The sequence below is a fragment of the Eulemur rufifrons genome, chromosome 30, assembly GCF_041146395.1.
Source record: "Eulemur rufifrons isolate Redbay chromosome 30, OSU_ERuf_1, whole genome shotgun sequence".
In the NCBI taxonomy this organism is placed as follows: domain Eukaryota; kingdom Metazoa; phylum Chordata; class Mammalia; order Primates; family Lemuridae; genus Eulemur; species Eulemur rufifrons.
The window spans coordinates 98,004,898-98,076,986 of NC_091012.1; the positions used below are offsets into that span (position 1 = coordinate 98,004,898).

At 38.4% G+C, this 72,089-nt stretch overlaps 1 protein-coding gene across 4 annotated transcripts; it reads right to left on the reverse strand.

The window, feature by feature from the left end:
- Window positions 1–21,587: 21,587 nt before the first annotated feature.
- On the reverse strand, window positions 21,588–58,816 carry RRAGB (Ras related GTP binding B). Of its 4 annotated transcripts, none has more exons than XM_069464555.1 (11): window positions 58,777–58,816; window positions 57,268–57,301; window positions 54,728–54,827; window positions 50,285–50,368; window positions 48,307–48,373; window positions 46,173–46,395; window positions 28,976–29,071; window positions 26,660–26,782; window positions 24,350–24,441; window positions 23,169–23,284; window positions 21,588–22,125 (listed from the first exon to the last, which is right to left on the reverse strand). In XM_069464555.1, the coding sequence occupies exons 2-11, from the start codon at window positions 57,277–57,279 to the stop codon at window positions 22,028–22,030; spliced, it is 1,011 nt and encodes a 336-aa protein (XP_069320656.1). In that variant the 5' UTR covers window positions 57,280–57,301; window positions 58,777–58,816; the 3' UTR covers window positions 21,588–22,027. The 4 variants fall into 4 exon arrangements, with proteins under 4 accessions (XP_069320656.1, XP_069320653.1, XP_069320657.1 ...); XM_069464552.1 differs by having other exon boundaries at window positions 58,147–58,816; XM_069464556.1 differs by lacking the exon at window positions 50,285–50,368.
- Window positions 58,817–72,089: the final 13,273 nt, after the last annotated feature.

Here is a 72,089-nt window from a genome sequence, read left to right on the forward strand (position 1 = left end):
TGTAGAAAGCAAATATTTTCTCCCATTCTGTAGATTGTCTACTCACTCTAATGATAGTTTTCTTGGCTGTGAAGAAGCATTAATTTGATTAGGTCACATTTGTTTATTTTTGTTGCTGCTGTGATTGCTTTTGGGGTCTTTTTCATGAATTCTTTACCTAGGCCAATGTCTAAAAGAGTCTTCCCAACATTTTCTTCCAGAATTCTTAGGTTTCACGCCTTAGGTTTAAGTCTGTTATCCATTGTGAGTTGATTTTTGTGAGAGGTGAGAGGTGAGAGGTAGGGATTCAGTTTCAATCTTCTGCATGTGGATATCCAGTTTTCCCAGCACCACTTATTGAATAGAGATTCTTTTCCCCAATGTATACTTTTGTCTGCTTTGTCAAAGATTAGATGACAACATGGGGATGGTTTTATATCTGGGATCTCTGTCCTATTCCAAAGGTCTATATCTCTGTTCTTGTGCCAGTACCATGCCGTTTTGGTTACTATAGCCTTGTGGTAAAGATTGAAGTCAGCAGACTGATGGCTCCCAAATTGTTCTTTTTCCTTAATTTCTTTGGCTATACAAGGTCTTCTCTAGTTCCAGACAAAGCGTAGAATTATTTTTTCTAAATCTGTAAAGAATGATGGTGGAATTTTGATAGGGATTGCATTAATTTTGTAGATCACTTTAGGTAGAATGGACATTTTGACAATATTGATTCTACCAATCCATGAGCATGGTAAGTATTTCCATCTGTGCACATCTTCTACAATTTCTTTTCTCAATGTATAGTAGTTCTCCTTATAAATATCTCTCACCTCCTTTGTTAGATATTCCTAAATATTTAATTTTCTTTTTTTTTTTTTTTTTGAGACAGAGTCTCACTCTGTTGCCCGGGCTAGAGTGAGTGCTGTGGCGTCAGTCTAGCTCACAGCAACCTCAAACTCCTGGGCTTAAGCGATCCTACTGCCTCAGCCTCCCGAGTAGCTGGGACTACAGGCATGTGCCACCATGCCCGGCTAATTTTTTGTATATATATATTTTAGTTGTCCATATAATTTCTTTCTATTTTTAGTAGAGACAGGGTCTCACTCTTGCTCAGGCTGGAATATTTAATTTTCTTTGATGCTATTGTGAAAGGTGTTGCATCTTTGATTTGATTTTCAGCTTGACTATTATTAGCATATATGAATACCACTGATTTGTGTGCATTAATTTTGTATCCTGAGACTTTACTGAATTTGTTTATCAATTCTAGGAGTCTCTTGATTGAATCCTTGGGATTTTCTAGATATAATAGCATATCATCAGCAAAGTGTGAGAGTTTGATCTTTTCTGCCCCCACTTGGACACCCTTAATTCCCTTCTCTTGTCTAATTGCTCTGGCAAGGACTTCCAGCACTATGTTGAATGGAAGTGGAGATAGTGGGCAACCTTGTCTGGATCCAGTTCGAAGCAGGAATGCTTTCAGTTTTTCCCCATTCAATATAATATTGGCTGTGGGTTTATCGTATATGGCCTTAATAATTTTAAGGAATGTACCATCTATGCCTATTTTGTTAAGGTTTTTCCCCATAAAAGTGTGGTGGATTTTGTCAAATGCTTTTTCTGCATCTATTGAGAGAATCATATGGTCTTTGTTCTTGCTTTTATTTATGAACACCAGTATTTTTAAAAAACAGTAAAAGGTTGGAGAGTGACAGGGCAGGGGGCAGGGGAGGGGCGCAGAATGGAGCATTTTTCATGGTCAGAAAAGATTTCTCTGGGAAGGTGACATTTAAGTAGAGACCTGAATAAATTGAAAGCACAAGGTATGTGCATATTTGCAAAGGAGTAATCCATGCAGAGAGAACATTCAGCACAAAGCCCTGATGCACAGCCAGTATGTTCAAAGAATAGCAAGGAGAACAGTGTGGATAGAATTCAGGAGGCATGGGGGAGAGTAGCAGGAGGCGAGATCAAAACAGGTCATGTCGGGCCTTTTAAGACTCATAAAGAATTTGGCATGTTCTAAACGTAGATGAGAAGCCATCTGAGATGAATTTTATTTGTTTTTTGTTGGCGGGTGTGTGTGTGTGTGTGTGTGTGTGTGTATATATGCATGTGTCTATGTTTTGCTTTTTTCTTTAATTTTTAAAACTTTTTTGGTATGGAAAGTTTCAAATATATACACAAAAGTAGAGAGAATAATATAATAAATTCCCTTGTGCTCATTACCATGTTTAATAATTATCAAGTGATAGTCTCTCTTATTTCATCTATACAATTACCTATACTCCCTACAGATCTCCAGATAATTTTAAAGCAAATTTCACACTTTCTATCCTTTCACCTATAAACATTTAAGTATTTGTGTCTGAAAGAAACAAACTGAGAGTTTGGGCAGGGTCACAGGGGTGGGGAACCTGTGGCCTTCAGGTCACATGTGGCTTTCTGGATCTTTGAGTGTAGCATTTTGACTGAATCCAAATTTTATAGAACAAATACTTTTATTAAAAAGGGGTGCAGTAAAGAAAGACAAAGCTTTTCTTGCCTCCTTTGGTGCTTAAAAAATAACAATCTTGAAAGAAGAAGGCCACAGGTTCCCTATCCCTGAATGAAGTTCAAATCTTGAGTGACATTGGGACCAGGATGGCCAACAGGGTGGCTACAGAACTGGGGTTCAGATATGAGGGTGGGGAGACTAGCCAGTAGCCAGGTTTGGTGGATACTGAATACAAATAGATACAGATTAGGGAAAGGAGCTATTGCCATCATGGCTATCACATCAGAGCCAGGTCTGCAAAAAGGGCCACAGACAGTCAGGGACGCCTCAGAGCTAAGCTCCCTCAGTACCACAAGGAATATCTCTGCTTGAGTGAAGCTTTAGGAAAGCAAGGCTATGGAGCTTTCTGGTGACCATACACAGGTTCAATGTGGCCATGGATTTGTAGAGACTCCAATGCCTTATGACATTTTGATAGTCCAGAGTTTCAGTTTCTTGGAAGTTAATTACACTATCTCCTCCTTAAAATCTTCCTGAGCCAGGTTTTCCAACTCCACCTCACCGTGTGTCTACTACTGAATGAACTTTTATCGTTGCTATTATTATTATCTACTGTGGTTGAGCAGCAAATATGTGCCAGGCATTGTTAGGAAGCTTTAAATATATCATCCCACATCATCTCATTCCTCATACAGTCTTGTAAAGATGATGTGGTATTGTTATCATTTTATTGGTGAGAAAATTATGACTAGGAGAGGTTAAGAGACATTCAAAATAATGTATCTAGAAAGTGTAAACCTGGTATGTCTGACTTTAATGTCAATTCTTTTACTTCTATACCAGGTTATCTTAGAGAAATTCACTATGTTTTTCATATTCAGACATCTAGGTAGCTCTTGGCAATCTGGGCCACCAAAAGTTGTATCCCACCTACTCCACTGGGTAGGTGGCAGAAGGAAGACCAGCTTTCTGCCTTTGGGAGTTTCAGACTCTTGTTCCTGAGAGTTCTGCCTAATAAAGCATGGCTGGAGTCAGAGAAAGTGTCTGGAGTCAAAAAGTATGAAGCATGCATAACCTTGGCCATCCTTTTCCTTACCAATCAGAGAACAGTCTCAGAGTAAAACAATGTTTCCTGCCTCAAATTATGTCACAAAGCATGAAATGCACTGATGTTATCTTCAAAGGCCCCCAGCTACAGAATGCCTTTGTCTTGCTCAAAATTTTGGGAAACACTAGCAATCTGGCTCAGAAAAACGTCAAGCTGTGGGCTTAGTCACTTTGACCTACTGGCTCCAAGTGATAATTTTTTAAAAATCTAGGTATACAGTAATCCAAAAGCTATTAATTACAGCTAGATTTATTCTCAACCTCAATTAATGCATCCAGCATTTCTTGCTCCCTCTCTAGCGTAGAGACCATCCAGAGCAGAAGCTTTTTCACTCATTTATCAACTATTCATTGAATGCTAGGACATGTCAGGCATTGTACTATGTTGTGGAGAGTCAGTCGGGAAAGAAAAATAGACACGTTTATGCCCTCAAGGAGTTTCCAGCTTAGTGGGAAAATCTTTTTCACAAGCAGACTTTTTGTCTTCCAAACTGCAAAGCCTAAAATAGATCTAAGCACACAGAACTGCTCAGTAAAGGCTTGTTGAACATATGAAAAGAAATTGGAAATAATACTGTGGAGCTGATTTAGCTTCAACCTAGTCTAGAGATGACGTGTCTGTCCAGTTCTATCCACCTTAATCTGAAGTTTCTGCACTATACAAGATGCAGGCATCTCTTTCTCTAAGATCCTTTCTGTTACTGCAGCAATACAGCAATAGAGGTTAGTGGGACACACTAAACTGCTTTGGACTCAAGTCTTGGCTCTGTCACTCACTAACCATGTGACTTGAGGGCAAGTAACCTTACCCCTTTGTGCTTCAGTTTTATTTATAATAGTACCTAATTAATGGCAAATTTGAGGTTTAAATGAGATAATATATATGAATGCTTAGAAGAGAACCTACTTTATGGTAAGCAATTAGTAAATGTTGGACATCCTAATTGTTGTTCTAGGCCTAGAATGAAGGAAGCTATCAAAAGTTAGTTGTTTCCAATTGAGCTACTCCAGAGAAATTCAGCTTCCTGTTTTTATTGGGTGAACATTTGGCTGCTTTCTCTTCTACACTGAGTTCAGCCTTTCCAGTCTCAAGAAGAATGTATATGTGGTACTGAAAATAGATTATATACCAGACAATCTTTCACTCAGAAGCTGCTTTCTGGTCAGACTTTCCGAGAAAATTCTTTTGGGATGAAACCAGCCCAAACAAGACATTTTTAAGTAGTTACGAAAAAAGCACTTCCCTGGATATTACTGCCATCTTATCTGTTTTCTTCCCTACATCATTATACTTCTTGAAGGAGGAGTTGTCACTTCTTTCCTTCATCACTGTCCACTAACTTCTCATGCCCAGTGGGTGTGGCTTTTGCCTCATCCACTCCAGTGCATCTTAATTGCCAAATTAAAAGTCAGAATTGCTAGTGTGCAAACTGAGACTATTCCTAGCCCTTATTTGACTCAATCTTTCTGCAACATATGAGTATGGTGACCATCTAATTTATTGTTTTTTTTTTTTGTTTTTTTTTTTTTTGAGACAGAGTCTCACTCTGTTGCCCAGGCTAGAGTGAGTGCCGTGGCGTCAGCCTAGCTCACAGTAACCTCAAACTCCTGAGCTCAAGCGATCCTCCTGTCTCAGCCTCCTGAGTAGCTGGGACTACAGGCATGCGCCACCATGCCCGGCTAATTTTTTCTATATATATTTTTAGCTGTCCATATAATTTCTTTCTATTTTTAGTAGAGATGGGGTCTCGCTCTTGCTCGGGCTGGTCTCGAACTCCTGAGCTCAAACGATCCGCCCACCTCGGCCTCCCAGAGTGCTAGGATTACAGGCGTGAGCCACCGCGCCCGGCCCATCTAATTTATTGTTGAACATCTTTCCTCCCTTGAGAAAAGAGAAAAGAGGAATAACATTTAACACTTAGCATTGCTGAGAGCTTTATACTTATTATTTCATTTAACTCTTACAACACCCCTTTAAGGTATTAACCCTGTATTATAAATAATGATACAGACTCTGAGAAGTTAGAGTTAGAACTAACTTGCCTAAGGGTACATAGCTGTAAGTGACCACATCCAGAGAAGAAATGTTATGTAATAGAAGGAGCCAAGATTGAGTCAGACAGACTTCAAATTCTGGCTCTACCATAACTAGCTTTGTGACCCAAGAAAGTCACTAGAATTCTATGTGCTCCAATTCCTTACTTGTAAAATTGGGAGAAAAATAGCATCTATTTTAGAGGAGTTATGAAGTTTACATGAGACAATAATGCCTATGAAAGTACATTGTAAACAGTCAGGCACCTGGGAACCCAGACTGTTTCTTAGGTAACCAGCTCTTTGCTGCCATCACCTGACAAATATAGTGGTTGTAAGGAACAGTGAGTAATTTGAATAAGCAGATTTTCTTAAAAAAATAAAATTATCATAAACTCCCTGCTTGAAGAGCTACCAAATTCAAGGATCTCATCTAGCACTCAATTCAATGTAATGTATTTTATATACCAAAGATATTCCACTAAATTGAAGTGGGTAGTGAAGGCTATAATCCCAAATAATTCAGACAGTGGACGACTGTGGAGAGTTCCCAAATAATTCAAATGGTGGACAATTGTAGAGAGTTTTAGAGCAGAGCTGAGACTTTGTGAGGGCTATGCTCTCAGAAAATTAAATTTATCCAGCCATGTGGAAAGATGGCAGACTACAAGCAGACTACGCACACTGCTCTCAAGGAGAGGATCAAAAGTTGCAGGCAAATGTCTACCTACAGATGGCTCTTCTTGTAAAGAACATTGTAAAACCCTGGAGAAGCAATGGGGGACATTCAGAGTGAAGGAAATGGTGACAAGGAGATTCATTCAGCAAGATCGAAGGGATCTGTGGTGAGGCATACACATGTGGGGAAGGTCAGGAGGATAGAGTACCGGAGCTCCATGCTCACTCCGCAGGCTCTGTGGCCCAAGTCTTGAGGGGACTTACTCCACCACCGCAGACCACTGGACTGATCAGGGAGCTGCTTAGAGTCTTGAACAGACAATGCATGAGAGAGCAGGTACAGGATTGGGTGGCTGATGATCCCAGGTTTCTGCAGCTGACACCATCCTGAGCTCTCAAGTGCATGGTGCCAGGTCTGCCCAGGACTCAACTGTGCAGCAGCAGCAGCCTTCACATCACCCCTGCTGGGCTGGGGCCAGAGCAGGCAGAGTAGACGCTCTCTCATGCCATGCCCTGTGACTGGGAGCTGAGTGCCCCTCCCCCACCAAGTGCAGGATCTGAGCAAAGAAGGTGTCTCAGGCACCACAGGCACCGACTGGAAAGCCTTGGGCAACTGCCACAGTGGGACTTAGGCAGTGGGGTGTGGGGGGAGAACCACAGTCATCTGGTGGCCCCAGCCTGACTCCATGATCCCTGGACCACTGGAACTGACCTCCATGTGTGCGGCTTGGCATCTGCAGTCCCTGTGCTGCCAGAACAGCCCCCTGCCCAAGTGGCTCTGCCTCTGCAGTCCTTAGGTCTGGCTCTGAGGCTCTAGCTGTGCTGGCGACCAAGGCTCTGCCCCTGTGGCCCCTGAGCTGCTGCTGGGACTGCAACACCAGCCATAAGATTCTAGCATTGTGCCTGAACACCAAGAACTCACCCCAAGTCTTGATCACTGCAGCTGGGTCTGCAGAATAGCCCCAAGGTCCAAGACTCCACTGGAGAACCATCAGCTTTGACCTGCCATTAACACCTGGACCTGGTTTGAGCAAACACCAATAGCCCAGACACCCATGACTGCTGCCTAGATAGCCTCACACAGATGCCATCGTCACCACTGTGGGGAGACACTAGGCAGAGCAACCCCCCACAGTACCAGCCTCCATGGAGAAGGTCTCACACAGCCCCCAACTTGAATTTCCAACAACAATCTGGGGAACACTCCACCACCCTGCACAAAGATCATCCAGCACCAGCTTGAACTGTAACAATCACAGGGAAAGGGGACAAAACAGAGCAGCTGCACAATAAGCTCTCAGTGCGCCTGCCCCTCCCCTGCCAGGTCAACATTCCAGAGTAGGACACAAAAGCAACATCTAGGGACATCGCCTTCTTCCCACTAAACAGGAGATTTCCCAGCCAAGGAGAATAGGTAGGTGCCCTGCAAACCTATTAGCCCTAAGCTGAAAGAAGAAGATTCAGATGAGAAGAAACCACCAAAATAACCCTGGTGACACAAAAGAACCAAACAGTTTGATGCTGCCAAGGGATCCCAATGGAGCTACAGTAGGGGACTTCAAACAAAAAGAAATTGTTGAAATGATAGAAATGAAATTCAGAATATTGATGGCAAATAATACGAATGGAATTGAAGAGAAAGTGAAAACCAACAAATAGAAACTGTTGAGGGTTAGGGTCGAGACATGAGAACCCCAGGAGTGGGACAGGACTTTGCCAAAGAGCAACCTGTGGACATGTCAGTTCACCGAGCAAAAGCTGTTTGACCTTGAGGGGGACATTCCACCAATCAGGGATGTCTGCAAATGGACCCCGCCATATAATCTGAAGGCGGAGAGGATGATCAAAGGATGTCAGCCCGGAAAATAAGAGCAGTTTGCTATTCTAAGCCTGAGGCAATGCTCCTATCTCTCTCCTGAGTTCATGTTTCAGTAAATGAGGAACTAAAATAGAAAGAAGTACGTGGTCTCTTTTGTTCCCATTTAGGTTATACGCTTCACTGCTAACCCACAAGGTTTTCATGTGAAATCACTATAATCCATAACATGAAAAAAGAGAATAAAAATGGGTGCTAGACTTCAGTCAGTACCACCTGGCTCATGGGAATGCTGGTGGTCCCCTGACCTCCCTGCACCCTTTCACCTTACTTTTTGTGTCCCTATCTTTGTCTCTCCCATCTCTTACAATGAACACTGCCCAGGGACCTGGTTATATGGGGGCGTCACGAACCCCCAATAAAAAACCAAAAGTATTTCAGTAAATCAAGGAAAAAGGCCTAGACAACATAAGAAAGGATATAATAGAACTTAAAGAAATGAAAGAGTTATTTAGGAAATTTCAAAACATAGCAGAAAGCTTCAACAACAGAATAAACCAAGCAGAAGAAAGAATCTCAGAATCTGAAGACAGGTAGGACTTTTAGAGGAGGGGCAAGATGGCGGATGAGAAAAATCACCAGCCAGAGTGTCTCTGCAATAAAGACACATTTAAGAAGAAAGTGAAAAAAAATTAACAGGCAATCAAACATGCCACGGAAGAAGTTGCAGAGGAGAACTGGAAGGAGAAAGGCCCCTGAAAGGCTTGAATACCAGCGACAAGGGTACATGGAGCAGTTAAATTTCCCCTTCCTTGCATCTCGGACTGCTGGTGGCCTCCTGAGTGGTGGGAGAGATCTGCCAACATCAGTCCAGAAACGGCTGCTACCAGTGAGAGGTGAACCTCTTGCAGAAAGGGCACCAGGCTCCCAGCTCCCTCGGGGCACCTCCTGGACCACACACCTGAGCTGATCGGCAGGCGCCATATTGCTTCATTCTCCCCTTCCCCTTCCCTATCCATGGCTGCCAAGAGAGACAATTTAGCCATCACCAAGAGACAACTGCAAGGAATGGGACCTTTCCTTTTGGGGCCCTACAGCAGATTGAGGGGTACTCAAACTGTGAGCTCCCTACCCACCAGCCCTCCCAGGTGCCACTTCCTGGGACTCCAGGAGAGCAGGGCAAATCCCAAGGTGGAGAGACATCAATTCAGCTTGGGCACCCCGTAGGTTAATTGAGACCAGCACTCCTCTCCCTAGCAAGGTCAAAGATTGATATCCAGGGCCCAGGAGACAGGCCTGCAGACCAGATCCTATGCACTAAGGTCATGATCACATTGCCCTGGGGCACAGAAGGGATATTTGTTAATGAGCCTACTGAGGTGTGTGTGCCCTCAGGGGCAGATCAGCATGCTTGAGGGGCAACTCTCCTCCCATGGAAGGGTGTGCACTCAGCCCAGGCAGCAATCCTGGGCAGGGAACCTCAAGGATGGCTTGAGGTCCTGCCTGCTAGAACAGGCCCGAGAGAAACTGGGGATTAAGGGAAGGTGGAAAGGAGTGAGGCCTGCTCCAGGCTGCAGGTCTCAGACAACCCCACCTCCACAAGCAGACATTTTGGCTGACTGGAGCCATTTCAGCCCCTCCCTGGCAGCTTTTCCCAGAAGCAGAGAACAGAACTTGGACCCCTGCTAACAGCATTTGTGGAGCTTGAGGGCAGGCTCACCCAAGCCAGCTCTGCCCAGACTCACTGCCCATCCTGCCCTCACTGAGGTGGAGAATAAGGACACACCTGGAAGTCTCAGGGTCCAACCACCACCTGAGGCACTAGCGTTCCTCTCCAAAGGAACAAGAGCTGGTTACAGGACCCCAAAACAAAACTGCAGCCTGCCCCTCTGAGCAGACGCCACCTACGGACAGGACAGTCATTCTGCACACCATTTTACTGCATGTACTGACTCATCATAAAGGGTGTGGGTGAATCTCACACACAAACGCCACTACAGGCTCAGAGACTAAACAGGGCATGTCATTATCCAAACAAAAATCTAAATGTAAGAAGCAACAGCTGACCCAGATGGAAAGGAATCAGCGAAAGAACTCTGGAAGTCTGAAGAATCTCAATGGATAGCACACCCCCAAAGGAGAACACTACCTCTCTAGCAATGGACAGCAACCAAATTAAGAACAATAAATTGACAGAGAAGAAATTTGAACATCTATTGTAAGAAAACTCAATAATATGCAAGAAAAATGGATAACCAACACAAACAACCCACAAAAATAATCCAGGACTTGGAAGAAAAATTCACTAAAGAAATTGAAATATTAACGAAAAATCAAACCTAACTGCTGGAAATGAAGAATTTATTTAAGGAATTACAAAACACAGTGGAAAGCCTCAAGAACAGGGTAGATCAAACAGAAGAAAGAATCTCAGGGATTAAAAATAACACCTTTCAATTAAATAAGTCAGTTATAGAGATAGAGCAGAGAAATAAGAGAAAAGAGCAAAGCCTACAAGAAACGTGGGATGATGTGAAGAAGTCTGAAGTGAGAATCATGGGCATCGCTGAGGCTGAAGAAGAAAACACACAATGGTTGGAGAAGCTATTTGAGGATATAATAGAGGAAAATTTCCCAGACCTTGCTAAAAATCTAAATATCCAGGTACAAGAAGCTCATAGGACCCCTGGGAGATTCATCACAAACAGGAAGACACCACGACACACAGTCATCAGACTGACCAAAATAACCACCAAAGAGGCCCTCCTATGAGCTGAAAGGTGAAAGAAGCAGGTAACCTACGAAGAAAAACCCATCTGAATAACATCAGACTTCTCAACTGAGACCTTACAAGCAAGAAGAGACTGGGGCTCCATTCTCACTATTCTCATACAGAATAATGCCCAGCCTAGAATCTTGTACCCTGCAAAACTAAGTTTGTATACGAAGAAGAAATAAAGACCTTCTTAGACAAGCAAAGACTGAGGGAATTCATCAAGACAAGACCTGCCCTCCAGGAAGTATTCAAAATAGTGTTACACATGGATCAGCACAATAAACAGTCACCAATGTAAAATCACCCAAAAGCTAAAGGTCAAAGGCTAGATATCACAATGGCTCAATAGAGAAAACAAAGCAACACAGTTCAACTCAACAGCATGAACAGAAATCTTCCCCACTTTTCAATTCTCTCAATAAATGTGAATGGCTTGAACTGCCCACTAAAAAGACATAGGCTGGCCAAATGGATAAATATACACAAGCCAGGTATGTGCTGTCTTCAGGAAACACATCTAACCCACAAGATGCAATCAGACTCAAGGTGAGGGGATAGAAAACAATATTTCAACAAAACATAATTCAAAAGAAAACTCGTGTGGTGGTTCTGATTTCAGATAACTTAGTATTCAAATCAACAAAAGCAATGAAAGACAAAGATGTTCACTATATAATGGTGAAGGATATAGTTCAACAAAAAAGCATAACAATTCTAAATATTTATGCACCTAACTCAGGTGCACCCAGATTCATAAAGCAAACCCTACTTAATATAAACAAAATGATAAACAGCAACACCACAATAGCCGGAGATTTCCACACCCCTCTAAAAGAACAGGACAGATCCTGCAAACAAAAAATTAACAAAGAAACAGTGCACTTAAACAGAACTCTAGAACAAAATGGGCCTGACTAACATTTACAGGACATTCTACCCAAAACCCACTGAATATATGTTTTTCTCATCAGCTCATGGGGCATTCTCTAAGATTGACCATATCCTAGGCCACAAAGCATGTCTCAAAAAATTTAAAAAAATAGAAATTATACCATGCATTTTCTCAGACCACAGTGGAATAAAATTAGAAATCAACTCCAACAGAAACTCTCATGTCTACACAAAGTCATGGAAACTAAACAACCTTCTGCTGAACGATTATTTCATTAATGAGGAAATAAAGATGGAAATCAAAAGATTCTTTAAACTAAATGATAAAGGAGACACAAGGTATGAAAATATGTGGGACACAGCTAAAGCAGTCCTGGCAGGAAAATTTATATCCATAAATGCCTACATCCAAAAGATAGAAAGATCACAAATCAACAATCTAATGAATCATCACAAAGAACTGAACAAGAGTGAGCAAACTGACCCCAAACCCAGCAGAAAAAAATAAATAACAAACATCAGAGCAGAGCTAAATGAAATTGATAATAAAAAAACTTATACAGAAAACTAATAAAACAAAAAGTTGTTTCTTTGGAAAATTAAAAAAATTCATACACATCTGGGTAGATTAACAAGAAGCAGAAAAGAAAGAACTCAAATAAGCTCCTTCAGGAATGAAGAAGGAGAAATTACAACTGCTGCCACAGAAATACAAAATATCATTTATGAACACTATAAAAACTTCTATGCACAGAAACTGGAAAATGGGGAGGAAATGGACAAATTTTTAGAAACACACAGCCTCCCTAGGCTCAACCAGAAAGAAACAGAATTCTAGAACAGACCGATATCAAGAACTGAAATTGAAACAGCAATAAAAAACCTTCCCAAAAAGAAAAGTTCTGGATCAGACAGGTTCACACCTGAATTTTACCAGGCCTACAAAGAAAAACTGGTGCCTATCCTGCAAAAGTTATTCCACAACATCAAGAAGGAAGGAATCCTCCCCAACACATTTTATGAAGCCAACATCACCCTGATAGCAAAACCAGGGAAGGACACAACACAAAAGAAAACTACAGACCAATATCCCTTATGAATACAGATGCAAAATTTTTCAACAAAATCCTAGCAACTGAATTCAGTTGCTTATCAAAAATATAATCCATCACGACCAGTTGGGCTTCATCGCAGGGATTCAGGGATGTTTCATCATATGCAAATCTATAAGTGTAATTCACCACATAAATAGAAGCAAAAACAAAGACCATATGATCCTCTCAATGGACTCAGAAAAAGCATTTGACAAAATTCAACACCCTTTTTGATAAGAACACTTAACAAAATAGGCATAGAAGGGACTTACCTAAAAATAATACAAGCCATATATGACAAACCCACAGCCAACATCATATTGAGTGGGGAAAAATTGAAAGCATTCCCACTTAGAACTGGAACCAGACAAGGTTGCCCTTTATCACTGCTTCTATTCAACATAGTGCTAGAAGTCCTAGCCAGAGAAATTAGACAAGAGAAGGAAATCAAGTGCATCAAAATGGGGGCAGAAAACGTCAAACTATCAATCCTGGTTGACGACGTGATCTTACATCTAAAAAACCCCCAAAGATTCTGCCATTAGACTACTGGAATTCGTAAAGATATTCAGCAAAGTCTCAGGTTACAAAATCAATGTACAAAAATCAGTAGCATTCCTATATGCCAACAACAGTCAAACTGACAATCAAATCAAAGACTCAATATCCTTCACAATAGCAAAAAAGAAAATAAAATAGGAATATATTTAACTATGAAGAAAAAGACCTCTACAAGGAGAACTACGAAACACTGAGGAAGGAAACAGCAGAGGAAGTAAATAGGTGAAAAAACATACCAAGCTCATGGGTCAGCAGAATCAACATTGTTAAAATGTCTATACTACCCAAAGTGATCTACAGATTCAATACAATCCCTATTAAAATACCAACATCATTTTTCACAAATATAGAAAAAATAATTCTATGCTTCGTATGGAACCAGAGAAGACCCCATATAACAAAAGCAATCTTAAGCAAAAAAAAAAAAAAAAAAAAAAAAAAGTGGGAGGCATCAGTTTACTAGACTTAAAGCTATACTGCAAGCCTATAATAACTAAAACAGCATGGTACTGGCACAAGAACAGAGACATACACCAATGGAACAGAACTGAGAACCCAGATATAAAACCATCCTCATATAGCCATCTAATCTTTGAAAAAGCACACAAAAACATACACTGGGGAAAAGAATCCCTATTCAATCAATGGTGCTGGGAAAATTGGAGAGCCACATATAGAAGACAGAAACTAATCTGCACCTTTCACTTCTCACAAAAATCAACTCACGGTGGATAACAGACTTAAACCTAAGGCGTGAAAATATAAGAATTCTAGAAGAAAATGTTGGAAAAACTCTTCTAGACATTGGCCCAGGCAAAGAATTTATGAAGAAGACCCCAAAGGCAATCACAGCAACAACAAAAATAAATAAATGGGACCTGATCAAATTAAAAATGTTCCACACAGCCCAGGAAACAATCACGAGAGCAAACAGCAACCTAAAGAATCAGAGAAAATATTCACATGCTACACATCCAATAAAGGGCTGATGACTAGAATCTATATAGAACTCAGGAAAATCAGCAAGAAAAAAATCAAACAACCCTATCAAAAAGTGGGCAAAGGACATGAACAGAAACTTTTCAGAAGAAGATAGAATAATGGCTAACAAACATATGACAAAATTCGCAACATCTCTAATCATCAGGGAAATGCAAATCAAAACCACAATGAGATATCACTTATCACCAGTGAGAATGGCCTTTATCAAAACATCCCAAAACAATAAATGTTGGCATGGTTCCAGAGAGATAGGAACACTCATACACTGTTGGTGGGACTGCAAACTAGTGCAACCTCTGTGGAAAGCAATATGGAGATACCTCAAAGAGATACAAGTAGACCTACCATTTGACCCAGCAATCCCATTACTGGGCATCTACCCAAAGGAACAAAAGACAGTCTATAAAAAAGACATCTGCACTAGAATGTTTATAGCAGCACAATTCGCAATTGCAAAGATGTGGAAACAACCCAAGTGCACATCAATACATGAGTGGATTAATAAAATGCGGTATATGTATACCATGGAGTACTATTCAGCTACAAGAAACAATGGTGATCTAGCACCTCTTGTATTATCCTGGATAGAGCTGGAACCCATTCTACTAAGTGAAGTATCCCAAGAATGGAAAAACAAGCACTATATATATTCACCATCATATTGGTATTAACTGATCAACACTTAAGTGCATATATAGTAATAACATTCCTTGGGTGTCGGGCAGATGGGAGGGGGGAGGAGAGTATGGGTTCATACACACATAATGGGTGTGGTGCGCACCATCTGGCTATGGACTTGCTTGAAGCTCTGACTTGGGTGGGGAAGGGCAATATACATAACCTAAACATTTGTACCCATGTAATATGCTGAAATAAAAAAAAACTTTTTAAAAAAGCCAAATCTATTCAATTATAATACGGATGGCAAAGAAACTAGTGAAATATATGGCCCTTTGTGCCCCAAAATATACCTTTGCTTTTTAATAAAACTGTAAGTAATTTCACATAAAATAAACATAATGATTTTGCCATTTTTTAAAATAATTCTTATCTTTTGATCTTTTTCAGAGTATACATGTAGGTGTAATCAGTATGTTTCACCTCTTGATGAGAAACCCTAAAAATCTAAGATTTGGTAATTGATCATTTTGCTCAGGTACAAATTTGAATTATACAAGAGCAAGTCACCCTCCCTTGTTTAATAAAAATAGTACCCTTCTTCCTTTTTTTTCTATGCTCATTGTTTTATAGGCAGCAGTCTTATCAAATGAGAGAAATTTTTTTTTTGTGGAAAATGGTTATCAACTAAACTTAATTAAATTCAAAAGGAATTAACTTGTGTTGGAAGACTAAGCATAGGAAATATGTGACTCAATAGAAATGATTTCAGAAAAAGGCAGGCACTTAAATAAACATTATCATTTTTACAAACTTAGGATTTTTAAGATCTCTGAAGACACCCCTCGTAAATGCCAAGAGTCAGCCATGTATATCCCCATTTATCAACTCAATCCACAGACATAAGTAGCAGCTCATCGCAAAATCTATTTTCCTACTCAATCCATTCTTCGCTAGTGACAAAACATTATTTTATTTGTGGAGGCAGTGTACCTAACTAAAAGATGACATTTCTCAATTTCCCTTGCAGCTAGATATCACCATGTGACTAGATTCCAGCCAACGAGATATTAATGGGAGTACTGCGTGTAGTTTTTAGGAAGTCTCCTAAAACATTCTGCTGCTTGAAATGTGGATGTGATGGCTGGAGTTTAAATAGCCATCTTGGACCATGAGGTGACATTTTAAAAATAACAAAGCAATAAGATAGAAGGATCCTGAGTCTCTGGTTACTACAGAGCCAAGTCTTAGAGGGTCTACCTCTAAATTTCTTTTATGTGAGGAAAAAAAAAGTTTTGTTTAAGTTATTCCTATATGGGATTTTTCTGTTATCTGCAGCCAAATGTAATCCTAGTCAATATGATACTCAAGTTGCTGTATCAGATATACATCTTTAATCAACTGTTAGGTATTTGAAAAATATTCCTACTGTTTGCTATTATTTGTAGTGCAGCTTTCATCTTTAAAAAAATTATCCCTAACCCCCCAAACAAACTTTGAGTGTTTTCTTACTATATCTTGATAAAAAAGGAATCATTACCATATCAAAGTGTAGAAAAAAATTTGTAACATTACTTTTGCCAGATCACTTGTCAGAAATAACCATTTTGGGGGCTTTCATCAATATGCAAGTATACAACAGCCTTGTCTCTTTTTGTTTGTAGTTTGAAAGGGGCATATTGGTACCTTAAAATATATTTTTGAAGGTTAGATAGCCAATGCATTTTTTTCTACATAAAGATATACTTTGTGTACTGCCTCATGCATTCTCTCCCACTAGAGAGGAAGCTCCCTCATGAGGCAGAGCCAAACCTAACGCATCTTTGATTTCCTTAGTATATTAGTTATTTATTGCTGTGTAACAAATTACACTAAAACTTAATGGCTTGTTCTCTGAGTGAGGAAGATGAAAAAAAAAAACCTTACTGGCTTAAAACAATAAGCATTTATCATGTCACAGTTTCTACAGGTCAAGAAACTAGGCGAGTCTTAGCTGAGTGTCTTTGCCTAAATGTCTCAAGGTCTCTTACAAGCTGGTGATCAAGGTGTTAGCTAGGGCTGTGGTCTCAACTGAAGGTTATACTGAGGAAGGATCTGCCTCAAAGCTCATTCATGTGGTTGTTGCAAGGATTCAACAACCTTACAAGCTATTGGACTGGGTGTCTCAGTTTCTTGCTGGTTGTTGCCAGAGGACATGCTTAGTTCCTCAGTTCTTCACAGTAAACATGCAATAAAGGGCAAGTAAGACAGAAACCAGAGCCTTTTTGTAACCTAATCTCAGGTGTGACATCCCACTATTTTTGCTAAATTTCATTTGCTAGAAGAGAGTCACTAGATCCAGTCTACACTTAAGGGGAAGGGATTACAAAAATGCACGGTGGCTGCCAATCACAACTATTGAGGGGCCTGGAGTAAACACTTGTTGAATTTGTAAACAACCAAGTGAAATTTGGATATCAAACTTAGACAACTATTTAGATTCTTTGTCTACTCTGTTACTTGGTTGTGTTATACATTATTTGTCCTTTTGGTGTTTTTTTCCATGTAGCTTAAATTTATTTTATATATTCAAATAATCACCCTGTCACAAAAATTTCAAGCTGAAACTTTTCCTTGATGATCATATGGAATACTTTCAATGTGTGGTTTGCCAAGACTCTATTTAGAATAGCTGATGTTCGTAAGTTATGATCAGCCTGAAATTCTCATTTGTGGTATAGTTCTTTTTGGGTTTGGGGATTAAGATCTTATTTGTCTCATCAAGCTGGATGGCATACCAACCTTTTCTACATTTTGATATAGTATAATATAGGATTAACTTTCCTTGAAACAGTTGGAAAAAATTCATCAGGGTCTATTTGTAATATAGAGAGATGTGGAATTCCTTAGTAACATTTTCCTACAGTCTTCCTTTCTTAATGATTTATTCCTATTCTCAAGCTGCACTGTCTGATATGGCTATATTCATTTAAATTTAATTAAAATTAAAAAAATTTATGCTTAATTTCACTGGTCACATTTCAATTGTTCAACAGCCACATTGGCTACCATATTGAACAGCACAGATATAGAGCATTTCTATTCTCACAGAAAGTTCTATTGGGCATTTCTGTCTTACAACAAGTTTGTGTAGCAGGTATAAGTAAGGTTAGTTTGGAATCAGAAGAACTGGATTTGAGTCTCAGTAACACTCTTCCCTAATTTTGTGACTTATGATAATTCTCAATTTCTTTGGTCCTCACTTGCCTTATCCATAAAAACTGTGCTACTACTTCCCTATCCATTTCACAAGATTGTTGGGAAGAACAAAAAAGACAACATATTAGAAATTAATTTGAAAACTATAAAATACTCTACATTTACAAGATAGAGTTCTAAGTTTGGAGGGATTTTTTATTATAGTACAAATTAGTCGCTTCATACAAAATGGGGATAATAACAATACCCACTTACATATGTAAGAATGTTTAGATCCTGTGCCTGGCACATATTGACAAATCAGTATACATTAGCTGCTACTATTGCTGTAGGCATTCGGCCAATCAATATTAAGGACATGTACAAGGCTGAAAGTCTAAGGAGTTATCCAATTCAACCTCTCATATTTTCAGAGAAATGAGAATACAGTCATGTGTCACTTATGTGGAGATATGTGCTGAGAAATGCATCGTTTTAGGCAATTCCATGTGTGAACATTATGGCATACTTAGACAAACCTAGAAGGTATAACCTACTACACACGTAGGCTATATGATATAGTTTATTGCTCCTAGGTTATTAACCTGTACACCATGTCACTGTATTGAATACAGGAGGTGATTGTAACACAGTAAGTATTTGTGTATCTAACCATAGAAAAGGTAATGTGTCGGCCGGGCGCGGTGGCTCACGCCTGTAATCCTAGCACTCTGGGAGGCCGAGGCGGGTGGATTGCTCAAGGTCAGGAGTTCGATACCAGCCTGAGCGAGACCCCGTCTCTACTAAAAATAGAAAGACATTATATGGACAACTAAAAATCTATATAGAAAAAAATTAGCCGGGCATGGTGGCGCATGCCTGTAGTCCCAGCTACTCAGGAGGCTGAGGCAGTAGGATCGCTTAAGCCGAGGAGTCTGAGGTTGCTGTGAGCTAAGCTGACGCCACGGCACTCACTCTAGCCTGGGCAACAAAGTGAGACTCTGTCTCAACAAAAAAAAAAAAAAAAAGAAAAGGTAATGTGTCACACTACAACATTACAATGCCTATGATGCACTAGGAGATAGGAATTTTTCAGCTACATTATGATTTTATGGGACCACTGTCATATACATGGTCTGTTGTTGACCAAAACATCGTTATGGAGTGTATGACTGTATATCTTCCTAGCTTACCATGTGCAAAATCCCTAACTCTTGTTTTCTTCCTCAAGCCAGGTTCTCCCTCAGCATTTTCAGTCTCAGCCACTTCCAGCAACCCAGTTGTTCAAGCCAAAAACCTTGATGTTATCTCATTCCTCTTTCTCTTATATGCTTCATTAAGAAATCTTGTTGGCTCTACCTTAGAAACTTAACCAAAATCCTCCTACTTCTCATCACTTCCACTGCTACCATTCTGACCAAGCCACCATCATATTTCACTTATTACTATAATAGCCTCTTCACTCTTTTACTATCACTTTCCCCCTTCACTGTTTTAATTTTCTTCATAGCACTTATCTCTCCTAATATAGTATGTTTACTTAATTGGTTATTGTCTGTCTCCCCTTACTAGAATATAAGCTACATGACCACAAGGGCTTTGTTTTGTTCACTCCTGTATCCTGGGCTCCAAAAACAGTGTCTGAAACATACTAGGTACTGAAAAAAAATATCTTTTGACTAAATTAATGAGGTCAGAAATTTCATTAGTGAGGACTACAGGAGGACCCTGACAACTTTCCTGTTTTATAAGGAAGAGTAAGGAATTTGAGTGGGAAGTCATAAACTGGCCTATGCAAAGAATTGCTATGGGAGACCTAAAAATATTATACACATTCTCCCTCCTCTTTTGAAATGGCCCCAGAGAAGTAGAGTCTGTAACTGCTCACAGTAGTTGAATTCAGGGGCAAAATCCCTAAATGTTTTAAAAAAAACTGCTTAAGTTTCACCTAAATCCTTCAAGCTGGAGGGGTTTTTTGCCTAATAATGATACATGCCAAATCATGACTCATACTGGTCACATAATAGCCTCCTGTTCACTTGCTTTTTTCATTTTCCTAGATGCTAATAGGATAAAGAATCTGGAACATCTACTTAAAACTCCTCTCCTGCAGAAATTCCCCTGCTCATTTTACCAATTTTATGTTGATAAGATTAGTCCTGAAATTCTTTAAAGAGTTGAGATTCTTAGTCTACGTGATGTAGGCTATCCAAAAAAACATGTTCTTTGCTGCTCAGTGAAAATTCTACTTATCCCTCAACTGGGGATAATAAACTAAGATGGGAAAAGGTGGGAGACTGTGGTATGGAGTAAGTTTCTTTTTTTCTTTCTTTCTTTTTTTTTTCTTTTTTTTTTAGACAGAGTCTTGCTCTGTTGTCCGGGCTAGAGTGCCGTGGCATCAGCCCAGCTCACTCACAGCAACCTCAAATTCCTGGGCTCAAGCTAATCCTTCTGCCTCAGCCTCCCAAGCAGCTGGGACTACAGGTAGGCGCCACCATGCCTGGCTAATTTTTTTTCTCTCTATATATATTTTTATCTGTCCAGATAATTTCTTTCTATTTTTTAGTAGAGACAGGGTCTTGCTCTTGCTCAGGCTGGTCTCCAACTCCTGACCTTGAGCAATCCTTCCGCCTCAGCCACCGCGCCCGGCCTGGAATAAGTTTCTTTATGACATGGAGATAGGAAAAATGAGATGAGTTTACTGTGCTGTAGATTCCCTAAATGTTTTTATGTTCTGTTATCCCGTGAATGGAAACTGAAAAGGTTAGGGCTTTGAGTAATTCTACTTAGTGCTGTCAAACTCCATTTCTCACAGTTCACAATGTTTTATATTTTCTTGGGAGATAAAGTTTAATACAATTTTCAGCTTGAAAAAGATTTTAATACTGCTTGACTACAATAATGAAGGTACGTCTCATTAGGTGTTATGGAATATATAAATTTAACCACTTCCAGAACTCAGTCCTATCTATTTTTTCTCCACTTTTTATTCATCCCTTTTCCAGCTGTATACTGAAATAGACTTTCAATATACCTCAGGCCTGGATTATGACCAGGGCTTCCCCAACTGCCATCAGTCAGTCCATACGGTCGACGCTAATTTTCTCTCAAAACTGCTTTCATATAATTCCCCTGCTCAAAAGCCTACAATGCTTTCCTATTTCTTATCACATTTAGACATCATATATATAAATTCTTCTGCCTAGCTTTTAGCTATAATATGGCTCCATCCTTCCCATCCAAGTTTATTTTGTACTCTTTCCCAACCAACAGGTCCCCTTTACCTAGGATAACTGAAGAATTCCTTTGCCCTTTCTGAGGGAAAAGTTGAAGAAACAAGGAAAAGAAAAAGAGGCACTGAAATCCCTAACATCAAAAGTTTATTTACAATTGAAGTTAAGGAATATTTTTAATGCATGCTGAGAAAACAGTAATACTCCAAACTTACAGGTTACTTACTATCTGATAAGGAATACAAGACGATGCTGAGAAAGGTTTTGGCATACACAACTATTGGAACCAGGTCACCAGAACACTTAAACATTATTAGAATCTTGTTATCAGAACACTTACATGTCACCTACTTTTATGTTACAACAATTTCATGAACAATTCATCTTCTAACCCTTCAATGGCTATTTAAGCAAATAGTATTCTAGGTTAAACGTTAAGACTGGGGAGTAGAGAAGAAATGCACGAAGAAATACACAAATGGTAAGCATTGCAACATTTCAGAGCCTACATACATGAATAAAACATTAAGAAACAATGTTTTTCTTGTGTGAAACAATATTCAGCACTGTTTAACGCATGAGAAGACACTGCTTTGGTCCATCCACTCTTTCCAGCTTTTCAAAATGTTTCCTGGCATTGCGAATGTTGATCAGAGTAGCTGCAGAAGCTGAGGGAGTGGGTGGAGAGACACCAACAAAATAAGTACAGGCAGCCAAAAGAATGCCTGACTAATAAAAACAAATAAACAGAAGAGAGCCAAATTCCTCAATGTATATCACAGAGAACATACAGGAATAGGAGGTCACAAGTTACCAAGATTTAATTTTTCTGAATAAGCAGAAAATTTGTTCATATTCTAAACACAAATTTTCCAAAATAAATTTCTAAAATCTTTTGGTTTGGAGCTAATAGCATAAAACCCACGATCTTATGTTATATTTTAATAATAACCTAAAGTAGGAAAAGATAGTGGATGAGAAATAATTTAAACTTCTGGGACCATCCTAAAAATACTGCAAGAGCCTTCGTCTCAATGGTTGGGTAGCCATGGCTATTATGGTATAGAAGCACCACTTTCTTTCATGCCCGTAACAGAAATATGGAAATCTGGTACACAGGAATATGCAATGACATATAAAATGGTTCAGCATTTAATAGTGTAGAGTTTATATTGACTAGTGTTTTTGTTTTTATTTCAGGATATTATGAGGGTACAAACATTTTGGTTACATATTATGACTTTGCCTCACTGAAGCCAGGATTAGAGGCGTGCCCTTCCCCCATACGATGCCCACCACGTCCATTAGTTGTGAGTTAAAAATATATATTATATGGAGCATAAATCATGGATTTGGGTTCTCTTTTCTTTAAAATTCTTGAATTTAGTAACTTGCTTTCTGAAGTTCCCATGAAGAAAAACATAATATCCTAGAGACCAAATCATTTTTAAGCTTCAAAATATAGGTCTATTAAATAAAAAACTATTTACTACTAGTACTAAGATAATTTTTTTTTACTGTGGTAAAATGCACATAACATAAAATTTAACATTTCTAAGCATACAGTTCAGTGGGATTAAGTACCTTCACACTGTTGTGCAACCATCCCCACCACAAAATAGTTTTTAACTATCTAATAAAGTACTACCTCTAGGGCAATTGCTTAAAGACTATGTGGCTTTGAACCTATATCAGCTAAGTTTAAACTTACGAATGGATGGATCAGACATCACGACCATCACATAAGTGTTGGTTGTAAAGATGTCAATGAAAGCGGCAAAGTTAGAGTTCCTGACTTCCATACTCTGGAAAGAGGCAGCCAGTTTGCTAGAGGAGAAAGGAGAAAAATGGTTCAAGAATGTAAACTAATAACAATATAAGAGGCTCTTACCTTTTATGTTAAACATTTTTATAACATTAAACCTCAATTCAACACTTCATTAAGATGGTTAATCACTAACCCCATTTTGTTTTCCAAGGAAACTCTAATACTAAATTTAACATGTTTTGGAAAGTGACTAGGATGGAAAGTGGGTTAGAACTTGATATTGACTATGAAATGAAAACGACTAGATGTAGATCCATGTTAAAAATCATGTTACAAAAGACTTCTCCAATATTTAAGTGCATTAAGTTGAAATTTTCCTATTACTGAGATTAATATCTATGTCTTTTTGATGTTACATTTAAATTCAAGAAATGAACCCACTTCTTTGAAAAAAAAAAAAAAACCTAAAGTGACTACATTTGCTTGTCATTGGCTATTTCTTCTTAAAAATGTTAGCATAAACATTCCAGAAAGTTTCAAAGTATGCTATGGCATAAAGGGAGTAAACTTATACGTATTATTCAGATATCAAACTTTTATCAGGATAAGAATTTTGATTATTAAATCTTTACTAAATTATGATGTTCAGCCATTCCTTTTTCCTATATTCAATGTTAGATTCAAATTTGATTTAATCAAAGCTGATATAAAATGGTTAAACATTCCTAGACTCTCCATTCTGTACCATTTCTGAATCAGTACCTCACTATTTTAGTTACTGTAATTTTATAATAAATTTTGGTATTTAGTAAGGCAAATTCTCCTTTCTTCTTTTTCAAAACTCTCTTGGATATTCTCTGTTTACTTCTTCCCAAATAGTATCAAACATCTTGAAAGGGTACTATGTTTGGATATTTTTCATGATTCTTCTGTACCAGTTGAGTTTGCAGAAAAGGACAAGGACCTGCACTTTAGTCAATTGTAGGTTCCCTTAAATTTTACCTTTCTTTTTGATTGAAGAAAGTATTCTGAATAAAGTACAGTGAACTAGTTATTTGAACTTCTCAAAAATGACAATAATTTTTTTCCAGAGATAAATAGATCACACCTATAAGATCTCTTACCTGCAGCTCAGCTTAAACTGCTTAATAATGTTGCTGATTTTCTCAAACCTATGGGCATCTCGCTGCTCTTTACACTGATAGTGAGAAATCACCTATGAAAAAGCATATTGTCCTTTGAATCCATACAAAATAGTCCCATCATCCTCTGCTATACCACAAAGCAGACATTTGTCAGTTTCTTAGTCACCCTGGTTTTCAGGGTAGACTTGGCACTTGGCTTACTGTCTCTTCTCCTCTGTCCCATATTCTGCCAACATACTATGTGAGTTCAACATCTATTCAGATGACCCATCTAGTACCATTTGGTTATAATTTTATTAAATCATTTAAATATCACCTATTTTGGTTCTCTGCTATTCTTTTCCACTTACTTTAATCATTAAATGTTCATTTTATTTCAATATTTCATATGATGGTTCTTTGATTAAAAATTACTAATCAAAAAGGAAAATAAAAATTTCTAGCTGTTCTTGAGAGATACTTAATGTATTTCATTTTAATAAAGGCTATAACCAAGTAGCTTTTGGAATTATATTTAAGAAGCTTAACTAGATGATTCCAATCCCTGAGGACTAACTTTTTATAAATAAACCTATTCAGGATGGACACCAGTTGAAAATACTTTCCCCAACACTTTCAGATTTTAAAAAAACCATGCAAATATCACATACAGACTGAATACACAGATGCAAAGTTTCTAGTAGGAAGCAAAACTGAGTCATTTGCCAGAAGAAAATTCACAGGGAAATTCCCTAAGACAATGCACAACTTTCAAAACATAATTCCTACACCAGTGGCAGAACAAGTCTCCTTGTTTGACTTGACCCCCTCAGTGAAAATGGTCAATCACACCTAAATTTGGTTTTCAAGGGAAACAAAAGCTATCTGTTACTATTAGTGAGGAATAAAGAACTTATATTAGGTTAATCTCTACCACTATGTGTGGTGGACATGGCAGACAAACACTGTCGATGCAGGATTCTGTTGTGCCATGTACATCAACAGACAGAACAGCTTACTCGCTTATTGCTACTCACACTAGGAGGAAAAATAAGGCTCATGGTAGCACAATTCCAAGCAAGTGACTCCTTGCCAGCGGGCTGAGGCAGAAAGACCCTCTAGCTAGGACTTCTTGTCTCAACTATACCAACTAGCAGGAAAAATAGCTCCCAAATACTGCTGTGGTTTACAAGTAAAGTTTCCACAAAGGAAGGGAGATAATTGTACTTTGGATTCTCTGTCCTCTGTTGCTATAATAGCAAAAGGAACCAATGTTTAATAGTTTGCCAACTATATGCCAAGGCTTGTGCTAGATGCTTAACATTAACTTGTCCCATTTCAATCTGCACAACAGGCCCATGATATAGATATTATTATCCTCATTTTATAGACGAGGGAAAAAGCTCAGAGAGATTAAGAAATATTTCTAAAATCTTATTATTTTTTAAATTTCAAAATATTAAACGGGTGCAAATGTTTTTGTTTCATGGATACCTTGTGTAAGGCTTAAGTAGGGGCTATCACCAGAATAGTATATACAGACACACACACATAAGAAAAGAAATGTGTCTAAAATCACCAAGCACTAGCAGAGCTCAGAAACAAATTATTTACTGAGAACTGCTCTTAGAGTTACATTTACTAAGCCAATTAGCAATTACTTACTTAGTGCATTGTGACATCTCAAGTTAGTTTCTATTGCTATTTTAAAAATTTATTTATAAATATAATACTGGTTTTTGCACCTCCCTCTCATGGCTGTACAAACAGTAGGCTCTAATATAATTATTAAGTTCAATTTATAAGAAAAATAAAAATAGCAACATGCTTCTTTTCCCGCCTACTTCTCCCTCTGAACTCTTAGCTATGTCACCGAGCTGACCATTACATCTCCTTCATGTTAAACTGAAGTTTAAACTGAATTTAAACTGAGTTTTCAACTCAGTTTTTTTGCAGAAAAATGGGTGCAGTGTGAGTTTTCTCAAAAGGAAAATATCCAACATTTCATAATAAAAGTCAATAGGAAATAGGAGTCCTTTAACACAAATGAATAGTTATTAGTAGAAATAACCTGTAAAAAATTAAGTTTTACTAACTACTAAAGAGCTATACACCAAAGGAATTTCTTTCAGGTCACTTCACTTCTTCTCGGGTCACTTGTTGGCAATATTACTTTATAAATAAGGCTGTGCATGCTGAAGTTGACAAGAGGGAAAAAGGTTCTTCCTGAAAGTGGCAACATGCTGTTCTCTGTTGGTGAATAGAAGAAGGTACAATGCAAAATACATCTGCAAAGCAGAAAGGTCTTACCAGAAAAGTAGCTCTCTCAAACAGAAGTACTTCATCAGCTTCGATAATTTCAGCAAAATTCCTTAGGTTCATTTCCAGCTGCTGAACATTGGGAATCAGCTGATAAACAATGCTGGACCAAGCCTAACAGAACAGAAACACAGTATACTATTACTAACAGGTAAGTATTTGTAGACCTTTCAAATGAGTAAGTAAACTATAACATATGGATAGCAAAATATGATGATAATTGAGTCCCAAACAAATACTGACATTAAATATAACACAAATAAAATGAGAAAATGAAGCTAATATTTTACTTTTATCCTTGAGTTGAATTTTTTTTAGTTCAAACACTTCTGTAAAATGCTGGAGAAACTTCTTTCCATTGATAATTAAAAGTAAACAAGTATTTAGTGCCATCATGTTGCCTTAGAAAAAACGTTGAAAAATACGATCTACTGTGCTAAAAAGCTTCTAACGCAGGAATTCGACAAATATTTACGTCCAACAGTGTAGATTTCTCTAAAGATCAGAACCTAATAATGCTATATTGAACATACACCCAAGCATCAATTTTGTGAAAATATTAGAGCCATATGGACAAATGGCCTCTACCCTCAATGTGATAATATACCATTACAAGAGAAACTAGTGGTATTATTATTCCCAAAGATTTGTTGTCAGCTACATAAATTACTGACCCAATTGAGTTAAAAATAGTCCATTGTATTTGCCTAAAACTGACTTCATCCAGAGGAGTATGACTAACGTAAGCAGTTGAAATTAACCACACCCTCCCTCTATTCTCTTAAGGCTCTTTTATTTGTATTTCCATTATCATACTTCTTTCACTCTCACTCCAATTTGTCTGGTTAGGTGTACTTTGTTCTTCTCTTCCCTACTAGAGGGCAGGAACCTGGTCTTAAGGCATTTGCGTATCCAACAGCATCAGGTAGGTATATAATGAGTGCTTATTGAATAAAACTTAATATAAAAATTTAAGTCAGCTCTATGCAACATTGATGTAAGAGATAGTAGTGCGATGTCTCTGTTCCAATTAGTTTTATTACTTAGGCATGAGGGTTCAGGTTCCAAGTTCCCAGGTCGGTGTTAATGTCACTGCTGAATTTACCTTGGAGAAGGCACCAAAGCTAACCACAGCAGAGACATTGTCACTCACAGCAGTGTTGTGATTAGCCAATTGTCTTTGGTCGTGTTATGTATTGCCATCCTTCACACCGCAGTTGGTTCTTATCAGTGCGTCATGTCCATCCTTATTCACGGTTACCTGTTCTATGGGAATAAGGCTTTGAGAGAAATTCGGCCCATATTAATCTAGAACAGTACTTCCTAGACAGGTATCTCAAAATGATCTGTTATTAGAGTGAGGCTGGGTCAACATAATATTGGGGAAAAATGAATTAGTTTAAAAAAAAACAATGGCTATTTTTAAAGTCCAATGGTTTTTCTCCTTGGCAAGTCAGGTTTCTGTGCTTCTGGTTGTAGATACTTGTCAGATGCCGTTGATACTGAGGCTCTAGCTACCAGTGACAGAAAAGGATGCTTTCCCACCCAGAGTCAGACTTGTCAATGGATACCAGAAGCAGTCTGAAGGAAAGGTCTGACCACAAGAAGACCCAAAAGGAGCCAGTCCTTCAAATCACTAGATCAGTAGAAGAAAGGGAGGAAGCAGGATGGGCGCCTATGTGCCAATAAGGTAATTTCAGTTTCATCCGTAACACAACTATTGTTGTAACCTCTATAATTAGTGCAAGCAGTGTGGTATCCATTCCAGCAATGGGAATAATCCTTCTGGTTGAAAGAATGCTGGTCTTCAATTTGGCATGAAACTTGAAGCTAACATCCTCTAGACAAAATGTGTCATTCTAAAATTTCCTTCTCCAATCTGTCCCCTAAATATTTTTCCTCTATTGTCATCCAAACTTAGGCAGATTAGTTTTATCTCACGTAGAGGTACCTGAATACTAGACACAACTCCAATCAGCATTGAGACCACAACAGGTCAAAATGGATGATGGCAAGGTGAAAACTCTGCTATCACAGAAGATCAGTATCAAATTAATCATGACCAAACTGGCTAATTCAGTGTGATTTGGTAGCTATGTCAACCCAATCTAAGACTAAAACCCAAATCTCTTAATGTTAAGTTTGATATTCTTCAAACAATTTATTGTCGATTATTTCTTTTTGTTTTTTTTTAGTACAACAAATCTAGATGGCTCTGAAATATTTTAAAATCTTGTGGTTTTGTTAATACCCTTCTAGCTTTTTTTCATGCTCTCAAAATGAGAAAACTCAGTGAATCATACCCACCTTATAGAGAGTTTCATCCCAGATAGATGTTCGGAAACAAGAACATTCCAACGGGCGAGACAAACGCCTCAGATCTTCTTCTCGCTCTTTAAAAATCTGAATTAAAAAGTCCAACATACTGATCAGTATAGAAGAGCTCCCCTCTTTCATTGCAAAAATCTAAGATGTAACTATTTTAGCGTATTTTAATAAAGAGCTTTTGCTCCTTTACTTTGAGTATATACATTATTTCACATACCAGGATGGCAAAAATTATTTCAGGTCAGGTCTAACAAACAGTACCATAGCTAGAATTCTTCAGGCCTACACTGTTTATGCTGAATGCTCACTGAGAGCACTATGTTGATAAATAAAATTTATTATATGGAAGAGTCTTAATAAAATATATCTAACACTCCAAATCATCAAATCTGGGTCATGTTAAGATAGCTATATACATATCAAGAATTTATAAATAAAAATACTTTAACCTTTGTATATATCTTTCTCACATATATATGCATATATACATTCATATGTTAATTACATATGTACTGTATTTATTTAGCTATACAGATATAAACCCCCCACAAAAATATCTATCCATCCTGGATGTTTCTATGATATATACATAGATGATATATAATTCACATACACATGGAAAAATATCTATATAAATACATAGGCACAGGTATTTTTCGACGAGTGTGTGGATTAGTGGTGAGTTATGTGCATATACACTGTGATGGTTAATTTTATGCATCAATTTAGCTAGGCCATTACCCAGACATTTGGTCAAACATCAATCTGAATGTTGCTATGAAGGTATTTTTTAGATGAGATTAACATTTCAATCAGTAGACTCTAAGTAGTTTACTCTCCCCAAGGTGGGTGGGCCTCATCCAATCAGTTGAAGGCCTTAAGGGAGAAAAGACTGACATCCCTTGAAGAAGAAGGAATTCTGCCTCCAGGCGGCCATCTGACTTGAACTGCAACATTAACTCTTCCATAGGTCTCCATTCTGTAAGCCTGCCAAGCAGGTTTCAGACTTGCCAGCTTCCAGAATCAGTTGAGTCAATTCCTTAAAATCAATCAATCAATCTCTCTTCCTGTGTGTGTGTTTCATATATTCTACTGGTTCTGTTACTCTGAAGAATCCTCCTAATACATTTCAGTACTAAGAGTGGTTCTAGAGAAGAATCTTAAGGATGAGTTTTCTGAATTGGTTCTGTGGTTTCTGGGATTGGTTCTCTAATCTGATTAGACTTAAATGTGCTAATGACTCCATTTCCAGTCCTAAAGTGTACTGATGGTCCATGGTACAATGTGGCAATATAGATACACAAAATATTGTCATTGGATACTCCTAATCAAATATTTATAAGAGGCAAGGTTCTGGATGACCATGTATGTAATTTTGAACATTTTTGTCAAAATAACAAGTATAATGAGATTGGCTGGCCGATCCTAATTGTGCTGCACAATGTGGGAAAAGAAAAGGATGAGCTCAGAGATCTGAATTCCCAGTTCAAGCACTGTATAAATGACCTGAAAGTTTCCATGACTGTCCTGAAAGAAACCCTTACCTCCTATAGCCACAAAGCTGAGACTGATAAAAACCAAACTCAGAATGTCATACCATAAGTGGGTAAATTACAATGCAAACTGAATTTCCAATCTCACAGGGTCTCTGCTATTAAAGTGAGGACATTGACTGGGAAGAAATGAGAGTCTGAAAATTGGAATGGGGGTCATATGTGAAGATCCTGATGAAGCTGGGGACACTGAACCCCTAAATTCTAATGAGTCTTTTTTGCCAGTAGAAGTAGTCTCCCTATCTAAGGAGATTAACCTTCCATGGCCTGAAGAAACTGGAATAGACTCCCTTGAGGTAGTTACTTTATAAGACACTCCTGATTCACTCCTACTACCTGTCTTGTGTCTAGATGTATAACTAGGTCTACTAATGATCTCTGGATTACCTCACCAGATAAAGAACTACAAGAAGCTGAAATGTTTGCTGTGGGCAAAGGGAATCTGGAATTAAGAAGGTAGCTATAAATACCTGCTGTGATCATGTGATGAGTTATACAAACAAGGACTATAATTTTCATGAGTATTTTATTATTTTGTTATGATTGTCTATATGTGTATGTATATATGTGTATATATATATACACACACATATATATAAAATAAATGTTTTTGCTTCCTTGTCTTATCCCCTTATCATGAACATAAGATATATAGACTTTATACCATAACATTTAAGTATTATTAACTTTACATTGTAACATTTAAGTTATGGGATAGCAAGGAGGAGAGTAAACATTATAAGGATTTCACATCCTCTTCTGGGGAAAGGGTTAGTGCATTTTTGGTTTTACGTAGGATAGTTCTATCACATTATGTGAAAGCATGACCATGTTATTGCCTTTATTTGGAGATTAAATATGGTTTCAGGAGATGTGTGTGACTTGCCAAGTTGAGAAGGGGTATACTAAAATGGTCAGTTTTATGTGTTAACTTGGTTAGGCCATGGTACCAAGACATTTGGTCAAACAGCAGTCCAGATGTTTCTGTGAAGGTATGTTTCAGATGAGATTAACATTTAAATCAGGAGATGTTGGGTAAAGTAGATCACCCTCCATAATACGAGTGGGCATTATTGAATCAGCTGAAGGCCTTAAGAGAAAAAGATTGATCCCAAGGAAGATGGAATTCTGCCTCTAGACTGCCTTCTGCCTTGAGCTGTAACATCCACTATTTACTGGGTCTCCAGCCTGTCTGCCTGCCCTGAAGATTTCAGACTTGCTAACTTCCACAATCAGTCAAGCCAATTCCTTAAAATAAATATCTTTCTGCCTCTGTCTGTCTCTGTCTCTATAGAGACAGACATACACCTGATTCGTTCTGTTTCCCTGGAGAACCCTGACTAATAAACACACATACAGGTAAATAACTATCTTTGCTGAAATTGATATTTAGGGAAGTACATGAATGATTTTTACTTTAAACTTCCAAGTCTAAATCTTTAATGAAATAAAGAGCATACTTTTCTTAATTAAGCTTAAAATCCCTTGAAGAACATTAATATGTATCTTTGGAGATATTTATGTAAACATTTAGAAAACAATAAGATGATCACTAAAAATCATGAGTGATTAAAACATCCATAAGGAGCTCATTTACTAGAATGTTCTAAGTTTTTCTATTGCAATTTTGGCTAGGGAATAAAGTGATTTTTAAAGAAGACAAAAGGGAACAAAACAACAGGAGGGCCATGCGCCAAGCTCAGGCTGCGATCCTAGGCAGGGAACTTCCTGGCCTGCATCACAGCCAGGGAAGATCCACTGGCTTGAGGTCCTTCCTGCTGGCAGAGGCCCAGGAGAAAATGCGGAATAGGGGAGGGTGAAAAGGAGCAAGGCCTACTCCAGACAGCAGGTCTCAGACAACTGAGACCCCCCCCCCACATGCAGACTTTTTGGCTGAGTGGGGCTGTTTCAGCCCCGCCCTGGCAGCCTTGCCCCAGAAGCAGAGAATAGAACTTTGACTGCTCCTAACAAAATCTGTGATGCTTGAGGGCAGGCTCACCCAACCCAGCTCCCACTGAGGTGGAGAATAAGGACACACCTAGAAGTCCCAGGGTACCACATACCACCTAAGACACTAGAGTGCCTCTCCAGGGGAACAAGAGCTGGTTAAAGGACCCAAAAACAACCCTGAAGCATGCTCCTCTGAGCAATCGCCATCTACTAACAGGGAGGTCATTCTGCACACCCTTTAAACCCATCTACTGGCTCATGATACAGGGTGTGTTCCAATCTCACCCACAAAAGCCACCTACTGGTTCAGAAACTAAACAGGGCGTGTCATTATCCAAACAAAAATCTAGAGGTAAGAAGCAACAGCTGATCCAGATGGGAAAGAATCAGTGAAAGAACTCTGGAAGTATGAAGAATCAAACAGAAAGCACACCCAGATAGGGGAACATGAGCTCCCTAGCAATGGACATCCACCAAATTCAGAATACTAAAATGACAGAAGAATTTCGAACATGGATTGTAAGAAAACTCAATATGCAAGAAAAATGGATAACCAACACAAAGAAACCACAAAAATAATCCAGGACTTGGAAGAAAAATTCACTAAAGAAATTGAAATATTAAAGAAAAGTCAAACCAAACTTCTGGAAATGAAGAATTTATTCAGGGAATTACAAAACACAGTGGAAAGCCTCAAGAACAGGGTAGATCAAACAGAAGAAAATATCTCAAGGATTGAAGATAACACATTTCAATTAAATAAGTCAGTCACAGAGATAGAGCAGAGAAATAAGAGAAAAGAGCAAAACCTATAAGAAATGTAGGATTATGTGAAGAGGCCTAACCTAAGAATGATAGGCATCCCTGAGGGTGAAGAAGAATATACAGAAAGGTTGGATAAGCTATTTGGGCATATAATAGAGGTCTTGCTAAAAATCTACATATCCAGGTACAAGAAGCTCATAGGACCCCTGGGAGATTCATGACAAACAGGAACAAACCACGACACACAGACATCAGACTGATGAAAATAACCACCAAAGAGGCCCTCCTACGAGCTGAAAGGCAAAAGAAGCAGGTAACCTACGAAGGAAAACCCATCTGAATAACGTCAGACTTCTCAACTGAGACCTTACAGCAAGAAGAGACTGGAGCCCTATTCTCACTCTTCTCATACAGAATAATGCCCAGCCTAGAATCTTGTACCCTGCAAAACTAAGTTTTGTATACGAAGGAGAAATAAAGACCTTCTCAGACAAGCAAAGACTGAGGGAATTCATCAAGACAAGACCTGCCCTCCAGGAAGACTCAAAACAGTGTTACACATGGATCAGCACAATAAACACTCATGAATTTTAAATCATCCAAAAGCTAAAGGTCAAAGGCCGGATACCACAATGGCTCAATAGAGAAAACAAAGCAACACAGTTAAACTCAACAGGGTGAACAGAAATCTTCCCCGCTTCTCAATTCTCTCAATAAATGTGAATGGCTTGAACTGGCCACTAAAGAGACATAGGCTGGCCAAATGGATAAATATATACAAGCCAAGTATGTGCTGTCTTCAGGAAACACATCTAACCCACAAAGATGCATTCAGACTCAAAGTGAAAGGGCAGAAAACAATAATTGAAGCAAATGGAAACCAAAAGAAAGCTGGCATGGCAGTTCTGATCTCAGATAATTTAGTCTTCCAATCAACAAAAGTACCGACAAAGATGATCACTATATAATGAAGGGTACAATTCAACAAGAAGACATGATGATTCTAAATATTTACGCACCTAACTCATGTGCACCCGGATTCATAAAGCAAATCCTACTTGATCTAAACAAAATGGTAAACAGCAACACCATAATAGCCGGAGACTTCACCACCCCTCTGACAGAACAGGACCGATCCTCCAAACAGAAAATAAACAAAGAAATAATGGACTTAAACAGAACTCTAAAATAAATGGGCCTGGCTGACATTTACAGAACATTCTACCCAAAAACCACTGAATATATGTTTTTCTCATCAGCTAATGGGACATTCTCTAAGATTGACCATATCCTAGGACACAAAGCATGTCTCAAAAAATTTAAAAAAGTAGAAATTATACCATGCATCTTCTGAGACCACAGTGGAATAAAATTAGAAATCAACTCCAACAGAAACTCTACACAAAATCATGGAAACTAAACAATCTTCTGCTGAGTAATTATTGCATTAAGGAGGAAATCAAAAGATTCTTTGAACTAAATGATAAAGGAGAGACAAGTTATCAAAATCTATGGGACAGAGCTAAAGCAGTCATGAGAAGAAAATTTATATCCATAAATGCCTACAACTAAAAGACAGAAAGATCACAAATAAAGAATCTAATGAATCGTTTCAAAGAACTGGAAAAGGATGAGAAAACCAACCCCAAACCCAGCAGAAAAAAAAGAAATAACAAACATCAGAGTACAACTAAATGAATTTGATAACAAAAAAAACTATACAGCAGATTAATAAAACAAAAAGTTGGTTCTCTGAAAAAAATAAATGAAATTGACACGCCTCTGGCTAGACTAACAAGAAGCAGAAAAGAAAGAATTCTAATAAGCTCTATCCACAATGAAAAGGGAGAAAGTACAACTGATGCGATGGAAATACAAAATATCATCTATAAATACTATAAAAACCTCTATGCACAGAAACTGGAAAATGGGAAGGAAATGGACAAATTCTTAGAAACACACAGCCTCCCTAGGCTCAATCAGGAAGAAACAGAATTCCTGAACAGACCAATATCAAGTACCAAAATTGAAGCACCAATAAAAAATCTTCCAAAAAAAGAAAAGTACCAGCCCAGATGGTTTCACACCAGAATTTTATGAGCCCTACCAAGAATGGGTACTTATCCTTCAGAAATTATTCCATAACATCAAGAAGGAAGGAATCTTCCCCAACACATTTTACTAAGCCAACATCACCTTGTTACTAAAGCTAGGAAAAAGACTCAACAAAAAAAGAAAACTACAGGCCAATATCCCTTACAAATATTGATGTAAAAATTCTCAAAATCCTAGCAAACCAAATTCAGCTGCCCATCAAAAAAATAATCCATCACAACCAAGTGGGCTTCATCCCAGAGATGCAGGGATGGTTCGGCATATGCAAATCTATAAATGTAATTCACCACATAAATAGAAGTAAAAAAAAAAAAACAAACATATGATCTTCTCAATAGACATAGAAAAAGCATTTGACAGAACTCAGCACCCTTTTATGATAAGAATGTTTAACAAAATAGGCACAGATAGGACTTACCTCAAAACTGTAAAAGCCATATACGACAAACCCACAGTGAACATCATACTAAATGGGGAAAAACTGAAAGCATTCCCACTTAGAACTGCAACCATACAATGGTGCCCTCTATTACCACTTTTATTCAACGTAGTGCTGGAAGTCCTAGCCAGAGTAATCAGACAAGAGAGGGATATTAAAGGTATACAAATAGGGGCAGAAGAGGTCAAACTATCACTTTTTGCTGATGATATGATTTTGCATGTAGAACACCCCAAAGAGTCTGCCAAGAGACTACTGGAATTGATAAAAAAAAAAATTCAGCAAAGCCTCGAGTTACAAAATCAATGTACACAAATCAACAGCATTCATATAAGCCAACAACAGTCAAGCTGAGAACCAAAGACTGAATACCTTTCACAAAAGAACAAAGAAAATAAAATACCGAGGAATATATTTAATGAAGGATGTTAAAGGCCTCTACAGAGAGATCTACAAAACACTGATAAATAGCAAAGGATATAAACAGATCGAAAACCATACCATGATCATGGATCAGCAGAATCAACATGTTAAAATATCTATACTACCCAAAGTGATCTACAGATTCAATGCAATCCCTACTAAAACACTAACAATATTTTTCAAAGGTCTAGAAAAAATAATTCTGTGCTTCATACTGAACCAGAGAAGATCTCGTATAGTCAAAGCAACCTTATGCAAAAAGAACAACTTGGGAGGCATGAATTTACCAGACTTCAAGGTATACTTCAAGACTATAGTAACTAAAACAGCATGGTACTGGCACAAGAACAGAGACATACACCAATGGAACGGAACTGAGAACCCAGATATAAAACCATCCTCATAATGCCATCTGATCTTTGACACAGCAGACAAAAACATACACTGGGGAAAAGAATCCTTATTCAAAAAATGGTGCTGGGAAAATTGGAAAGCCACATGTAGAAGACTGAAACAGGATGCACACCTCTCACCACTCACAAAAATCAACCCATGACAGATAACAGACTTAAACCTAAGGCATAAAACTATAAGAATTCTAAAAGAAAATGCTGGAAACACTCTTATAGACATTGGCCTTGGCCAAAAAATTATCAACAAGACCCCAAAAGCAATCACAGCAACAACAAAAATAAATGGCACCTGATCAAATTAAAAAGCTTCTGCAGAACCAAGGAAATAATCATTAGAGCAAACAGACAACCTACAAAATGAGAGAAAATATTTGCATTCTATACATCTGATAAAGGGCCGATAATTAGAATCTATAAAGAACTCAGGAAAAGCAGCAAGAAAAAAATAAAACAACCCCATTAAAAAGTGGGCAAAGGACATGAACAGAAACTTTTCAAAAGAAGATAGACTAGTGGCCAATAAACATATAAAAAATGCTCAACATCTCTAATCATCAGTAAAATGCAAATCAAAACCACAATGAGATATCACTTAACTCCAGTGAGAATGGCTTTTATCAAAGAGTCCCAAAACAACAAATGTTTGCATGGGATGTGGAGAGATAGGAACACTCATACACTGCTGGTGGGACTGCAAACCAGTGCAACCTCTGTGGAAAACAATATGGAGATACCTTAAACAGATACAAGTAGACCTACCATTTGATCCAGCAATCCCATTATTGGGCATCTACCCAAAAGAACAAAAGACAGTCTATAATAAAGACATCTGTACTCAAATGTTTATAGCAGCACAATTCACAATTGCAAAGATGTGGAAACAACCCAAGTGCCCAACAATACATCAGTGGATTAACAAAATGTGGTATATATATACCATGCAGTAATACTCAGCCATAAAAAATGGTTAACTTAATATGTCTTATATTGACCTGGATGGAAGTGGAGACCATTCTTCTAAGTGAAGTATCATAAGAATGGAAAAATAAATACCACATGTACTCACCATTAAATTAGTACTAATTGAGCAACACTCATGGTGCACATATGGAAGTAACATTCATCGGGGATCAGGCAGCTGAGGGGGGGAGGTAGCGATGGGTAAATTCACACCTAATGGTCACAATGCACACCATCTAGGGAATGGGCATGCTTGTAGCTTTGACTCGGGCAGTGCAAAGGCAATTTATGTGACCAAAAGTTTGTACCCCCAAAATATTCTGAAATAAAAAAAATTTTTTTAAAAAGATATGACTTCAGGGAGGCAGGAAGATGGCGGAGTGGTGGTGACTGCTTGGATCTGCGCTCCGGTGAGGAAGCCGTGGATCTGGACCTGCCACAATGCTAGAGGACCGCTCCCACACAGGAACAGTTGTGTGAATCCACGGAGAATCAGCGTGGGACAAACAGAGCAAGTGATGTCTGAGGTGAACGAAAATTAAGATCGCGGAACTCTGCGGAACGCGCGGAACAGACAGTAGCCAGCAGAGCACCCAGGTGGGGCGGGGGCAGTCTTTTGGGAAAGCGGCTTGCTCTCCTCACTGACCTCCAACCCCAATTGCTTGGAGAACTCCCGCAAGCCAGAGCAGAATCACCGAGGGAGACGTGGGGCATTGCAGTCAGGAGGCTTTTTCGGGAGAATAGCTTGGAACCTGGGAAGTCTCGGCTGAGACAGCCCTTGGCGAGGAGGGACGGACCTGCACCAGGGGGGAGGGGCACGAAGGATCCTCGATCAGCTAATTGCGCTGTGCCTCTGTGCTACTTTTGTCGGTGGTTCTTCAGCCGGTGGCCCCCGGCGGCTTTGCCCGCCAACCCCCCTGCAGCGGCGGTCTCTGGTCTCTACCTGTGGGTGAGCCAGGCCCCCTCCCACCCCGGAGCGCTACGGGCGCCATCTTGAAAGCAAAGGCGGAACCGCTCGGGAGCCATAAGGTGCCCAGCGGCTCTCTCTGCCCGGCGCCCTCTGCTGGTCTCTGGGCCTGCGCCATCTCCGCCGGGGTCGCGCTCGGAGTGAAGGGGCGGAGCTGCGCTAAGGCACAAAAACACAATCATTGAGCCCGCTGAACTATATACTTCAGATTTGTGTATCCCTTCGTTTAGCGATGTGGTGTGGTGCTGTGTAGGTTTGTTTTTGTTCTTTTGTGTTTGTGTTTTTGGTGTTTTTGGGTTAGGTTTTTTTGTGTTATTTGTTTGTTTGGTTTTTGTTTTTTGTTTTTTTTGTTTTTTTGTTTTGTTTTGTTTTTTCTTTTCTCTTTTTTCTTTTTTTTCCTCTTCTCTTCTCCTTTTCTTTTCTCTTTCTTTTTCTTCTCCTTCTTTTCTTTCTTTTCTCTTCCTTTTTTTTCTTTCTTTCTTCTTTTTGCATTCTAACTGGGAAGCCACGGTAAGCTTCGGAACGGGCCAGGCCCCTGGCTCTGGTACATACCAGAACCTGAGTAGTCACCCCCAATGCTGGCGATCTGCGGGCGCGCAATCGCCATCTTGGGGCCCACAGCCAAGTCACTGCGGAGCAATAGGGTGCCAAGAGGCTCCCTGGACGGCCCCCTGCCCTGGTCCACAGACCTTATATAGGGACCCCGCCCATGTGTAAACATTGAATACTTCTCCAGAAGTGAGAGTGTGGAGCCTGGTCCCTGGGGACATTGGGCCAAGGCACACTTTTGCCCGTGGGAGCTGCAGCAACTGGGGCACTGAGCGAGCGAAGGCACCATCCACTCCCCATAGCTAGTATCTTTCCTGCAGACAGAGACAGAAACCACCCCTATAGAGGAAGAACCAAAGGGAAACAAACAAACAAAGAGAATTTTGGTCTACTACTAGTGTGGACCCTGCCTGCCTTCTGAAAGACCACAACACAGTGTCCTAACTCGCCAAAGCGGTCTTGGATCACTCCAATCCTCTAGGATTGGACCCATCAGAAGCAGTCCCCCAACTGAAATAGAAAAATCTCTAAACAATTCACAATAGTCTTCCCCTCTTGCCAAAGGAAGCAATATACCTAGACTGCTTCACAGCCTAAGAATAGAGCACAAAGAGTGCTGTTAACCAGACTAAATCTATAAGAAAAGATCCAACGATTAATCTAGATGGGAAGGGCCCAGTGAAAAAACACAGGAAGCACAAAGAATCAAACAGAAAGCTCACCCCCAAAGAGAAATACCAGCTCTCAACCATTTGACACAAACCAGACTCAAAACACCAACATGTCACAGGAAGAATTCCAATTATGGATCATAAACAAGCTGAATAATATACAAGAATCAATGGATAAACAACACAAGGAAAACACAAAAATAATACAGGATTTGGAGGAAAAATTCACTAAAGAAATTGAAATATTGAAGAAAAACCAAACTGAACTCCTAGAAATGAAGAATTCACTCAGAGAGCTACAAAACACTGTAAGTCTCAAGAGCAGGGTAGATCAAACAGAGGAAAGAATCTCAGAAATTGAAGATAACTCCTTCCAACTAAATAAGTCAGTCACAGAGATAGATCAAAAAAGTAAGAGAAATGATCTGAGTCTTCAAGAAATGTGGGATTATGTGAAGAAACCTAACTTGAGAGTTACTGGCATTCCTGAGGGTGAAGAAGATAATAAGCAAGGGTTGGACAAGCTATTTGAAGACATAATCGAGGAAAATTTTCCAGGCCTTGCCAATATACTAGACATACAGATTCAAGAATCTCAAAGGACCCCTGGGAGATTCATAGCAAATAGGAAAACACCACGCCACGTAGTCATCAGGCTGACTAAAATATCCACTAAAGAGTCACTTCTCCGAGCTGTAAGGAGAAAGAAACAAGTAACTTACAAAGGAAAACCCATCAGAATTACGCCAGATTTCTCAGCTGAAACCTTACAAGCAAGAAGAGGTTGGGGCCCCATTTTCACGCTTCTGAAACAGAATAATGCCCAGCCTAGAATCTTGTACCCAGCTAAGCTAAGTTTTCTACACGAAGGCGAAATTAAGACATTCTCAGATAAACAAAGGTTAAGGGAATTCACCAAGACAAGACCAGCCCTCCAAGAAGTACTCAAAAGAGAGTTACACACGGATCAGCACAAGAAAGATCCATGAATGTAAAACTACTCAAGAGCTAAAGATGAAATTCCAGATACCACAATGGCTCAGGAGAGAAAACATCGCAATGAAGTTCTACCCAACAAGCTGAACAAAAAACCGTCTCACTTATCAGCTTTCTCAATAAATGTGAATGGCTTGAGTTCCCCGCTCAAGAGACATAGACTGGCCCAATGGATAAAAAAACACAATCCAAGTATCTGCTGTCTTTAAGAAACTCACCTAACAAGCAAAGATGCATTTAGACTGAAAATAAAAGGATGGAAATCGGTATTTCAAGCAAACGGTAACCAAAAGAAAGCTGGTGTGGCAATCTTAATTTCCAATAACTTAGCTTTCAAACCAATAAAAATAATAAAAGACAAAGATGGCTACTACATACTTGTCAAGGGCGCAATTCAACAAGAAGCCATGACTATACTCAATATATATGCACCCAACCTAGGTGCACCTAGATTCATAAAGCAAACCCTACTAGATCTGAACCAAATGATAGACAACAATACTGTAACAGCTGGAGACTTTAACACCCCACTGACAGTACAGGACAGATCCTCTAAACAGAAAATAAACAAAGACATAATGGACCTAAATAGAATGCTAGAACAAATGGGCATGGCTGACATCTATAGGACATTCCACCCAAAGTCCACAGAATATACATTCTTCTCATCAGCTCACGGGACATTCTCTAAGATTGACCATGTCCTAGGACATAAAGCATGTCTTAAAAAATTCAAAAAAATAGAAATTATACCATGCATCTTCTAAGATCACAGCGGAATAAAAGTAACAATGATCACAAACAGAAACCCTCACTCTTACTCAAAGTCATGGAAGCTAAATAACTTTCTCCTGAATAATTATTCTATAAAGGAAGAAATCAAGATGGAAATCAAAAGTTTCTTTGAATTAAATGACAATGGAGATACAACTTATCAAAATCTATGGGACGCAGCTAAAGCAGTCCTGAGAGGGAAATTCATATCCATAAATGCCTATATCCAAAAGACAGAAAACCTGCAAATAGACAACCTAATGAATAGACTCAAAGAGCTGGAGAAAGAAGAACAGAACGACCCCAAACCCAGCAGAAGGCGAGAAATTACTAAGATCAAATCAGAATTAAATGAAAAGGACAACAAAGAAACTATAAGGGAAATTAATAAAACAAAAAGTTGGTTCCTTGAAAAGATAAACAAAATAGACACACCTCTGGCTAGACTAACCAAGAGCACAAAAGTAAAATCTCTAATAACCTCCATTAGGAACATGAAAGGAGAAATCACAACCGATGCTACAGAGATACAAGATATCATCTATGAATTCTACAAAAATCTTTATGCACACAAACTGGAGAACGCGGAGGAAATGGAGAAATTTTTAGAAACACATAGTCTTCCCAGGCTCAACCAGGAAGAAATAGAGTACCTGAACAGACCAATATCAAGAACCGAAATTGAAACAGCAATAAAAAACCTTCCCAAAAAGAAAAGCCCTGGTCCAGATGGGTTCACACCTGAATTTTACCATACATGCAAAGAAGAACTGGTGCCCATCCTACATAAACTATTCTCCAATATTGAGAAGGATGGAGGCCGGGCGCGGTGGCTCACGCCTGTAATCCTAGCACTCTGGGAGGCCGAGGCGGGTGGATCGCTCAAGGTCAGGAGTTCGAGACCAGCCTGAGCAATGAGCGAGACCTCGTCTCTACTAAAAATAGAAAGAAATTATCTGGCCAACTAAAATATATATAGAAAAAAAAAAAAAAATTAGCCGGGCATGGTGGCGCATGCCTGTAGTCCCAGCTACTCGGGAGGCTGAGGCAGTAGGATCGCTTAAGCCCAGGCGTTTGAGGTTGCTGTGAGCTAGGCTGACGCCACGGCACTCACTCTAGCCTGGGCAACAAAGCGACACTCTGTCTCAAAAAAAAAAAAAAAAAAAAAAAAAAAGAGAGAAGGATGGAATTCTCCCCAACACGTTCTACCAAGCCAATATAACATTGATACCAAAACCAGGAAAGGACGCAACAAAAATAGAGAACTACAGACCAATTTCTCTCATGAATATAGATGCAAAAATTTTCAATAAAATACCAGTAAATCGAATCCAAGTACTTATCAAAAAAATAATCCACCACGACCAAGTGGGCTTCATCCCAGAGATGCAGGGGTGGTTCAACATACGTAAATCTATAAATGTAATTCACCACATAAACAGAAGCAAAACCAAAAACCATATGATACTCTCATTAGATGCAGAAAAAGCATTTGACAAAATTCAACACTCTTTTATGATAAAAATGCTTAACAAAATAGGCATAGATGGAACCTACCTAAAAATGATACGAGCCATATATGACAAACCCACAGCCAACATCATTCTGAATGGGGAAAAATTGAAAGCACTCCCACTTAGAACTGGAACCAGACAGGGCTGCCCACTGTCCCCATTACTTTTCAACATAGTATTGGAAGTCCTTGCGAGAGCTATCAGGCAAGAGAGCAAAATCAAGGGAGTCCAAATAGGGAAGGAAGAGATCAAACTCTCACTTTTTGCTGATGATATGATACTATATCTGGAAACCCCACAGGATTCAACCATGAGACTCCTGGAATTGATTAACGAATATAGCAAAGTCTCTGGCTACAAAATTAATATACACAAATCAGAGGCATTTATATATGCCAATAACAGTCAATCAGAAAACCAAATTAAAGACTCAATACCCTTCAAAATAGCAACACAGAAAATAAAATATCTAGGTATATACCTAACTAAAGAGGTAAAGGACCTCTATAAGGAAAACTATGAAACACTGAGAAAAGAAATAGCAGAACTTGCAAATAGATGGAAAAATATACCATGCTCGTGGATCGGAAGAATCAACATTGTTAAAATGTCTATACTACCCAAAGTGATCTACAGATTCAATGCAATCCCTATTAAATTAGCAACATCATTCTTCACAGATGTAGGGAAAATAATTATACACTTTGTATGGAACCAGAGAAGACCCCGTATAGCAAAAGCAATTTTAAGCAACAAAAACAAAATGGGAGGTATTAATTTGCCAGACCTCAAACTATACTACAAGGCCGTGGTTCTTAAAACAGCCTGGTACTGGCACAAGTACAGGGACACAGACCAGTGGAACACAACAGAAAATCCAAATATAGAACCATCCTCATATAGTCACCTAATTTTTGACAAAGCAGGAAAGAATATACTCTGGGGACAAGAATCCCTATTCAATAAATGGTGCTGGGAGAATTGGTTAGCCACTTGCAGAAGACTGAAACAGGACCCACAGCTTTCACCTCTCACAAAAATCAAATCACGGTGGATAACAGACTTAAACCTTAGGCGTGATACAATCAGAATTCTAGAAGAAAATGTAGGAAAGACTCTTACAGACATTGGCCTAGGTAAAGATTTTATGAAGAAGACCCCCAAGGCAATCACAGCAGCAACAAAAATTAATGAATGGGACATGATTAAATTAAAAAGCTTCTGCACAGCCAAAGAAACAGTCCAGAGAATAAACAGACCACCTACAGAATGGGAAAAAATTTTTGCATACTACACATCAGATAAAGGACTGATAACAAGAATCTATTTAGAACTCAGGAAAATCAGCAAGAAAAAATCAAACAACCCTATCAAAAAGTGGGCAAATGACATGAATAGAAACTTCTCAAAAGAAGATATAAGAATGGCTAACAAACATATGAAAAAATGCTCAACATCCCTAATCATCAGAGAAATGCAAATCAAAACCACAATGAGATATCACTTAACCCCAGTGAGAATGGCCTTTATCAAAAAAAACCCAAAACAACACAGGTTGGCGTGGATGTGGAGAGACAGGAACACTAATACACTGCTGGTGGGACTGCAAACTAGTGCAACCCCTGTGGAAAGCATTATGGAGGTATCTTAAACAGATTCAAGTAGACCTGCCATTGGATCCAGCAATCCCATTATTGGGCATATACCCAAAGGAAAAAAGGTCATTCTGTAACAAAGACACGTACCCGAATGTTTACAGCAGCACAATTCACAATAGCAAAGATGTGGAAACACCCCAAATGCCCATCAATACATGATTGGATTAGTAAGCTGTGGTATATGTATACCATGGAATATTACTCAGCTATAAGGAATAATGAAGATACGACATCTCTATGGTTCTCCTGGAGAGAGTTGGAACCCATTACATTAAGTGAAGTATCCCAAGAATGGAAAAACAAGCATCACATGTACTTACCAGAAAATTGGTTTCCCTGAACATCACCTAAATTCACATCTAGGAACGACACCAATCGGATATCAGACTGAGGTGGGGGGTGGGGGAGGGGATGGGTGTATGTCTACCAATGAGTGCATTGCGCACCCTTTGGGGAATCGTAAAGCTTGAAGGTGCTGACTCGGGAAGGGGGGGTGGGGAAGGGAGGGATATATACCTACATGATCAGTGCAACGCGCACTATCTGGGGAACAGACACGCCTGGAGCTCTGACTTGGGGAGAAAGGTGGTACATGGGCAACATATGTAACCTGCAATTCTGTATCCCCCATAACAATAAGATGAAAAAAAAAACAAAACAAATAACCTAATGTAATTCATAAAAAAAAAAAAAGATATGACTTCAGGGATAACCCCCCAAAAAACATTAAAAAAAATAAACTTGTGTCTTAATTCCCATTCCAGAAAAGAAAATATACCATAGTGATACAATTATGAGGCACCTGGCACAGTACCTAACACAGTGTGATTGGCACTTGAACTGGTGCAGACCAGTTTCCTAAGTCAATCTAGTGATAAAAGCAACCTTATTTCATCTCACTCCTGGTGGGTCTTCTAGCCTTGACAGTATTTCCTTGCTCTAAAGAACAGTGAAACAGGGACAGTAAACTTATTTTAAAAATAAACAATGGCTTCTTAGTGTTATCACATGGTCAGATTCCTTACCAAATTTTGAAAATTATTTGCTAAATGAATATTGTCTTTCCCTTACCATGGACAAAAAGAATTTTGTTTAAGACTGTTGTTTTGTTGTTGTTGTTGAGACAGGGTCTTGCTCTGTTGTTGGAGCTAGAGTGTAGTGGCGTCGTCATAGTTCACTGCAACCTCAAACTCCTGGAATCAAGCAATCCTCCTGCCTCTGCCTCCCAAGTAGCTGGGACTATAAGCACACACCACCACACCTGGCTAATAAGAGTGTTTTTTAAAGCAAATGACAGAACTGTATTTTGAAAGCTTATGCTGAGACTTTTTTCCCAAAAAACAAAATGGTATGAATTTACCTATACCTCTACAAAAGACGTTTGCAAAGCATATCAACCATTTGATGCAGCACATTTTCTGTTTCTTACCAGGTCCCGTTGATCCTCCTGTACCAGATCCATTTTGTGTACCAAGCAAAAGATTTTGGCATCTGGAGAGTTCTGCAGAATGGCCTCCAGGCACGACTGGTAATAATGCATGTCCTTTTCCAGTTCACGGCTCTCCACATCAAAGACATAAATCAGAACTTCCACATTTCGGAAGATGTTGTCTCGTTGGCTGGTGAAATAATTTTCCATGAAGGTGTCTTGCCTGGTAGGAAAAAAATCTAGATAGTAAGCAAGTCCTCAGTTCAGTCACCCCTGCTTATGATCTGTTTTCGTTGGCTTACTCAATGGAAAAGATAATCTTAAGGCTTAAATTTAAAGGGCAAATAATAGCAAATAGGTCTGGTCTTACCTTCTTACCTTCTGAACCACAACTTGCACCACCCTATACCCCCTCCTTATGTTCTAAACACACCGACCTTCTCTCAATTCCTCAAGTGGCCACGGCTTATCCTCCATGGGACCCTTACACATGCTATTTATTCTGGTTCAGATGCTACCCCCTACCTCTTCATCTAATTAACACCTGCTTGTCCTCTTTTAGATTTCAGTTCAATCCATACTTCATCACGGAAACCATCCATGAACTCCCTGACTTGGGTCAATCCACTAACTGTAGGCTCTTATACCAATACATTCCTCTTATTTCCAATATTTACCACAAGTGTGGTATTATACTTATTTGTGTGAGTTTTTAATTAATAGCATTCATTTCCCTGACAAGTTCCATGAAGGCAAGGACCATGTCTGTTATTATTCCCCATTGTTTTCCAGGTCCTAACAGTGGAGAGTGCTCAATGAACATTTGCTGAATGAATAACTCAATATTCAAATATTCTAAACTCTACGAAAATGACTCAAGTGATAACATTTTTAGGAGAATGTTGCTCTTTGCTCCTTAGACTATATGCCACTTCCAAAGAAGTTATCAATTACCAGCTGGATAGCAGAAAACAGTAGCGTTGAACAGTGGAGGAAAAAATCATGAACCTATGTTCTAGTCTTGTACTTTGATATTAATTAGCTGTGTGACCTTGGGAGAATTATAATCTCCTTGGACCTCATCTGTCTTATCTGCAAAAATGAAGATCATATCTTAGTGCCTAAAAGCAAGGGACTTGGGACTAAACTCTTAGAAAATTGGAAGCAATGATAATGAGGAAGGATTTTTATGGAGAAAGCTGTTACGGTGTTAAGTGATCCATCTACCAGCAGAAATGGAGTCATTTTATTATAGAGTATTTGGCTATTGCATTATTCTTTCAACAAATATTCATTGAGCACCTACTCTATGCTAGAAGCTGGGAAACACTGAGCTAACAATAATACCTATTTATTTTGTGAGGTACTTTGCTATGTGTTTTTATATATATTATCTTAGTCATCAGAACAACCCTATGAGCTAGTACCATTGCTATCCCTATTGTATAGGTGAAGAAACTGTGCTCAAAGAGTTTTAAATGATCTACCCAAGACGACAGAGCTAACAGAAATACAAATCCCAATTTAACTCCAGAGCTGACACTCCTAACCACTGTGTACTACAGCAGTTCAACACAGAGATGCAAATGGCCGCAGGGTAGGAAGTAACATCAGCACAAAAACACAGTGTGTGTGCATTTGTGGTGGGATATTTGGTGGATACCTTGGTCATAAGAGGAAGAGCTGTCTCCTACTCTTCCAAAAGTAGGTAACTCAGTTAGAGAATATGTGCTCTGAGTCTAATCTACAGTGCTCAGACTACCTGGAGATGACTAACGAAACAACTAAGAACAAAGCAGTAAGGTGTGACAGCTAAGAGGTTGGCACTGGTATCAGGCCACCTGAAAAACAAACCTAATGTATTCCCCTGCAAAAGAAGGAATAATTTATACCACACTACAGATACCCAGATGGAACTTGTGTTAATGCTACTTAAACATGTCACACAGAGGGCACTTTCACAATCACATAAGTCAGAGATCTTTATTTAATCAAGTGTCAATTTTGACATAATTTCTATCCAATGTATCTATTACAAATAATAGTTACTCTAGGTGTATTCACCATGCAGATTATACTAGATGCCATGATTACTGCCATCAGCTTCACAAACAAATAAGCAGATGGTACTTACCCACCACAGTCCCACAGGTTCAATACCAGGTTTCCCAGAAATCGAACATGAGAATGTTCTACATCAACTGGAAGACAAATATGACAAATCTAATAACTGTAGCATGGGAAGTGAAATTCAAAATAACCAAAGCACTAATCCATGAAATTTAGAAGGACCAAAGTGGAGTGAAATGCTCAAAGCCACAAGAAGGTGATTTTCAGCTTAGTAGTGTGGTTTAGTGGCAAGCTAGGCACCTAAACTACCCTGAGCTATAGAACTGGCTCTCATGTAAGTAATTTTACTTTTTAGTAGTTTAGTACTTAGAGCGGAAATAACCTCCAATTATAATACTAATGTTAAAAATTTCAACATGTAAGACAGAGACATACACCATTTAATACATCTTCCCTGTTCCACCTGCCCCCACCAACTTCCCCCACACAAAAAAAATTTAAAAAAACAAAAATAACAAAAGCCAAACACAAAACAAACACAAAACATAACCAAACTAACTGTTGTTACTGATTTCTCTTTCAGTTAAAGACCCTACTTTTTCCCATTTTGATTCCTCTGTTGACATTTAATTCATTGCCAGCTCTTTGCAATCTCTCTTAATCCCATTCCTTATTTTACAACCCACCACTAACATTAAGGAAGGCCCTTATCATCTCATGACTACACTACTACAAAAGCTCCATATCTGACTTCCCCCCAAGAGAGCCTTACCCACTTTTACTTCATCCTATAGGCTACTGCCAGGCTCATCTTCTTAACACTACTTTGAACATGTCACTCCCCATTCAAAACACTTTCAATGGTTCCTCCATTCCTATATGGGGGCATTTAAGGTCCTTCACAATTTGGCTTCCAATCTACCTATCTATTCCCCCATGATTCACATTAATAAAGCCTTTCATTCCAGCCCAATTTGGTTTATCCACAGTCCTCCCAAACCCCACTACCTCCCCAACCCCCAAGATACCTTACATCAGGGGTCGCAAACTTGCTAAAAGGGGCTAGGCCAGTAAATGTACATGAGCAAAGTTGGTTACATACCATAAGGCAGACATCCCCCCAACAAGACAATGGAGTGAATGGCAGTTACTCAGCTACTACTCATTTGGCATGCAGGAGTATGGGTTCCAGGTTACCAGATCTTTAAACTTTTCAATAGTAGTGGGAAATTCAGATTTTTTATGAAAATTTTACATGTTGATAATTAATTCCAATTTTTCTAAAACATTGCACGGGCCAAACAAAACACATCTACAGGCCTTATCCAGCATACCGGCTGCCTGTTTGCGACCTCTGCCTTATGCTTTCCTCCCCCTTATACTTCACCTACTCTGTTCATCTGCCTGGGAAGCCCTCCCCATCTTTATTTCAAAGTTATATGCATCTTTTAAGACCCAACCTAAATCCCATCTCTTCTAAAAGCCCTATCTGGCTACCCCCACTTACCGTCATCTCTCCCTCTGAATTCATTCAAACATTTATTAAGCATCTACTCCCTGCCAGGCACTAAAAATCCAAGGAAGAATAATGAAAATTTTTATCCTGAAAATTTCTCAAAGTCTAGCAATTATCATCCATACAATTTATGTGATAGTCAATTGATCACACAATGGTGTTTCTTCTATGACTATCTCAAAGCTGTTGCTTAAATTGACTGCTATCTAACTTTTGTGCAATTTTATCTTATAAACTGTATCATAAGCAGCAAAGCATTATAAAAAAAGCATGGGCTTTGGAGTCAAACAAATCTGAGTTTGAATACCAGCTCTATCTCTGTGTGACCTTGGGTAAGTCACTTAAGCTGAGTATTAGTTTTTTCTTCTATGAAAAGAAAATGGGGGTGCATAGTATTGACCTCACAGGATTACTGTGAGGATTCAATTAGTTATCATATATAAAGTGCCTGGCACGTAGTAGGTGCTCAAACTACTTCCCTTCTCCCCTTTACTTCCCCCTCCTTGGAAAAGGAATCATATCTTACATGTCTTTGTATTTCCAACAGAGTCTACGAGAGAGTAGGTGCTCAAACTGCTATTAATTTGAAGACTATGTATACGGTCTAGTACTAAAAAAAAATGGAAAGAAGTGCTACTGAGAAAGGGAAAGACAATAATAAAAGAAGTGATAGGATTCAGTGACTGTTTAGATATGGAGCATATGGGATAGAAATCTGGTTTCTACTCCCATATCATAGAAATTGTTATGAAGTGACCAGTGGCCCCATTACCAAATCCAGTGGACTTTTTAGTCCTCGTCTTACTTTCTGCAGCATGACACTGTTGACTACTCTCTTCTTCTCAAAAAATTCTCTTCTCTTGGTCTCTGATATCACACCTATGACATCTCTGGCAGATCCTTCCGCACAGGCTCCCATTCTTCTTTCTGTCCCTTAAATGTTGGAGTTCTTCAGGACTTCATCCTTGGCCACCTTCCCCAAGGCAAGCTAAGCTATTCACATTATTTTATTTACCATTTGGATACTGACAACTCGTAAATACGTATCTCTAGGACAAATTTCTCTCCTACCTTTCTGACTCATATGTTATACACCCGCATTTGAATAAACCACAACTACCCCAAACTCAGTGTACCCAAATATAACTCATCATCTCCCCTCTCTTCCCACAAAAATCTATAGCTGTTGCAGTCTTCTCCATCTCAGTGAATTTAAGTAAGTCAAAACCTTACTTTCATCCTTCAGTCGACTTTTTCCCTCACCATTCTCCCCAAATCTACCAGCAAGTCCTATTGATTCTACCTCTTAAAAATATCCCAAATCCATTTACTTCTCACCATATCTACTACCATCACCCTAACCATAATGAAGCCCCTGTCATCTCTTACCTGGTCTAACAAAATAGTTTCCTAACTGGTCAACCTGTTTCTACCCTTGCCTCTCTCTAATCCATCTATCCTCTATATTGTGATATAGCGATCTCTCCAAAATGCAGATTTTTATTCCATTCTTCATGAGAAAAAAAAAAAAACCTCTGTACTTGTACGATTATATACACCCAGAAAAGAAAGGGCCAGAAGGATAACCTCAAAACTACTAATAGTGGCTGAGAGGTAGGCCTGAGAGTGAGGGAAGGAATAGACTTTCTACATATCTGCAATGTTTGAATTTTTCATAAGTATTATTTTTATAATTAAAATTGAAAATTAGAATAAAATATAAGTCTGATCATGTTAATTTTCTGTTTAAAACTCTCTCTTCCCTCAGGTCAAACTACTTCACTTGGCTTATAAGACACTTTATGATCTAAGCCCCCACTTCCTAATTCCCTCTTTAGTCTCTCATATCCCCTATATGGCCCTCTGGCTCTCCTAGTCTAACTGCCCTATTGTCATAAGAGTAACTACAAAGAACTAACAACAGATCTTTGAGGAATCACATACACTTATGGGGCAGAAAGAAGAAAATACTATATAAAGTTTTTTTTTAAAAAAAGGGAGGAAGGGATGGTTAAAGATAAAGGAAGAAAACCAGGGTAATAAAGCATTAAATAAAAGCCAAGGGAACAGAGAATTTTGAGAAGGTAGGAAACCTTGGAGCCGTCAACAGTGTTTCAGCCTAAAATACTTCATAATATTTTTATCGACAAGTTTACTATTCCAACAAATACATTTTAACAGCCCCCTAATAAATTAATAACACCACCATCCTGTATTTTTACTTCAAATTTCAAAACACAGTAGGCTCTAAGTTTAACAAAATAAAACTGGACTGTTTTCAGCAATGCCAAACTACAAAAACACTAAAACATTAAAGTCAATGTAATATTTTAAAAGTACTATTTTACTACTTTTAAAGAAAATCAACAACTACATAAAAAGGAATATCAAGTAAAAAGCAATGTACTATATGTATTTTAAACTAGTCTACAAGTTAGCAATAGAACCCAGACCTTTCTTCAGCAATGACAAACTAGCTGATAATGATACGCTAAAGCCTTAAGGCCAACATGTTTTTAAATATACTTTTACTACCTTTAAGGAGATATAGTAATTACTAACAAAGTATTATCAATAAAAGTCCCATTCAAGATATTCTTAAGGGCAAGAGCCCTGTCTCATTCACAGTATCTGGCACACAGGAAGCTTCAGAAAAGTACTTGCTGAATAAATGGTCTGCTTTAATATATAGGGTTCATATCATTTGCAACTTTCTGTTCATAATGATACTGCTAAATTATGTCAAAACTATTTTAAGCACTTTGAATAGTTCTAAAATGTTGGTTGCTAGACTATTCTCTGGATTCGGGGTAATAAATCAACTCTGCTGATCAGCTAAAACCAGAAACATCAATTGGACTAGAAAAAGGTACTTCAACGAAGTGTGCAGAATTCAAAACACAAAGACAAAGAAATCTGCCAGGAATTGTTAGGTTAGGTTAAGCTAGATAGGCTGTGGTATAATGAATAGAGCAAAAGCATAGATTGACATTCCAGCTTTAATGCTTACTAGCTGAATGAGACTGACTTCTAAGTCACAGTTTCTTCATCTATTAAAATGAAGTTAACATGAGGACTAAAGTAGATAAAACAGCATGCAAAATCCTCTCGAATAACAGTTGTTCAATAAACATTAGCTTCCTCTAATCAACTAAAACTATGCTGATATTAGGCTCAGATATTTACCCTGGAAGAAAAGAAAAATTTTAAAATCTATCAAATCAAGACAGAGAGAAGTCTGGAAAGGCCAGAGCCACAGATGTCAACTCTAAAGGTATGACAGACCATAGGACTTCATCCTGACCAAAATTTTTGACCAGTGACTTAAAAGAAAACTAGAAGAGATACTTATCAAAGGTACAAACTGCATGGAACTAGGAAAGATACTAATACATCAGACGAAAGAATAACTAACTAAAATGAAAATAGAATCCAGTCCCTTTTCCATGGATATGGAAACTGAGACCCAGATAAATAGTGACTTGTCCTGGATTTCATAGTTAACAAAGACAGGGTACAGGAACATATCATGGACCCAAACAAACAAAATTGTATAATTTAATTTAAAAAGCATTTATTCTTAGGTTCAAAATACAATTGCACAAGAACCAGAAGGATATGTGTTTTAATAACAACATATGTGAAAAGGAACTGGGGCTTTTTAGTATGACACAGTATAATAAAGGTAACTCCAAAAAAGGAGGGTAGCAATTAGACTACACTAACAGCAATACAACGTCCAGAATAAGAGATGTGAGAGGCCCACTCTGCCCTGATCAAACCATGCCTGCATTCAAATCTCAGCACTTTAAAAAAAAAATATAGAAAAGTTCAAACAAGTAATTTAAAATGCTTCAAAATTATGTGAAATGAGGAATAAATGAAAGAACTAGAGATGTTTAACTTAAGGATTTGGGAAGCATGGGATGGCTAGGATAAATCAAGACATTGACTGTCCTCAAATATTTCTAGAAGTTTAAAAGAATAGAAAGACAACTAGTTAACAGGAAAAAAGAGAATTAGAGTTGGGGCTATACCTAAGAAATAGTTTTCTAATCATCAAAGCTGCCCCAAGTATGAGAGTCTATAGTTCACTCCAAGCATCATGAGAACAGAAATGAGGTTTCCTTCTCCTTTGTATCCTAGGATCTGGAACATAATGTGTTTTAAAAATGTTCTTGAAACTATTACTTATAGAGTAGTGGGTGACTTGTCCCTAAAAGCATTCAAGATGCTAGAAACCCAGAATAGGAATCACTGAAGGCCAGGTAGGGTAATGCTTTCCTCACCTAGAAACCAAGGACCAAGGTAGAATCCAGAAGTGCTCAGATGCTGCAGAAAGAAATGGCATTACAGCCCAGAGACAGAAGGGCTCTGCCAGGATTCTAGACTTACTGTCTTGGCAGCCAAGCTAGTCTATACTAACATTCAAACCATAAAGGGCAATAACACATTTCCCAAATCAGAGCTGAAACTCTAACAAGAACATCTACATATATCCAGGAAGAGAAGTAGCAGAATACAGATCAACCTCCCCCCTTCCCATCCCTGCAGTTTATCTTTTAATGAAGACAAGGACTAACTACTACTTTAAAAAACATATGAGATTTTGTTATGTTTGTTAACATTTATGAATTTCCCTTTGTATAATAGCAGTTAAAAACACTCTCTCCCCAAAACACACAAGTAAAAGGGTCCCTATGCTTGTTTAAGAAGTAGCAGGATAAACAAGTTGGTCAAGGGCATTCCATTTCATAAGCAACCAAGAAAGGAAAGAACTTCCTTAAGAGAGCAAGCAGTAGTAACTGGAATTAGGCCACACCTCTCTGAGGAGGCATGCAAAAAGGGGAAACATGCTCCATAACAAATCCCTCAACCTCTGCATCCCCAAGCTACCGCAACAAAGTGTGTTATGCAGATTATTAATAGTTAAGATCACCTGACTTTACAATAAGATAGAACATCTTACTTGTTGCACCAAGGCGACGAGTGTCTCTCGCAATATAATTTGCAAAGATAATAGACCTCATGCTGGTCTTACCAGACCCACTTTTACCCATCAACAGCACCTAAAGACAAAGTGGGGAAAAAGAAGGGAAAAAAGTTGACAATCTAGAGCAAATCCAGTCTAAAGAGATCTATTTTTCTCCTGCATTTGATGTTTTACTGAAGTGACAGTACTAAAAACCAGGTGTGGATACTGTTCCCCAACCAACGGTGAATGCAGAGATCCTTAGAATTCCAGGGGCCAGGCACTTACCTGTCACAGGTCACATGTCCTCTTGGTGATAGAACTGCAGTGAATTTATGTTACTAATATGCATTATTAATATATTCAGAACCAGGTTAGAAAAGTACCATCTTGAGAGGAAACTGAACCCTTTTCTCTCATAATCCAATAAAGTTTTGTGCACTGAACTATCTACCAGGGGATTTCAGTTTAACTTAAAGTTCCTCCTTCTGTTCAAGGTCAATCTTTCCACCTCTGCCCTTGATCTCATCCCCTTCACATCCCTTTCACCTCCATGATCGTGTTCCATTATCTACTCTGTCTCTTCTTTTTCTTTGCCAAAGCTTATCATGGCCTACAAGATCAAGTCCTTAAATTACATATAAGGCCCTCCTTGATCTAGCCAATCAACTTCTCTGCCCTCATCTCCTGCCCCTCCTGGCCTGGAACTTTTAGCGTCCAGCCACACATAACTGAACTGCTAGTAGTCCCTTTGATTGCTCCCAGCCCTCTGGGAGGTACTGCCTCTATGCCTTTGTTTCATGTTGTACTCCCTGCCAGTAATTTCCCAATCTCTTTTCTTCTTTCAGCTAAGTTTCACTCATCCTTCAAGACTTTGTTCAGTAATCAATCATCTTCTCAAGAAGCTTCTCTGACCCCAATGCACTAGACTGACTTAAGTGTCTTAGCTCTGTCCTCCCACGGCACTATTATATCATTGCAAAGACCATAATGCATTGCAGCTATTAATTTTTGGGGGGTCTATCTCTTATAAGATTCTGAGCTCCTGAAGGGGAGATTCTCCTTTGTATCTCCAGTGCCTAACATATAACAGATGCTCAAAATATGTTCATTAAAAGAATGAGCAAGTTATCAAAACAAAGACACAATGCAAGAGAGTTTTTAACAATAAGAATTGTCCAGTGGAAAGGGTGGCCATTATGAAGGTAAACAGCTTTCTTGACAATGTCAGTGTTTCACAGAGAGAAAAACACCTGTCAAAATGCTGTGTATTCTTGCACTAGAAGGGAATTGAGTAAAAGTGACTTTTAAATCCTTTTGAAACAAAATTTATGAAATATATTTCTAATTGTCTTGCTTTTTAAATGAAGGGGATCCATGTTCTACCAAGATATTTTACAAAAATTTCTAATTACAAATATATGGAATATTAGTAATAATGTACTGTATTCAGGCTTGATTTAATCTAGCAATTTAGCTATACAACTTTATCTTACTAAGGAAATGTCACTGATGAGCCAGTCTAAAGTTACCACAGAAAAGTTTATTTTTTAATTAAAAATTTTTAAAAAGAACAAAAACCACTGTATATATTGGGGGGTACAATGTTATGTTTTGCTATATGTATATATCATGGAGTGATTAAATCAAGCTAATTTTTGTTCTTCATCATGTAGAAATTTTCTGGTATCTTAGGCTCATCAAGAACATTCCCTTAGAAAACTGGAGTCACGGAACTAAATTGTTAGATGAAGTGAATGCTAAATATAGTATATTTCTTTTGTTTTTTAATGAAAAATCTTGCTTCAATTGCTTATAGAAATACTTACAAGGCTAACTGTATTAGGTAAAGATCTAAGTGCTCTATAGGCGTTTACTCGTTTAAACTTCACAACAACCCTATGAGAGAGGTAATATTATTATTACCATTTTAAAAATGAGGAAAAGGAAGCCCCAGGTTAAGAAATTTGCTCCAGAGTTGTGTTCTTAGCAATTCTGCCTAAACCTCAAGGTGGGGCACAGTACCAGAAGAGCACAAAGGAAGGAGTACTCAATTCCAGCTGGAGAGCTCATGTAAGATCTTTAAGTGGTAAAATTTGAGTTAGGGTAACAGTAAATGTGCAGGCATAAGGTCATGTAGTGTGTGTGTATGGTCTGCACAAAGTGCAAATCAATCTGTAAATCTGGAGGACAAATTCTGTATGACTTTGATAGGGTGCATAGGTGTGGCAGATAGTTTAGTCAGGAATAGATTTTTAAGTCATTATTTTAAAATCCATTTGGATTTTATTCCATGGGCTTTAGAAAGTTACCAAAAGTTCTTAAGTATGTGAATGATCCAGTCAGATTTATACATTAGAATAATTAAATCTGGTAAGAAAGAAGGGGACAACAGTTAGGAAGACCATGTACAAGGCTCCTGCAATAGTTCGGGAAAGATGATATATATTATATATATCCCCACTACACCACATATTTCCTGAATAGCAAGTTCTTACCTTTACCTTCATGTTTTTGATGTACCTAACACGTCTTACCTTTTTCTTCATAGCTGTATTTGGTAGCACCCACCTGTAGATATAAACCAAAATACAGAGTTTCCATGATCCGATTGCCTTAAAAATTGAAATTAAAGAAATATAAATAAATGTGAGGTGCAAAAGAGCATATTTAGTACAACAACTGAGTACAGTTGTGTGTGGGACCTCAGCTAAGTAGATGCCCCCATATTCCTAAATTATAAAACTGGGTTTATAGTCCTTATCCCCCTAATTAGGAACTCAGGAGATAGCTCCTAGAAAGATATTTTTAGGAATATAAATAAGCCATTAAAATTCAATTGTTTCTCATCATGAAAAATTAATCAAAAGAACACATACAGGTATTTTATTAAATCAAATATTTTCATATTTGAATAGTCTACTTTAAAGAATTTCAGCCTTATATTTTCAAAAGCTGGAAGTATCTTTAGTCCTTCACCTTTCCTTCCAAGCCATATTTCACTTATCACAGGCACAAAGTACATATAATACAAGTCTCAAAATGCAGTTAAAAATTGGCACAAAGGCACTCTCAAGCCTCTACTCTCTGACCAGGAAATCGTAATCCTAGCCCCAAAATAGTGATATCAAATCTCCTTTACTGATAATTCAAAGCAACTCAGAAGTGCTTCCTCAATTAGAATACCCCACCACCATCACCACCAGAAATATCAGCCCTGTCCTAAGGATTATTTCTGCTCAGTTAGCACCACTCTGCTTTCCAGTTTATCCTGCAGTCAAAACCATGATACCAATCAACCTTACTGGTAAATCAAGCAATTTATCATTGGGAGTGGGGGGAAGTGCTCTAATTCCAGAACTCTCTTCAATTAGAACTCCCCCTCTTCCAGGTTTGACATAATACCCTTCACCCACCCAAGCGATCCTTCCGGTTCCCCTAATGGAGAATCCATTCTCGGCCCCAGATTTTCTTTCTCCATCTTTTTCTCAGAGTCAGATTCTTCCATCGTGCAACAAGTCCTTTCCAGTCCCTTCTAAATCCGCAGTACTTTTTTTTTTTTTTTTTTTTTTGGTTTGTTTTCTCGTTCACACCCTCAGCCACCTATTCTCATCGCCTGCGGCCCTTAGGCCTGCTCTATTCTTGCCTCCGCCTTTGTCCACTGGGGGGCCGCGTTCCCCGCGGTTACCTTTACTGCCCCGAACCTGGCCTCAAAGCACAGCCAGGCTGGCCAGCTTAAAGGCCAAGTGATTCGGTGGTACAAAGGAAGAGATGGAGGATGAGAGAAAAAGAGAGGTGGGTTGGGGGTTCGCCCCAAGTTTGAGCTTCAGGCCCCAAGGTCTCAAAACCCAAAAAGGTGACTTCACCCGCAAAGAGGTGGGGACCGCGAAGGCGGAGGTGGCAGAAAGAGCTGACCCGTGCCGTAGGCACTAAGCGACGAACGCCTCAGCCGGCTCGTTGCTCCCGAGCCTGGCCGCCCGGGAGAGTCCGCCGCCGGCGGCGGTTACGACCTAACCGCCCGCCCTTCAGGAACCCAGATACCTCACCGCAGCCACCCGACTGCAGGCCAGGATCACGTGGGCACCTGCCGTAAACCCAGAGCCTGTCACGTGACTGCCGCTACCCAAGGGGTGGGTGGGCTGGGAAGAATACCATAGAGACTGCTCCAGGAAAGCCAGAGTGCCGCCTGGCGACGTCACGTGGCCTTGACTCTCAGAGCCTCGGGCTGGGTAAGGCGCTGCGAGCCTCCAGGCTCTTTAATAGTTGGCCGGCCTGTCCCCACCCACCTGCGGCAGAGAATTAAAGGAGACGGTTGCAATTTCAGTGCCTCCAAGCTAGCTGTTTTTACTGCTGCTTGCCTTTAACGGTTTTTGGCGGGGAAGGCCGAGCATTGTCTTTGTCTTCCTGCTTTTGTTGTTAATCTTTGTAACCGAGTCTATGATTAAATGAATTAATACAGCTAAAGCGCTTTTACTTTTCATCTTAAGCTCTTCTGTAGTATATATATTTATATAATATATAAATGACATAATAGTAACAAGATATTAATAATTTATATATTAACAAACATGTTAATATAAATATTTATTATATATTGCATACTATGATGTCTTATTTATAGATTATTTATAATTAATATATTACTTTTATATATTTATTACTTATATATAACCATGTACATATATTACTTTCGTAAGAAAAGAAAGGAAGGGAAATTGCACGGAAACAGGGTACTGTCTGTTCCCACACTTCCCACTTGAGGTCCTTGTCCTCCCCACAACTGTCTTGCCTCAAGAAAAAATTATTCTATTCCCAATAGTGATCCTTAGCCCTATCACTCACTAATCTCCTGCCTCTGTCCCATCACCTGCCCGCAATTGAGCTCCTATTCTAGCTTTTCCTGTTTGGTGAAAGACCCTGAGTCCCAAACCAGAAAGTCATTTTACCTTCACTGCCCCTTCATACAAGTCAATGATACCAGGTCATGATTGGTCTGTTTTCTACAGTCTGTCCTCTCTTTGTCTTACTGCTGCTGTTTTTGTTTCTGCTGTCATAAACTCCAGCCTGGATAATTGCAATAGCTTTGTGAACTAAAATAAAATCCTTAGCCCTCTGGTAACTAAATGGACTCCTCTCGGCCAAGGGGATCCCAGAAACACCTTAAAACTGAGTTCCCAGCCATGAAGGGATCAGAGAGATAAATCACAATTACAAATGCACATGATTTCCTTTTTTCATAAATATTCATGACTCCCCCTATAGCTTATTGTATGTGTACATTTGACTGCCCCCACTCAGTATAAAATCTTGTTTCTTTTGTCTGTTCTTTGAAGCACGTGTGCCTGGCTTCTGGCCAAGGCTCTGCTTCCCAGCATGTTTGAGTGGCTGCCCAACAAGTACAAGCCTTTATGAGGAATAAAGCTCTCCTTTTTCCAAAGTATAAACCTCATTAATTTTTTTTTTTTTTAGTTAACAGCTTCCTAAGTGACTTTTCTACAGAGGCAGCTCCGAAGGGGTTAGGAGTGCATAGGACAATCTTCATCAGTCATCTCACCTATAAAAATATTCCATGTAACTAATACGTGCCTGCTTTGTAAAGGCAGCTTTTAACCTACTACCTCCAGGCTTCACCAGCAAAATTGCTCCCTTTAAACCTCTCTTTTATAAAAATTTGCTGTCTCCCTGCTCCTGCTGGTCTGTCTTCCCTCCTCCTCTAAACCATCCATCTTCCCTACCAGCTGCTTGAATGATCTTATAAAGCACAAATCAGAGGAGGCTATTTCTCTGCTTTAATACACTTCCATAACTTAAGGAAAATGTGTATCAACACAAGAACCTTCAAAATCTAGCCTATAGCTACTCACCAGCTGTATTGCTCTACCCATTCTCACTGCCTCACTCACTACCGCACTCAACCTTCATGAGGAACTGCTAGTAGTTGCTTCAAAGTGCCAAGCAGCAAGAAGTAAGAAGAGGAAGGAACATATAAAGAAAGGGAGGGGAGAGATGAAGAAAAGGGGCAGAAGTAGGGAGATGGGAAGAGGGAAGGAAGAGAAGAGAAAGGAGAAGAGGAAAGAGGAGGAATATGGGTAGGAGGAGGGGAGTAGAAGGAATGGAGTGGAATAAGATTGAGGAACTAAACCAAATTCAATATTGATTTCAAAGAATGGTAAATAAGACTGTTGGTACAATGCATTCCTATATGGTACAGCGGTTAAGATTGTGGTTTCTACCCAGTTACCTTTGGTTGCTTACTTTTTACATTTTCATTAAAGAATCTTACATAGATAAAAGATGGAAGCCACTTTTTATTTTTGTCAAATTATTTTTTTTAACTTTTTATTATAGGTTCTTTTCAGAAAGTGTTAAATAAACTTTATTACCCACACACTCATTCAAAAAATATTTATTGAGCAGCCATTCAGTGGCAGGAGCTATCATGGATACTAGAGTTACAAACATCACTCTATTTCAGGTCCCACTGCCTGTCAGATGCTTCTGTCTTAACACTTCAGCTCCACCATACACACACATACAAACATCAGCAATCCTTTTGTCCAGATCCAAATGTAGATTTTTTCCAACCATCCATCTCAGCAAGAAAAAGTAATATAGACCCCTAACAAAGACTCCAATAAGATCTCAGTTTTCTTTTATTCCCTAAATTCAATCTAAGTACCTTTATTCTCAAACACACTCCTAGGTCTCCAATCTGCAAACTGCCACTCATAACTTGCCTACCCTTCACTTCCTCCACCCTTCCCTTCTTCCTCTTTTTCCATACCTCCCTGCTACTTAGAGACTGGTGAGTTCATTGCTACATCCTGCTGGCAGCAATTTCTTCTCTATTTCTATCCCTTGGCTTAAAATATTACAAAATTTTCTTCCAGTTAACTAGACGTAGGGATTTGATGAAAGAAAACCTGGTGGAGGGACTTTTCGGTTTCCAGTCCTGCATGTAATGAGCTTAGAAGTAAGGACTCCATGCTAACAATAAATAAAAAGCTGAAAAAACTGAAGAATCAACAATTTTTCTTAGATCTTCCAGATAAGTGATGTCACAGGACAAACAGCTGCCCCCAGAACTGGAGAGGCATGCAGATACAAATAATGATAACTTTCCAGAGCAGAAACTCATGAGTAGAAACCTTCCTGGGAACCACTATCTGAGTAGGAAAACCGGAACTATAATTTATGAATTGTTGGAGGCTCTATGTGGTCCAGCCTGAGAGTTAAAAACTCCAGGGGGCCCAGCTATGGAGGAGGGAGGAAGCACACTTATGTGAGTTTTACCTCCAGGAGCTCTACCAGCTCTGCCTCACAGTGAATATCAGAGAAAAATCCCATCCTGCTTCTGAAAGGAGGAGGGGAAAAGTAACCATTTTGAAACACACAGGAGCACTCTTTTTCTTAATAAGGTTAGCCCTCAGAAGAAACTACAGTTGACCCTTGAACAACATGAGTTTGATCTCAACAGGTCTACTTATATGTGGATTTTTTTAATTAATATATTGGAAGATTTTTTTTAGAGATTTGCAACAATTTGAAAAAACTTGTAGACAAACTGCATAGCCTAGAAATATAGAATAAGTTAACAAAAAGTTAAATATATATTAATGTGTAAAATATATATAGATACTAGTTTATTTTATCATTTACTACCATAAGAAATACACCAGTCTACTATAAAAAGTTAAAATTTATCAACACACACAAACACAGACTGTGCATGATGCCATTCACAGTTGAGAGAAATGTAAACAAACATAAATATGCAGTATTAAATCATTAAGTGCATAAAATTAACTGCAATATTATACTACTGCGATAATTTGTGGCCACCTCTTGTTGCTTATTGTGGTGAGCTCAAGCGTTGTGAATATCCGCTTGAAATGCTGTGTGATGCTAATAATCTCTGTGTGAGCAGTTTGTCTCTCCAGTAAAATTTGTCTCAGTAAAAAGTGATCTCTCACGTTTCTCATGTATTTTTCATCATGTTTAGTGCAGTATTGTAAATCTTGAATAACACCACAGGACCCATATGAAGTGACACTAGTGATGCTAGAAGTACTCCCAAGAAGCAGCAAACAGTCACACCATTACAAGACAAAGTTGAACATCATGAAAGTCTGGAAAGATTACACCATTGAAGATGTCATCATTGTTATAGAAAAGCTGTAAAACCCATCAAGCCCAGAGCAATAAATTCCTGCTGAAGAAAACTGTGTGCAGATGTTGCACGTGACTTCACAGGATTTACAACAGAGCCAATCAAGAAAATCATGCTTAAACCTTAGGCGTGATACAATCAGAATTCTAGAAGAAAATGTAGGAAAGACTCTTACAGACATTGGCCTAGGCAAAGAATTTATGAAGAAGACCCCCAAGGCAATCACAGCAGCAACAAAAATTAATGAATGGGACATGATTAAATTAAAAAGCTTCTGCACAGCCAAAGAAACTGTCCAGAGAATAAACAGACCACCTACAGAATGGGAAAAAATTTTTGCATACTACACATCAGATAAAGGACTGATAACAAGAATCTATTTAGAACTCAGGAAAATCAGCAAGAAAAAATCAAGCAACCCTATCAAAAAGTGGGCAAAGGACATGAATAGAAATTTTTCAAAAGAAGATATAAAAATGGCTAACAAACATATGAAAAAGTGTTCAACATCTCTAATCATCAGGGAAATGCAAATCAAAACCACAATGAGATATTACTTAACCCCAGTGAGAATGGCCTTTATCAAAAAAACCCAAAACAACACATGTTGGCGTGGGTGTGGAGAGACAGGAACACTAAGACACTGCTGGTGGGACTGCAAACTAGTGCAACCTCTGTGGAAAGCATTATGGAGGTATCTTAAACAGATTCAAGTAGACCTGCCATTTGACCCAGCAATCCCATTACTGGGCATATACCCAAAGGAAAAAAGGTCATTCTGTAACAAAGGCACGTGTACCCAAATGTTTATAGCAGCACAATTCACAATAGCAAAGATGTGGAAACAACCCAAATGCCCATCAATACATGATTGGATTAGTAAACTGTGGTATATGTATACCATGGAATACTACTCAGCTATAAGGAATGATGAAGATACAACATCTCTATGGTTCTCCTGGAGAGAGTTGGAACCCATCATATTAAGTGAAGTATCCCAAGAATGGAAAAACAAGCATCACATGTACTCACCAGAAAATTGGTTTCCTTGATCATCACCTAAATACAAATCTAGGAACGACACCAATTGGACATCAGACTGAGGTGGGGGGTGGGGGAGGGGATGGGGGTATGCCTACACAATGAGTGCATTGCGCACCGTTTGGGGAGTGGTAACACTTGAAGGTGCTGACTCGGGAAAGGGGGGGTGGGGAAAAAAATATGAAACTATTGTTTTTAACTTGCACTGTTCACTTAATAATTTATCATGAATATTTCCCATATTATTTCATATCATTGTACAAGAAATAATGTATACATTATGAGGACATACTGTATCTAACAAGATATACTGTTAGACTCTTTGATTCTGTAAAATTAAATAAAAAAAAAAAAAAGAAAATCATGCAAGAGATTGTGGATATGGCAAAAAGCTGTGTGGGGGCTGAAGGGTTTCAAGATATGGATCTTAGAAAAATTCAAGAGCTAACAGACACCAGCCAGAGGAATAAACAGAAGATGACTTGATAGAGATGAATGCTTCCAAACCAATGCCAAATGATAAGGAAGAAGACATAAACTAAGCAGTGCCAGAAAACAAATTGACATTAGACAATCTGGCAGAAGGGTTCTGATTATTCAAGATGGATTTAGACTTCTTTTACAACATGAACCCTTCTATGATATGGACACTGAAACTAAAGCAAGTGGTGGAAGAAGAATTGGTACCTATAAAAAGGTTTTTAGAGAAATAAAAAAGCAAAAAGTTCCATAGAAATCACGATGTGTTTCCATAAAGTTACACTGAGTGTGCCTGCCTCTCCTGCCTCCCCTTCCATCTCCACTACCTCTTCCCTCTCTGCCACCCCTGATACACCAAGATGAATCCCTCCTCTTCGTCCTCCTCCTCCTCAGTGTGAAGAAGACAAGGATGAAGACCTTTATGATGACCCACTTCCACTTAATGAATAGTAAATATACTTTCACTTCCTTATGATTTTAATAACAATTTCTGTAGCTTATTTTATTGTAAGAATACATTATGTAATACATACAACATACAAAATATGTGTTAATCAACTGTTTATATTATTGGTAAAGCTTCTGGTCAACAGTAGGCTATTAGTAGTCAAGTTTTGGAGAAGTCAAAAGTTATATGTGGACTTTCAACTGTGTAGGGATCAGTGTTCCTAATTCCTCCCTTTTTCAAGGGTCAACTGTATTTTACCAGAGCCCAACCTGCTTGGTTATTATCAAATCCTAAACTATCTGGGAGAAGGGGAATACTCAACTCCAGCCTATTATAGCTATCTTGCCCCACCTAAGAGAGAAAAATAACTGAAAAGCACTAGTGAAGTTCACAGTCTAGGGGCACAGGCTCACCAAAGACTAAGACCTAGTTATAGGAGTATAGAACTTCTCCTCCCTGACACCTGACTAACTACTATATTACCAAAGGCCTATTTTTTAAAGACAGTGTCTCTCTCTGTTGCCCAGGCTAGAGTGCAATGGCATCACCATAGCTCACTGCAACCTCAAACTCCTGGGCTCAAGTGATCCTTCCACCTCAGCCCCCCAGTAGCTGGTACTACAGGTGTGTGCTAAAGGCCTATTTATTGCAGTTCCTTTTACCCAGTACATCATGTTCACCTTTCAAAAAAAAAAATTAGAAGGCATACTTAAAAGGCAAACAAAAAAATACAGTGTGAAGAGACTGAACAGGCATGAAAATCAGAGACAGATAGGGCAGGAATGTTGGAATTATAAGACCAGAAATTTGACAAGCTGTGTACTTAATGAAAACAAGTAGAAGACATACAAGAAAGATGGATAATGTAAGCAGGGAGATGAAAATTCTGAGAAAGAATTTAAAAATGCTAGAGATCCAGGCACAGTGCTGCACACCTGTAGTCCCAGCTAGTTGGGATGCTGAGGCAAGAGGATTGCTTGAGCCCAGGAGTTTGATGCTGTAGTGTGCATTTTGTTTATCAATCCATCCATCGATGGACTCTTGGTTTGCTTCTACTTTTTGGCTATTGTAAATAATGCTACTATGAACATGAATGTACAAATAATGTCTCTTCAAATTACTGCCTTCAGATTTGTTTGGTATGTATTCAGAAGTGGAATTGCTGAATCATACAGTAATTCTATTTTTAACTCTTTGAGGAATGACTATACTTTTTTCCATAGCAGCTATACCATTCCCACCAACAATGCACAAAGTTTCCAGTCTACATTCTCAACAACACTTGCTTTTTTTTTTTTTTTTTTGAGACAGAGTCTCACTCTGTTGCCCGGGCTAGAGTGAGTGCCATGGCGTCAGCCTAGCTCACAGCAACCTCAAACTCCTGGGCTCAAGCGATCCTCCTGTCTCAGCCTCCCGAGTAGCTGGGACTACAGGCATGCACCACCATGCCCGGCTAATTTTTTCTATATATATTTTTAGCTGTCCATATAATTTCTTTCTATTTTTTTAGTAGAGATGGGGTCTCGCTCTTGCTCAGGCTGGTCTCGAACTCCTGAGCTCAAACGATCCGCCCACCTCGGCCTCCCAGAGAGCTAGGATTACAGGCGTGAGCCACCGCGCCCGGCCAACAACACTTGTTATTTTCCTTTTTTAAATGATAGCCATCTTAATGGGTATGAAGAGGTATCTCATTGTAGTTTTGATTTGCACTCCCCTAATGATTAGTGATGTTGAGCATATTTTAATGTACTTTTTGGCTATTTCTAGATCTTCTTTGGAGAGAGGGCTGCTCAAGTCCTTTACACATTTTTTAATTGGGTTGTTTGTTTATTTTTGTTGTTGAGTTCTAGGAGTTCCTTATATGTTTTGAATATCAATCCTTCATCAGAAATATGGTTTGCAAATATTTTCTCCCACTCTATAGGTTGCCTTTTCAATCTACTGATTGAGTCCTTTGATGCATAGGAGTTTTTAATTTTGGCGTAGTCCAATTTATCTATTTTTTCTTTTGTTGCCTGTGCTTTTGTTGTCATAATCATGAAATCATTGTGAAATACAGTTTTATAAATATTTTCCACTCTATTTTCTTCTGAGAGTTTTATAGTTTTAGATGTCATGTTTAGATCTTTGATCCATTTTGAGTTAATTTTTACATATGGTATAAGGTAAGGATCCAAACTGATTCTGTTGCATGTGAATATCAGGTTTCCCAACATAATTTGTTGAAAAGACTTTCCTTTCCTCATTAAATGGTCTTGGCACCCTTGTCAAAAATCATTTGACTATATACATGTGATGATTTATTTCCGGGCTCTCTATTCTATGGATCTACATACTTGTTTCTTTGCCAGTGCCAAGCTGTTTTGACTACTGTGTCTTTGTAGTAAGCTTTGAAATCAAAAGGTAAGATCTCAAATGTTGATTTTCTTTTTCAAGATTGTTTTGGTGATTTGGGTTCCCTCAAGATTCCATGTGAATTTTAGGATGGGTTTTTCTATTTCTTGAAGAAACATAATTGGGATTTTGATAGGGATTACATTGAATCTTTAGGTGTCTTTGCATAGTATTGACATCTTTACAATATTAAGTTTTTCAATCCATGAACGCAGGATGTTTTTCCACATATTGGTGTTTTTTTAAATTCCTTACAGTAACATTTTGTATAATAAGTTTTTACTGTACAAATCTTTCACCTACTTGGTTGTTATTCCTAAGTATTTTGTGCTTTTTGATATTTTTGTAAATAAAATAGTTTTCTTAATTTCCTTTTCAAATTCTTCATTGTTACTGTATGGAAGCATATGATTTTTGTATGTTGTTTTTATAGCCTTCTATTTTGCTGAATTCATTTATTAGTGTTATAAGTTTGTGTGTGTGTGTTTGTGTGTTTGTGTGTGTGTGCGTGCATTTTTAGGGCTTTCTCCATATAAGATCATGTTGTTTGTGAATAAAGATAATTTTACTTTTCCCTTTTTAATTTTAATGCCTTTATTTCTTTTTCTTGCCTAATTTCTCTGGCAAAAACATACAGTACTAAGTTGAATAGAAGTGGGAAAAGCAGACAGCCTTGTCTTGTCCCTGACCTTGGAGGAAAACCTTTCATTATTATGATATTATCTATGGGCTTTTCATATGTGGCCTTTTTTATGTTAAGTTAGTTTCCTTCTATTTCTAGCTTCTTGAGTGTTTTTATCATGATAGCATGTTGCATTTTGATGCTTTTTCTGTATCAATTGAGATAATCATGTTTTTCCATTTATTCTGTTAATGCAGTATATTAAATTGATTGATTTTCTTATGTTTAATCATCTTTGCATTTGATGAATAAATCCCACTTGGCCCTTTTAATGTGCTGTTTAATTGTGTTTGCTAGTGTTTTGTTGAGTATTTTTGCATCAATATTTATCAGAGATACTGACCTTGTAATTCTCTCTCTCCCTCTTTCTTTCTTATTTCTTTCCTTTTTTTTTTTTTTTTTTTTGTAGTGCCCACGTATGGCTTCAGTATCAGGATAATGCTGACCTCATAGAATGAGTTCAGAAGTGTTCTCTGTTTTGAAATTTTTGGGGGAAAAGTTTGAGGAATATTGGTGTTAATTCTTCTTTAATTGTTGGGTGGATCCTGGGCTTTTCTTTGTTGGAAGGTTTTCATTACTGATTTAATCTCCATATTAGTTATAGGTCTGTTAAGATTTTCTATTTAACCATGATTTCTTCTTGGTAGGTTGTGTGTTTCTAGGAATTTGTCTATTTCACCTAGGTTATCCAATTTGTGGTGTATGATTGTTCATAGTATTCTCTTATAATCCTTTTTAGTTCTGTAAAATCAGTAGTAATGCCTCTTCTATTTCTGATTTTATTTATTTGAATCTTCATTGTTTTTTCCTTAGGCAATGTAGCTAAAAGTTTGTCAATTTTGTTGATACTTTTGAAGAAACAACTCTTGGTTTTATTGATCTTCTCTAATGTTTTTCTTTTCTCTATTTTCTTTATCCATGCTCTATTCCTTATTTCCTTTCTTCTACTAGCTTTTTATTTAGTTCATTGGTTTTTGCATTTTAGTTGCTTCAGGTATAAAGTTAGGTTGTTGATTTGAGAAATTTTCTTTCTTAATGCAAGCATTTATAGCTAAACATTTCCCTCTTAGCACTGCCTTTGCTGCATCCCATAAATTTTGGTATATTGTGTTTTGGTTTTCATTGATCTCAAGATATTTTCTAATTTCCCTTGTGATTTCTTCTTTGACTCATTGATTGTTTAAGAGTATGTTTGATTTCTACATATCTGTGGGTTTTTCAGTTTTCAGTTTTCCTTCTGTTATTGATTTCTAGTTTCAATCCATTGTGATCAGAAAGATACTTTGTACAGTTTTGATCTCTTTAAATTTATTAAGACTTATTTTTTGGCCTAAGATATGGTATATCCTGGTGAATATTCCATGTATGTTTGAGAAAATGTATATTCTCCTATTGTTGGGTGAGTGTTCTGTATTGTCCATCCATTTTTATGTTATATATAATATTTACTCTCTTGTGAAAATAAGGTAATTCATTTTGTTTGCAGATGTTTTTGGATTGGCTTTATTATCTTATTTTGCATGCTAAAAAATTACCAAATATCAGTTCCATTATTATTCTTATTATGAACTCTTATCAGAGTTTTCACTTTTGGAAATTATAAGTAATAAATTAATAACAGCCATTTTTAAGATTTTTATCATCTATAAACTTTATTATTATTACTCAGATGCTTTCCTGAAAATGATTGCAATCATTTTCAAGCCTGAGTTCTTTATTTTGATCAAAAAAAGGTGTCTCAGAGCCCTGCGGAAAAGGGACTATGTCAAGCACACGTGAGCACAGACTTCTGATGGTATTGCTTGTGCAACTTAGAGACTGTATCAGTGGACAAGTCAGGATTTACAGAATTCTATTTGAGAAGCAGATGGGTTTATGAGACTGCTAACCCAAGATTGAGCAGAACAAGCATAATTACATAGGACTAAATGAATTAATTGATGAGGGATAATTGTGGGGTTTGTTTGGAATATTGTTGAATTTGCCTAAATTTATTAGTACTATAGGCAAAATCTGGTAATGAGTTATTAGTTTAGCTTTTTAGCCTTAAGAAATGTAAAAAGTCCTGATATTCCTTATAACAACTTCCAGAAAAGCAAACTTAAGGTCTTTATGGTACATTATCACTTCTTGGTGTAGCTATGTGAATAATTATGCTAAATCAAATGAGACCAGCCTCATTTTGTTATTTTGTGGCAAAAATAATCTTTTTCTGAGACTATTTTTGATCAATGGCAGAGGGATGACTGTAGAAAGAACTTTTGTATTTCAATGGGAAATTGTTCATCATCTATAATAGTAGGCCCTTGGGATTGTCAGAGTCTAGTGCTATTCATTGTCTTTGAACTTTTTTGCAAGTCTTGGTAAATTGTAGGTAACCTAGAGACATGTAAATTATGTCCTTCAGGTTCAGATATAATTGAGCCCCCCACCAACAGCTGGAAAATCACTTTGCCTCCTTTTGCAATTCATTTCAACATTCCCTTATTCCATATAAATCTGTGCTGTTTTGATTTTTCCTTTGAATTGGTTATAACATGTCAAATTTCTTCACTGAATGAGTAAACTAAAAATTTTAACACTTGTTCACTTTTATATTTGTATGAGTCATGATTTTACCTTTTACCTTTTTCTGAAAGTTATCTTTTAACAGATTGAATAAATGATGTTTTAAAAGTATTACCTTCAAAAATGATTCAGAACTAACTTTTCACTAATATATCCTTTCAGATTGTTTGAATTTTTGTACCATATATGCCTATTTACTGTTCAAATGATAGCATTCTAGAACTAAAAAATCTTATAACTGCCCATATATATTGTCATCCCTCGGTATCCACGAAGAATTGGTTCCAGAACTCCGCAGATACCAGACCCAGGGATGCTAGAGTCCCTGATGTAAAATGGTGTAGTATTTGCATATAACCTACCCACATCTTCAGTATACTTTAAATCATCTCTAGATTACTTATAATACCTAATATATGTAAATACTCTGTAAATAGGTGTTATACTGTATTGTTTAAAAAATAACGTCAAGAAAAAAGTCTTTAGATGCTCAATTCAGACGTATTCATTTTCGTGGGTTTTTGTTTTGGTTTGGTTTTTTTTGAGATGGTGTAACTTTTTTGCCCAACCTGGAGTGTGCAGTGGCGTGATCATAGCTGACTGCAGTCCTGAACTCCTGGCCTCAAGTGATCCTTCCCCACTCAGCCTCCCGAGCAGCTGGGATTACAGACGGAAGCCACCAAGCCAGGCTCTTCAAATATTTTTGACTCTCGGTTGGTAGAATCCATGGATACCAAACCCATGGATAGGGAGGGCTGATTGTATATAATTTTCCACTGCTAAAGCATTCATTTGATCTAGTGAACCTAGTAAGGAGTCTCTAGTTTCAGAATGATAATTGGGCTAATCTGACCTCTCTTTTTTTGGTTACCAGGCTAAACAACGTGGATACTCTTTTATCCCCAGCAATCCAAAGAGAGAAAAACTAGCTGGGGGCGCTGTTTGACCTCTAGCCTAGAGAACTTAATCCTCTGTGCTGCAACCAACAACCCTAAGTGGTGAGAAAGAGAGAATAAATATATAATGCCTATTATATAGCAGGCACTTTCCACATAACTTCTCCCTTAACTTTTATTGCAATCCTTAAGGTCAATATTATTTCTATTTTACAGGTGAGGAGAAAGAGGCTTTGGAATAACTTGCTTATGAAGTGGCCCTTTGTAAGGAAAATTCATTTGTATAGGCAATAGGCTTCTTAGACCAAACTAAAAATGATTGCTGGCTGTCTTCAGCCGCCTTCTGGGAAGGCATATGAGTTAGTACGGTTATGTAACCAAGGTGTTATCTCCCATGTGAATCCATGTGATCATGCTTTCCAATGGCATGTTGCCACTATTGTTCTGAGCCATATGTAAGTGCTTGCCATGTTCTCAGCCATGCTCTCCCCGCATCCCCGCCCCCCCCCGCCCCCCACAATAAAGAACATGTCTTACCTACCCGCTGCCACCAGTCTCTTCTTTCAACTCCCGGAAGCCTGCTCCAGTGCACTGGCTAGCCACAGAGCCCACTCCCCACTCCCTTGGAGTTGACCAAGTCTAGGGCCTTAATGTGCTCCTCTCCATTATGCATCTAGCTC

What these genes read in the sequence shown, in the direction of transcription:
- RRAGB (XM_069464552.1), bottom strand. Translation starts at nt 58,238, where the DNA reads ATGGAAGAATCTGACTCTGAGAAAAAGATGGAGAAAGAAAATCTGGGG. An exon ending in TGTTGGAAATACAAAGACAT is followed by an intron (nt 48,374 to 50,284) that starts GTAAGATATGAT and finishes TTTGTCTTCCAG; the next exon opens with TTGATGTAGAACATTCTCAT. An exon ending in GATGTCTGATCCATCCATTC is followed by an intron (nt 22,126 to 23,168) that starts GTAAGTTTAAAC and finishes CCACTCCCTCAG; the next exon opens with CTTCTGCAGCTACTCTGATC.